Source organism: Phocoena phocoena, chromosome 3 (assembly GCF_963924675.1).
Source record: "Phocoena phocoena chromosome 3, mPhoPho1.1, whole genome shotgun sequence".
Classification (NCBI taxonomy): domain Eukaryota; kingdom Metazoa; phylum Chordata; class Mammalia; order Artiodactyla; family Phocoenidae; genus Phocoena; species Phocoena phocoena.
In genome coordinates this window covers 167,566,801-167,636,754 of record NC_089221.1, presented here as the reverse complement: position 1 = coordinate 167,636,754, position 69,954 = coordinate 167,566,801, and the positions used below count along the sequence as shown (strand labels likewise).

General features: G+C 51.4%; 2 protein-coding genes and 1 non-coding gene across 4 annotated transcripts; 1 reads left to right on the top strand and 2 right to left on the bottom strand.

The window, feature by feature from the left end:
• Window positions 1-9,820: 9,820 nt before the first annotated feature.
• CD209 (CD209 molecule) lies at window positions 9,821-12,572 on the bottom strand. The gene is made up of 8 exons (XM_065874893.1): window positions 12,533-12,572; window positions 12,310-12,384; window positions 12,110-12,196; window positions 11,721-11,810; window positions 11,369-11,461; window positions 10,974-11,125; window positions 10,372-10,484; window positions 9,821-9,962 (listed from the first exon to the last, which is right to left on the bottom strand). Exons 1-8 carry the CDS (start codon window positions 12,570-12,572, stop codon window positions 9,821-9,823), a joined length of 792 nt encoding a protein of 263 aa, XP_065730965.1.
• Window positions 12,573-15,383: 2,811 nt separating this feature from the next.
• LOC136121821 (U6 spliceosomal RNA) lies at window positions 15,384-15,490 on the bottom strand. The gene has a single exon (XR_010655822.1). It is a non-coding gene; the product is annotated as a U6 spliceosomal RNA (small nuclear RNA).
• Window positions 15,491-37,225: 21,735 nt separating this feature from the next.
• EVI5L (ecotropic viral integration site 5 like) lies at window positions 37,226-67,711 on the top strand. Of its 2 annotated transcripts, XM_065873322.1 has the most exons (20): window positions 37,226-37,385; window positions 49,285-49,468; window positions 50,822-51,011; window positions 51,418-51,642; window positions 51,728-51,802; window positions 52,357-52,482; window positions 53,657-53,800; window positions 53,932-54,021; window positions 55,172-55,269; window positions 55,353-55,413; window positions 58,636-58,689; window positions 59,566-59,598; window positions 60,568-60,708; window positions 63,551-63,679; window positions 65,101-65,241; window positions 65,319-65,474; window positions 65,561-65,707; window positions 65,789-65,884; window positions 65,965-66,060; window positions 66,217-67,711. In XM_065873322.1, exons 2-20 carry the CDS (start codon window positions 49,332-49,334, stop codon window positions 66,493-66,495), a joined length of 2,418 nt encoding a protein of 805 aa, XP_065729394.1. In that variant the 5' UTR covers window positions 37,226-37,385; window positions 49,285-49,331; the 3' UTR covers window positions 66,496-67,711. The 2 variants fall into 2 exon arrangements, with proteins under 2 accessions (XP_065729394.1, XP_065729395.1); XM_065873323.1 differs by lacking the exons at window positions 37,226-37,385; window positions 59,566-59,598 and having other exon boundaries at window positions 49,332-49,468; window positions 66,217-66,495.
• The last annotated feature ends 2,243 nt before the right edge of the window (window positions 67,712-69,954 follow it).

The window sequence follows — 69,954 nt, the reverse complement described above, 5'->3', positions numbered from 1 at the left end:
TAGGGCCTTCAAGACAAAATTGTAGATCTCCCACCTAGAGTAATGAAAATAAAAACAAAAATAAACAAATGGGACCTAATTAAACTTAAAAGCTTGTACACAGCAAAGGAAACAATAAATAAAAAAGAAAGACAACTCACAGAATGAGAGAAAATATTTGCAAACGAATCAACCGACAAGAGATTAATCTCTAAAATATACAAACAGTTCATGCAGCTCAATATCAAAAACAAACAAACAGGGTCTTCCCTGGTGGTGCAGCGGTTAAGAATCTGCCTGCCAATTCAGGGGACACGGGTTTGAGCCCTGATCTGGAAGATCCCACATGCCACAGAGCAACTAACCCCATGCACCACAACTACTGAAGCCTGCGCCTAGAGCCTATGCTCCGCAACAAAAGAAGCCACTGCAATGAGAAACCCGCGCACCACAACAAAGAGTAGCCCCCACTCGCCGGAACTAGAGAAAGCCCACGTGCAGCAACGAAGACCGAAAGCAGATAATAATTAATTAATTAAAACAACCTAATCAAAAAATGGGCGGAAGATCTAAATAGACATTTCTCCAAAGAAGACATATAGATGGCCAAGAGGTGCATGAAAAGATGCTCAACGTCACTAATTATTAAAGAAATGCAAATCAAAACTACAATGAGGTATCACCTTACACCAGTCAGAATGGCCATCATCAAAAAGTCTACAAACAGTAAATGCTGGAGAGGGTGTGTAGAGAAAAGGGAACCCTCAAACAGTAATACATACTGTTTGTGGGAACGTAAATTAATACAACCATTATGGAGAACCGTATGGAGGTTCCTTAAAAAACTAAGCATAGAGCTACCATATGATCCAGCAATCCCAGTCCTGGGCATATATCCAGAGAAAACCATAATTTGAAAGTCCACCTGCACCCCAATGTTCATAGCAGCACAGCTTACAATAGCCAGGACATGGAAGCAACCTAAATGTCTATCAACAGATGAATGGATAAAGAAGATGTGGTACATATATACAGCAGAATATTACTCAGCCATAAAAAAGAATGAAATAACACCATTTGCAGCAACATGGATGGACCTAGACATTGTCATACTGAGTGAAATAAGTCAGAAAAAGACAAATATCATATATCATTTATAGGTGGAATAAAAAATGGTACAAATGAACTTATTTACAAAACAGAAATAGAATCACAGATGTAGAAAACAAACTTATGGTTACCACAGGGGGAAGCTGGGTCGGGGGAGGGATAAACTGGGAGATTGGGATTGGCATATACACACTACTATATATAAAATAGAAAACTAATAAGGACCTACTGTATAGTACAGGGAACTCTACTCAATACTCTGTAATGACCTATATGGGAAAGGAATCAAAAAAGAGTGGATATATGTATATGTATAACTGATTCACTTTTTTTGTACAGCAGAAACTAACACAACATTGTAAACCAACTATACTCTAATAAAAAATTTTTTTTTAATTGCAGGTCTCCCCACCTATTCCTGCCACCAACAAAACAAACCAAAACAAAATCCACTAAAGTAAGTCGGCTTTGCTGCATTGACATAAGCAGGTGACATTGAGCTGCCTATCACATAAAACATCCCCAATATATGACACATACGAACAAAAGGAAAATAGTAAATTCAGAGAGAGCAATTGAAAAGATTCACGAAATGAAAGTTCACACAAATCAGCTAAGGAAATAGTCCCCCAGAAAAGGAATCAGGAAGTAAAAGAAAACCGTAAGTCTCCACTTTGAAGAGAATTAAATCTAATCAAACAAGCATTTGAGGATATGAAAAATCATCTTACATCAAAAATTCAAAAACTAAAGGACCAAGTACTGAGGTGGGCAGAAAAGAAAAACAGGGGTAGATGATGAGAGGTTTGAATCAACTCAGGAAATAAATGGAAGAAAAAGACAAAATTATTTCAGAAATGCAGAATAAATTATAAGGTACCCAAGAGAGAATAAACTCAGATGAAAGTGTAATAAAGGGCATTGGATAAAAGCAGAAAAACGACTAAGAAAGTGACAATGGGGGCTTCCCTGGCAGTCCAGTAGTTAAGACTCGACACTTCCAGGGCTTCCCTGGTGGCGCAATGGTTGAGAATCTGCCTGCCAATGCAGGGGACACAGGTTCGAGCCCTGGTCTGGGAAGATCCTATATGCCGCGGAGCAACTGGGCCCGTGAGCCACAACTACTGAGCCTGCGCGTCTGGAGCTTGTGCTCCACAACAAGAGAGGCTGTGACAATGAGAGGCCCGCGCACTGCGATAAAGAGTGGCTCCCTCTCGCCCCAACTAGAGAAAGCCCTCGCACAGAAACGAAGACCCAACACAGCCAAAAATTAAAATTAAAAAAAAGATCTATTAAAAAAAAAAAAGACTCCACACTCCCAAAGCAGAGACACAGGTTCAATCCCTGGTCAGGGAACTAAGATCCTGCATGCTGCATGGCATGGCCAAAAAACAAGAAAGCAAAAAAAAGAAAAGAAAAGAAAGTGACAATGACATGAAGAAAGAAGTGAAAAGGGATTAAGGGGAAATGAACGGAAATGGAATTTCAGACACTGAAGGAGTAATACATGCATTATTGTGGTCCTTGAAGAAGGAAAACAAAACAAGAAAACAGAGCTGATATTTAAAATCATAATCCAAAAAAATTCCAGAAATAGAAAATCACCTGAAATTACACACTGAGAGGGCTCGCCAGGTACATGGGAAAATTAACCCAGATGGTCAATTCTGAAACATATTCCAGTCAAGCTACTTGATTTCAAAGATTAAGATAAAATCCTTAAGCCTTCCAGATCAAATAATTTACAAAGTCATAAGAATTAGACTGGTATCAGACTTTTCAAAACTAATGTTCAAAGCAAGACAACAATGGAGGAGCATTAAAAAAAAGAACTCAATGAATGACAGTTTGAATCAAGGATTCGATATCCAGCCCAGCTGTCCTTCGAATACGTACAAGAAATAAGGAACTCTGTACCCACTAGCCTTTCTTGAGAGGATTCCCTTCATCCAAAAATGGGATTTTTTTTTCTCATAGAGGCATGAATTAGAAATTTGTAAATTGGTGCAGCCACTGTGGAAAACAGTCTGGAGGTTTCTCAAAAAACTAAAAATAGAACTGTGATATGACCCAGCAATTCCACTCCTGGGTATTTATCTAAAAAAAACAAAAACATTGATTCAAAAAGATATATGCACCCCAATGTTCATAGCAGTATTATTTACAATTGCCAAGACATGGAAGCAACCTAAGTGTCCATCAAAAGGTGAATGGATAAAGAAGATGTATCACATATATATACATATATATATATATACACATATGTACACACACACAATGGAATACTACTCAACCATAAAAAAATGAATGAAATTTTGCCATTTGCAGCTACATGAATGGACTTGGAGGAAATTATGCTAAGTGAAATAAGTCAGACCGAGAAGGACACACACTGTATGATATCACTTATATGTGGAATCTAAAAAATACAATGAATTAGTGAATACAACAAAAAAAGAAACAGACTCACAATATAGAGAACTAGTGGTTACCAGTGGGGAGAGGAAGGGGAGGGGCAATAAAAGGCTGGGGGAGTGGGAGGTACAAACTATTGGATGTGAGATAGGTTACAGGGATATACTGTACAACACAGGGAAAATATCTAATATTTTGTAATAATTATCAGTGGGAAGTAACCATTAAATTTGTGTAAAAAATACAAATCCACAGCTAACATCATACTCAATGGTGAAAAGCTGAAAGCATTTCCTCTAAGATCAGGAACAAGGCAAGGATACCCAGTCTTGTCACTTTTATTCAACATAGTTTTGGAAGTCCTAGCCACAGCAATCAGGGAAGAAAAAGAAATGAAAAGAGTCCAAATTGGAAAAGACATAGTAAAACTGTCACTGTTTGCAGATGACATGATACCATACATAGAAAACACTAAAGATGTTACCAGAAAAACTGTATAAAAAATAAAAATAAATAATTTTTTTAACAGAAGAAAAAAGAAATTCTGAAACTCCTTCCTGTGTATTCTCTAGCTGAACAAATAAGCAAATATATTGTGGATAATGAGAACCACATTTCTCACTGTTGGAGAAAAGGTGTTACAAACAAGGAAAGGGGAAAGGCTAGGGACTTTCCTGGCAGTCCAGCCAGTGGTTAAGACTCTGAGCTTCCACTGCAGGGAGCATGGGTTCGATCCCTGGTCAGGGAACTAAGATCCTACAAGCCGTGTGGTGAAGCCAAAATAAAAGGGGTGGGGGAGGAGGAAGACCAGAATGAACTCTGTGATGTTGGACTACAAGTAGGGTATCAATATGAACTCATGGTTTTTAATATATGTGTACAGATAAGTAGATACAGAAATACAGACATGTAGTATGTGTATGTATGCCTATTTGTACACATGCATGTGTTTCCAAGCTCTGTCTCCCAAGAAGACCTAGAACAATGGACACAGCAATGTCAAAATCACACCTAAACCACAAGATACCAAAATTGGTCTATAAAAGTTTGATGAGAAATGGAATATTTTCTAACTCCCAACGTTATCTCCTCACAAGATATTTATTCATCACAAAGACTCACTTTGCAATGGAGTAAGCTGATGGGCACCACCTTAACCAGATAATTGTGGTTACCGCCAACAATAATAGACATAACGACATCACGTAACCTTTGAGATTAGGCACTGGGAAGTATGCAACACCACTTCTGCGGTATTTTTGCCAAAAAGGGTAACCTCAGTCTAATCAGGAGGGAAAAAAAACACACCAGATAAACTCAATCTGAGAGACAGTCTACAGAAAAATTCACCAGCACTCATCAAAAATGTCAAGAGCATGAAAGACAGGACAAGACTAAACCGTCACAGATTGGAGGAAACTAAAGAATGATAATTAAATGCTATGTGACATCCTGAGCCAGGATAGGACCAAATAAGTTCTGTAGTTGGGTTAATAATAGTGTATCACTGTGACGTTCCCGGGTTTGATCATTATACTGTGGTCCATAAGATGTTAACCTTGGAGGAAGGTGGATGAAGAGTATTTAGGAACTTGTGTCTTTTCTCCAACTTCTCTTGTAAGCCTTAAAATCATTTCAAAGTACAGAGTAAAATAAATAAATGCACCCAGCACTTCTTTAACTCATAACTTTTATCTCAATGCAAAGTTTCTATCGAGTTTGTGCCTTTAGTGGTTTCTCCACCAGCTGAGCTCCAAGATAGAGACTCAGGTATAATTTATTTGGGACATGACCCTGGGAAGCATGACAAAGGCAGTGGGGATGTGAGAAATGGAAGGGAAGGGAACAAATAATGAGGATGTTAATAAGGAAGTAATGATGGTGGGCAACTGAGGCTGAAGATTTTGCCTCAGAGTCCTCCTTCCAGAAGGATAAGTGAGCTGGAGTATTTCACCATTAACTCTGATCAGTCATTAGAGATGTGGTGGTATCATCATTCCTGGGTGTTCCTGACTGCCTTGTATGTGGGCAGGGAGGACTCTGATGGTCAGGAAAAGTCTTTAGGTGGCCAAGTGTCTCAGATGCTGGGCATTGGACATGGGGGGGCTGGTACACCCAGAAACATGCATCAGTCAGCTTAAGTTGCATTGCAGTAACAAACAATCCCAAAACAGCTTAGAACAACAAAAGCTATTGCTTGCTTATATGACAGGTCTGTGAGGGTGGGCTTCTGATATTCCCAGTCCTGTGTGAGTCTGGGGTATCGTTCCTTCTAAAGCTCTTGAGTGGTTCTTTCTTGGCCTCATATAATTTCTCCCCATGCGTGTACCAATCAAAACTCCACCAAAGATTGAATTGGGGGGGGGATTTCCCTGGTGGTACAGTGGTTAAGAATCCACCTGCCAATGCAGGGGACAGGGTTCAGTCCCTGGTCCAGGAAGATCCCACATGCTGCGGAGCAGGTAAGCCTGTGCACCGCAACTACTGAGCCTGAGCTCTAGAGCCCACGAGCCACAACTACTGAAGTCCTTGCGTTCTAGGGTCCGCGTGATGCAACTACTGGAGCCCGCACACCTAGAGTCTGTGCTCCGCAACAAGAGAAGCCACCACAATGAGAAGCCCGCGAACCACAACAAAGAGTAGCCCCCTCTCGCCACAACTAGAGAAAGCCCAAGCACAGCAGTGAAGACCCAATGCAGCCCCCCCCCCCAACCAAAACAAAAGATTGAATGGAGACCATCTAGAGATTCTTAGAGCTCTCTCTATTCAGTTCTCTCTTCTTGGGACACTGTCCATTGAATTCTGCCTGAATTCCCAACTCTATCTCCTCAAGCCAGTGAGAACTCAGAGCTCTGCTTGGGTTTACCTTCCCTGCACTGCAAACTGGAAACTCCTTCCAGGCAGTCAGCTGGGCCAATTGTAGGGCTCACCTTGTTTCTCCCCTTTCAAGGACCACTGCATTACACTTATCTCCAGAGACTGAAAATAATTCTTTCATATACTTTGTCCAGTTTTTCACTTACTTCAAGCAGGAGCTGGTACCACATCTTGGCTGGAAATTATCATGGGGATCTCTTAATTCCGTCTTTACAAACACAAGCTGGCAAATAGAAATTGTAATAATTACTGGAGGGATTTTTCTTGAGAAAAGCCATTCTAGCATTCACTGAATTTGGACAGTGTGATTCCTGGATCATTTTTGTTTTCAACACAGTTCAACGGTTTCCATTTTTTCCCCCTTTGTCCCCTTTGATTTCACTGGAATTATTTTTAATAATCAATTATGCTAGCCTCATAGAATGAGCTAGGGAGAATTCTCTCCTCTACATGCCAGGTGCATGGCTGGGAGCCGAGGTTCTGGAATTCCTCTGTGGACAAGTTAATAAGAATCTTCTACACGATGCCACAAATAGCAAATACACCCCAGCATCTCAGCAATGTAACACAACACAGTCATGGCCAAAACACACTCTTGCAAAACTGTTGCAGATCAGAGAGGCTATCTTGCATCCAAGTTGCAATTGTGGGTTCCAACGTTGCCAAGGGGACAGAAGAGTGTGCAGGGAGGTGACCACCAATCGTTCTTAAATGTCCCAGTCTGGAAATGACATGGTCAATCTAGTCTCAGCCCATCTATTTACCAGGCGTGGTTCTGATGCACTGTTTGTAATGAGTCCCATGAGCCCAGCCTGAATTTGGTTCAGTTCCCCCAGACGCAGGCTTTAAGACAAGGATTTCAGTACGAGGTTGATTTGTTGTGTCATCCTCAGAGGGCACTAGGAGAGAAGGGAAGGAAGCCATAAGAAAGCATTATTTTTTTTAAATTTTTATTTATTTTTTGGCTGCATTGGGCCTTCGTTGCTGCACGGGCTTTCTCTAGTTGCGGCGGGCAGGGGCTACTCTTCATCGCGGTGCGGCTTCTCATTGCAGTGGCTTCTCTTGTTGCGGAGCACAGGCTCTAGGTGTGCAGGCTTCAGTGGTTGCAGCACGCGGGCCCTAGAGCGCGAGGGCTTCAGTAGTTGTGGCTCGCGGGCTCTAGAGCGCAGGCTCAGTAGTTGTGGCACACGGGCTTAGTTGCTCCATGGCATATGGAATCATCCCGGACCAGGGATCGAACCGTGTCCCCTGCATTGGCAGGCGTATTCTTAACCACTGCGCCACTAGGGAAACCCCAAGAAAGCATTATTGGCATTATTGAGCAGGTGACTTTTTCCTCTTGCTAACCTCTAAGAGCTCTGAAACATGCCTCAGAGCTGTCTAAGTCAAGAGCAGAGAGAGTTGGGATATTACCCACCAACTCATTGAGATTTACCTCGTACAGCACATCCATAAGAAGTACAACACGTGGTAGACAGAATAACATCCCCCCTAAAGATGCCCATGTCCTAATCCCCAGGACTTATGAATACTTTATGTTACATGGAAAAGCAGGAAGTAAGGTTGCAGGTAGACATAAGGCCCCGAATCCGCTGATCTGAAAATTGTGAGATTAGACTGCATTATTCAGGTGGGCCCAATGTAATCACCGGGTCCTTTAAACGTGGAAGAGGGAGGGAATTCCCTGGTGGTCCAGTGATTAGGGCTCCGTTCTTCCACTTCAGGGGGCACGGGTTCGATCCCTGGTCACGGAACTAAGATCCCACAAGCCGTGCAGCGTGACCCAAAAAAGAAAATTAAATGTGGAAGAGGGAGGAAGAAGAGTCAGTGTTTGAGCAAATGCAGGGTGTGAAAGCCTTAGTCCTTGCTGGCTTTGCAGAAGGAGGGAGGGAGCTCCCAGCCAACGATTGCAGGCAGCTTCTAGAAGCTGGAAAAGACAAGAAAGCAGATTCTCCCCGATAACCTCCAGAAAGGAAGGCGGCCCTACTGACACCTTGATTTCAGGCCCATGAGACCCATTTTGGACTTCCAACTTCCAGAACTGTAAGATAATACATTTGTGTTGTCTTAAGCTACTAAGATTGTGGTAATTTGTTACAGCATCAATAGGAAACTAATACACATGCCTAGAAATAATGTGTTTGTTTGTTTTAATTTAGGGACTTCCCTGGTGGTCCAGTGGGAACCAACTGGACTGTGGAGTTAAGACTCCACACTTCAACGGACTTCCCTGGTGGCGCAGTGGTTGAGAGTCCGCCTGCCGATGCAGGGGACACGGGTTCGTGCCCCAGTCCGGGAGGATCCCACGTGCCGCGGGGCGGCTGGGCCCGTGAGCCATGGCCGCTGAGCCTGTGCGTCCGGAGCCTGTGCTCCGCAACGGGAGAGGCCACAACAGTGAGAAGCCCGCATACCGCAAAAAAAAAAAAGACTCTACACTTCCAATGCAGGGGGCCCAGGGTTCGATCCCTGGTCAGGGAACTAGATCCCACGTGCTGCCACTAAGACCCAGACAGCCAAATAAATAAAAATTTAGAAAAAAAATTTATATGAAGAAAATCATAAACCTTTACATTTTTAAAGTACCCTAAGAGGGGAGGGAGGGTGGGGGAGGATGGATTGGGAGTTTGGGGCTAGCAGATGCAAATTATTATATATAGAATGGGTAAACAAGATCCTACTGTATAGCACAGGGAGCTATATTCAATATCCTGTAATAAACCACAATGGAAAAGAATATGAATTTTTAAAATATATGTATGAAATCACTTTCCTGTACAGTGAAAACTAACACAACATTGTAAATCAACTTTACTTCATAAACTATATTTTGAAAAAATAAAGTACCTGAATAAATAATTGGTTCATGAATCAATGAGCACATAGATAGCTAGACAGACACATACATACCAATATGTATTGTATATATATACATATATGTATATGTGTACTTTCCCAGCCAAAATTACAAACTGATTCAAAACTGTATCTGGGAAATAAAATACACAGTAGTAGAGAAAAACATATTGAAAAAAGACAATGTCCTAATGTACATCAAACAGATTATCAAACTATAGTAACTGAAAAAAAAAACCTATAGTAACTGAAACAGTGGCAAGGAACAAAAATAAGTTCAATGGGACACATAATGCAATGTATGACTTTATTAAGGGGATGTCATGGAGGAGCTGAGGCGGGGCTGAGACCATCAATAGATGAAAAAAGATGGTCTATAGCCTATGGTGGGATGGGTCCTAGAGGATAAGGCGGTCTCAGAATCTGCCTCAGGATCTCGAAGACCTCCGTACAGGAGGGAGATGGGAATTCACCAAAGGGAAAAACAGAAACGGGTGGGGCCTGAGAGAAACCAGCAGACCGCATGTGTCAGTTGCCTGATCTCTGCAAACCGGGACAGGGTGGGGTGGGGGGGAGGCAGTGACCCTCAGAGGGCCGGGCAGGGAGACGAGGGCTTCTCACAGATCCAGGAGTTTTGTGTGCTACATTTGCCATCATTCCAGCCATCGTTGTACAATTCCACACAGTCCTCATCTTCGTGGTTGTTGGGTTCCCCTTTTTTCCAGAAGCTGTGAACCCCATGAGAGCTCTGAGCCCCCTACTCCTCCCAGAGCCCACCCCCAGGCCCCCCCTTTGGAGGAGCTGGTCCCTGGGCTTTGGCAGTAAATTGCCAAGAACCAGCCAGAGGGTGGTGAGGAGTTTGGAGACAGGGTTTTGGAAATGTGGGTTAGGGTTAGAATCCACCTCCATTAGCATCAGCTCTGGCAAAGTTAAATTGCAGATTCTTGGGCCATTACCCAGACTTACAGAATCTGAGGCCCCCACCACTACCACTCCCACCCCCAGAATGAAGGCAGGACTCTGCATCTTCACCAAGCTCCTCAGGTGATACTTTCCAGTCCCACAGTCTGAGCAACCCTGCTTTGAAGGAGGGGCGTCCCTGCCCACACCCTCGGGCCATTGTCACTGGGAGGTCACCTGAGTTGGAGGGGGCTGTTGTCCACCCATTTCCAGGTACCCTCATTGTGGTGGTCACTGAGGCCAATCCAGGTGGGTTTATTATATCTGACATACCAAATCTTCAGGAATTTCTGGGGGTGGGGGTGGGGAGAGGGGTATCAGGAGGAAGATCCCTGAATGCCACGCATCCCATGTCTTCCCACGTTCCCATGGTCCCCTGCCTCCCATGGAAGTTCCTTTCACAGTCTAGCCTATAGCCCCTACTTCAGTTGTATGTGTTCACATGTGCATGGAGGCTGTGGATGTGTGTTAATACACATACATGTGTGGATATGTGTTAACTTGTGTCTCAGTTGACATACATTATGTGTGGTCTCGAGGGTACTCTAAATTCCTTTTCTGTCCAGACATGGGCTCCTCTCAAACATGTTCTTCTCTCACTTGACCTTCCCGAGTCCATTATGGTTCCTCCTCCAGGAAGTCTTCCCTGACTGCCTCTCACCTCTCACCCCCATCTGCTCCCTGGACCTCCATCTCTCAGAGGGCAGAGGAGTGCGGCAGAAAGCTGTTTGTTGACCAGTCATATGGCCCAGCCCCAAGGGGAACTTTGCCCGGCCCACCTGCTCCTCAGGACTTTTGATGATCACCAGCTGGGCCCCAATGTCCTTACAGGAGGAGACAGCAGATTTCCAGTCACTCTGGGTCCAGGAGAATAAGTAGCAGCTCCCCTGGAAGAATTCCCAATTCCAAGGACAGGGACGGCACAGGCCAGCTGGGAAGGAGGAGTGGAGTTGGGACAGAGAGGTCACTTGGCTCCTAGGCCCCAGACACCTGCATCAGACCTTGGGAACCTAGGGTCAGCCCCTGTGTTCAGCTGTCAGCTCAGTCCTCAAGAAATCCATGCGAAAGAACCCAGCTCTGCCCTGCCCTCCTCAGCGTGGCAGCCATAGAAGGTGGGTCCCAGCCCCACCCACAATCCTGTGACTCCCTCGTGACTTTGACATGGGACCCTTACTCAGGGTGGCATTCATCCAGGTCAGGCGCTGCAGAATCTCCTCCAGGTTTGATCGCATCTGCCCCTGTGCAACATCAACTGGAGGGAGAGGACCTCAATTATTAAGCACCTACTGTGTGCTTGGTGCAGAGAGGGCCCCATGAGAACATTATGTACGGATCTCACAGGAACCTGAAGAGCCCATGACACAAAGAAACTGAGGCTCAGAGAGTGACTTGCCCAACATCACCAGCCCCCAGGACCACTTGCAGGGCTCCAATCCACTCCCCCACTCCTGCCCTCTCTCCTTCACCCCTGGTGGTGATGGTTGGTCCAAGGTCATGCTCCCTCGGAGCCCCATCCCCTCTCTGACTCCGGAACCCGGCGTCCAGCCCCCCATCCAGGCTGTTGTTCTCCACGTGGTGGTCCCCCAAATCTCTCTGCAGAAACTGGATCCTGGAAACTACAACAGAGCAGAGAATTCCCCCTTTATGAGCGCCGACTCTATCCCTGACCCGGTGCCAAGTCCGGTTTCAAGGTCTCAGGGAAACTAAGCTCCCCATAGAGGAGGATGCACTGCATTTCACGTGAGGAAACAGGATCAGAGAGGGGGAGTAACTGGCCCATGGTCACACAGAAGGTGACACGGAGCCCAAACGCCCCAGCCCTAGTAGGTCTGGGGAATGTGGAAAAGGGCAAAGACCATCCCAGAGAGAAAACCCAAAGGGACCCAGGACTCCAAATCCACAGATGCTGACTCACCTTGAACCAGGGTGGTCAGCTGGAGCATGAAGAAAGCCAGTGAGATGAAGAGCAGCAGGGGAAGCAGAGGGTTCTGGGTCAGACACCCTGCAGGACCAGCAGATGGGCAGAGCTTGGGGCTCAGGGGCAGACCCTGTCCCACCCCACCCCCAACCACCCCCTTCCCTAGTCGCCTGCTCCTGAACCAGCCGCTCTGGTACCTGGTGAGCTCCTCAAACTGCGTAGGAGTCCAGGATGTCTCTCAGCCAATGTCCGGCCCCCAAATGTCTCCTCCTCTGAATAGGACAGAGCACATGCAATTGAACTTGGAAGCCTGCTGACTCCTCTCTCAGAACTGCAAGCTGAAGGCCAGGCCCCAGCACCTTCAGAACACTGGGGCCCTGTCATCCCCACCATCACCCCAGACTGGGGGTCCAGCCTAACCAGAGCCACCCGGTTCCTTGGGGTTACACATCTCTGCCATCATCCTTTCCTCTCTGCCCGTCTTTCTAACTCCTCTCTGAACTATGGTTTTTATAACCCCACTTATTTCCCTCTGTAGCCCTTCCTCAGATCTGTTCTTTCTCAACTTAGGAAGAATGAGGAACAGGATGCGGATAACACTTCCTCTCAGAAAAATCCGGGGAGGGATAAAGCGCCTGACACAACTGAGAGGTCAGTTAGGATCGGGCAGAAGCTGTGCAGTCAATTTTGGTGCCAGAAGGCACTGTTCCAACCCCTACCCAGTCCTGGGACCTTCAGCCTCACATTCTCAGAGCCTCAGTTTCCTCAACTGTGAAATGAGACAATTACCCTGCCTCACACTGTAATTGTAAGGTTTAATACAGCGCACTAGTAATGGGTATAAATGGCCTATTCTAATGATGAATGCTCAGAAATAACAGCACTTAAGCATGTGCCCACTGTTCCCCCTGGTGTGTGCTCTCCCTCACTGTAGCAAGTAATAAGCCCGGATTTGTTAACCACAGGTGTGTTCCTAGTGGTCTAACAGTTCTCACAACAGCCCTATGAGATAGGTAGTTATGATCCTGCTTTACTGATGAGGAAACTGAGAAACAGAGAGGGCAAGCAACTGCCTGAGGTCACATAGCTCAAAAGCAGTGGGGCTGGGAGTTGACCCATGAGTCCCTGCTTAACCACTACACAAAGCAGTTACTTTTTTCTCCTTTGTAGTTACTAAGTATTTTGTAGAGAGTCACTTTGAAACTTTGTGTACTGAGCTTCCAATTTATTTCTGTATGGACCCTGGTCTCCCATCTGATGCAATTGGGTGTATGTTACAATCTTTTTTTTTTTTAATCTAAAGTGAGTTTCTTGGGGCTTCTCTGGTGGCGCAGTGGTTAAGAATCCGCCTGCCAACACAGGGGACACAGGTTCAAGCTCTGGTCCAGGAAGATGCCACATGCCGCAACTAAGCCTGTGTGCCACAACTATTGAGCCTGCGTGCCACAACTACTGAAGCCCGCATGCCTAGAGCCCATGCTCTGCAACAAGAGAAGCCACCACAGTGAGAAGCCGGTGCACCGCAACCAAGAGTGACCCCCCTCGCCACACTAGAGAAAACCTATGTGCAGCAACGTAGACCCAATGCAACTAAAAATAAATAAGTAGAACAAATAAATTTATTTTTAAAAATAAATAAATAAAGTGAGTCTCTTGTAGACAGCATATAATTGGATCATCTTTTTATTCATTCTGTCTATCTCTACCTTTTAATTGGAGAATTTAACTCTTTTATATTTAATGTAATTACTGATAAGGTAGGGCTTCTATCTGCCATTTTGCTATTTGTTTTTCATATGTCTTATTTCTTTTTCATTCCTCAGTTCCTTCGTTACTACCTTTTTTCATGTTAAATAGATACTTCCTTCTTTTTTTTTAAATTGAAGTATAGTGATTTACAATGTTGTATTAGTTTCTGGTGTACATCAAAGTTATTCAGTACATATATATTCTTTTTTCATATTCTTTTCCATTACAGTTTATTACAAGATACTGAATGTACTTCCCTGTGCTATACAGTAAATCGTTGTTGTTTATCTATTTTATATATAGTAGTTTTTTATATAGTAGTTCACCCTCTCCAGCGTTTTTATTTATTTGTTTGTTTGTTTGTTTGTTTGTTTTTGGCTGCATTGGGTTTTCGTTGCTGCACACGGGCTTTCTCTAGTTGCGGCGAGCAGGAGCTACTCTTTGTTGCCGTGCACAGGCTTCTCATTGTGGCGGCTTCTCTTGTTGCAGAGCACGGGCTCTAGGATGCTCAGGCTTCACTAGTTGTGGCCCACGGGTTTTGTTGCTCCGTGGCATAAGGGATCTTCCCTGACCAGGGCTCAAACCCATGTCCCCTGCATTGGTAGGCAGATTCTTAACCACTGCACCACCAGGGAAGCCCTCCAGCATATATTATTTGTAACTTTTAAATTTTATTTTTAAATTTATTTATTTATTTATTTTGGCTGCACCAGATCTTAGTTGCAGCATGTGGGATCTTCATTGCGACATGTATTGCAGAATCAGTTCCCCGACCAGGGATTAAACCTGGGCCCCCTGAATTGGGAGCTTGGAGTCTTACCCACTAGACCACTAAGGAGGACCCCTGTAAATTTTTAATGGTGGCTATTCTGACTGTTGTGAGGTGGTACCTCATTGTAGTTTTGATTTGCATTTCTCTAATAACTAGCAATGTTGAGCATATTTTCATGTGCCTATTGGCCATCTCTGCATCTTCTTTGGAGGAATGTCTATTTAGTTCTTCTGCCCATTTTTTTAAAATTCTCTTGTTCTTTTATTTAACCAGTTTTTTAAAATAGATCTTTATTGGAGTATAATTGCTTCACAATACTGTGTTAGTTTCTGTTGTACATCAAAGTGAATCAGCCATATGCATACATATGTCCCCATATCCCCTCCCTCTTGAGCCTCCCTCTCATCCTCCCTATCCCACCCCTCTCGGTCATCGCAAACACCAGGCTGATCTCCTTGTGCTATGCTGCTGCTTCCAACTAGCTAAATATTTTACATTCAGTAGTGTATATATGTCGATGCTACACTCACTTTGCCCCAGCTTCCCCCTCCCACCCCGTGTCCTCAAGTCCATTCTCTATGTCTACATCTTAATTCCTGCCCTGCAACTAGTTTCATCAGTACCATTTTTTGTTTTTGTTTTTTTAGATTCCATATATATGCGTTAGCATACAGCATTTTTTTTCTCTTTCTGACTTACTTCACTCTGTATGACAGACTCTACGTCCATCCACCTCACTACAAATAACTCAAAAATATAGAACGCTTCATGAATTTGCGTGTCATCCTTGCGCAGTGGCCATGCTAATCTTCTCTGTATCATTCCAATTTTAGTACATGTGCTGCCAAAGCGAGCACTTCTGCCCATTTTTTGATTGGGTTGTTTTGTTGTTGTTGTTGTTTTTGAGTTGTATGAGCTGTTTGTATATTTTGGAACTTAAGCCCTTGTCGGTCGTATCATTTACAAATATTTTCTCCCCAGTTGTAGGTTGTATTTTCATTTTGTTTATGGTTTCCTTAGCTGTGCAAAAGTTTATAAGTTTGATTAGGTCCCATTTGTTTATTTTTGCTTTTATTTCTTTTGCCTTGGTAGACTGACCTACAAAAACATTGGTACAATTTATGTCAGAGAATGTTTTGCCTATGCTCTCTTCTAGGAGTTTTATGGTGTCATGTCTTATATTTACGTTTTTAAGCCATTTTGAGTTTATTTTTGTGTAGGGTGTGAGGGTGTGTTCTAACTTCATTGATTTACATGTGGCTGTCCAGCTTTCCCAGCACCACTTGCTGAAGAGACTGTCTTTTCTTCATTGTATATTCTTGCCTCCTTTGTCAAACAGTAATTGACCATAGGTGTGTGGGTTTATTTCTGGGCTCTCTATTCTGTTCCATTGATCCATTTGTCTGTTTCTGTGCTAATACCATGCTGTTTTGATTACTGTAGCTTTGTAGTATTGTCTGAAGTCTGGAAGGGTTATGCCTCCAGCTTTGTTCTTTTTCCTCAAGATTGCTTAGGCAATTCTGGTTTTTTTAAGGTTTCATATAAAATTTAGGATTATTTGTACTAGTTCTGTGGAAAATGTCATGGGTAATATGAGAGGGATCACACTAAATCTGTAGGTTGCTTTGGGTAGTATGGCCATTTTAATCAATATTAATTGTTCCAATCCCAGAGCATGGGATATCTTTCTATATCTTTGAATCATTTTCAATTTCCTTTTTCAATGTTTTATAGTTCTCAGCTTATAAGTCTTTCACTTCCTTGGTCAGGTTAATTCCTAAGTACTTCGTTTTATTTTGTTGTTGTTGTTGCAATTTAAAAAGAGATTTTTAAAAATTTTCCTTCTTGATATTTCATTGTTAGTGTAAAGAAATACAACAGATTTCTGTATGTTAATCATGTATCCTGCTATCTTGCTGAATATGTTTATCAGTTCTAGTAGTTTTTGTGTGGAGTCTTTAGGGTTTTCTATTAAATAGATATTTTCTAGTGTATCATTTAAAATCTCTTGTTTCTTTTACTATATATTTTTGACTTATTTTCTTAGTGGTTGCCCTGGGGTTTACTATTAACATTGTTAATTTATAACAATCTAGTTCAGAGTAATATCAACTTAATTTTAATAATATACAAAACTTTGCTCCTATTTAGTTCAATTTCTGCCTCCTTTTGTGCAGCTATTATCACAAATTACATCTTTATACACATGTGCCCATCAACTTAGATTTCTAATGATTGCATTATACAGTTGTCTTTTAAATCAGATGGAGGAATAAAGGAGTTGCAAACCAAAAATACATGTGTACTGTCTTTTATATTTACCTGTGTAGTTACCTTTGTTGGTGCTTTTTATTTCTTCATGTGGATTTGAGTTACTGTCTAGTGTTCTTTCACTTCATCCTGAAATACTCCTTTCATTTCTTTTATTGTGGGAAAATACACATAACATAGATTTTACCATCCGAACCATACAGTTCAGTAACATTTAGTACATTCATAATGTTGTGAATTTTCTGCAACCATCACCAATATCTAGTTCCAGAACATTTTCATCACCCCAAAAGGAAACCCCATACCCATTAAGCAGTCACTCCCCATTTCCACCTCCCCCCCAGAGCCAGAAACCACTAATCTACTTTCTGTCTCTATGGATTTACCTATTCTGGATTTATCTATTTCATATATATGGAATCATACAACACCCTTTTGTGTCTGGCTTCTTTTGCTTAGCATAATGTTTTCAAAGCTCATGCATGATGTGATGTTTATCAGTACTGTATTCCTGTCTATGGTGGAATAAAGTAGTTTTGCTGCATATAGAATCTTTGATTGACAGGTTTTTTTCTTTCAGCATTTCAAATATGTCTTCCCACTGCCTTCTGGTCTCCACAGTTTCTGATGAGAAATACACTTAATCTAATTGAGGATCACTTGTACAAAGTGAGACATTTTTCTCTTGCTGTGTTCAAGATTCCCTTTGTCTTTTTTTTTTTTTTTTTTTTTTTTTTTTTTTTTGCGGTACACGGGCCTCTCACTGTTGTGGCCTCTCCCGTTGTGGAGCACTGGCTCCGGACATGCAGGCTCAGCGGCCATGGCTCACGGGCCCAGGCGCTCCACGGCATGTGGGATCTTCCCGGACCGGGGCACGAACCCGCGTCCCCTGCATCGGCAGGCAGACTCTCAACCACTGCGCCACCAAGGAAGCCCCCCTTTGTCTTTGAACAGTTTGGTTATTATGTGTCTAAGTGTGGATCTCTTTGAATTTATCCTCCTTGGAGTTCATTTATCTTCTGGATATGTAGCCTAACATTTTCATCAGATGTTGGGTGTTTTCAACTGTTATTTCTTCAAATATTCTTTCTGCCCCTTTCTGTCCTTATTCTCCTTCTGACACTCCCATTATGCATATGTTGGTATGCTTGCTGGTGTTCCACATGTCTCTGATGCTCTGTTAATTTTTTTTTTTCTGTTCCTCAGACTGGCTAATCTCAATGGATCCATTTTCATTTTTTGCTGATACTTCCTTCTACCTACTCAAATCAATAGCAATTTGTCCTCTAGTAAAATTTTCATTTCAGTTATTGTACTTTTATTGATTGATTGATTGATTGATTTTTGGCTGCATTGGGTCTTCATTGTTGTATGTGGGCTTTCTCTAGTTGCAGCAAGCAGGGGCTACCCTTCCTTGTGGTGCACGGGCTTCTCATTGAGGTGGCTTCTCTTGTTTCAGAGCTCAGGCTCTAGGCACACGGGCTTTGGTAGTTGTGGCATGCAGGCTCAGTAGTTGTGGTGCACGGGCTTAGTTGCTCTGTGGTATATGGGATCTTCCCAGACCAGGGCTCAAACCCATGTCCCCCGCATTGGCAGGTGGATTCTTAACCAGTGCGCCACAAGAGAAGTCCCTGTACTTTTTAACCCCAGAATGGTCTACATTGTTCCTTTTTATAATTTCTCTTTATTGATATCCTCTAGTTAGTGATACATTATTCTCATACTTCTCTAGTTTATTAAATATGATTTACTTTTGCTCATTGATCACTTTAAAAACAGCTGATTTGAAGTCTTTGTCTGGTAACCAATAACTGGACTTTCTCAGGGACAGTTTCTATTCACTTTTTTCATGTGTACGGGTAATATTTTCTTGTTTCTTTGTATGTCTCATAACTTTTTGTTGAAAACTGGACCTTTCAAATGCAAGCAGGCCTCATTTTATGGTGCTTCACTTTATTAGGCTCTGCAATAATGCATTTTTTTACAATTGAAGGTTTTTGGCAACTCTAAGCTATCAGATGATGATTAGTAATTTTTAGCAAAAAAGTATTTTTAATTAAGGTATGTACAGTGTTTTTTTAGACATAATGCTATTGCACACTTAATAGACTACAATAAAGTGTAAACACTTTTATGTGCACTGGGAAACCAAGATATTTATGTGGCTTGCTTTATTTCAATATTTGCTTTATTGTACTAGTCTGGAACCAAACCCAAAATATCTCTGAGGTATCCCTTGTAATATAATATGGCAACTATGGAAATTAGATTCTACCTCCTCCTGAAGGTTTGTTACCATTGCTGTTTTTCCATAGTAGTTGTTTTTTTGTTTATTTAATGACTTCTCTGAACTAATTCTGCAAAGTCACTATTCTCTGTCATGTACGGTAACTAAAATCTCTACTTAGTTTGGTGCTGAGCTAATGATTGAACAGACTTCCCTGAAAACCTGAAACTAAAAGTCCCGCAGTCTTCACCCAAGATCTCTGCGTGCTTAGACACAACTTCAACACTCAGCCAGGAAGATTTAAACTCTGCTTTCCCCTCCCCTTCCTGCCTTCTCAGAGCCTCAAAGTCTGCCAGAATTAAGAGCTTAGCACCTTTTCAGATATTTCCTGGGTATGCACACAACCCTCCACATACACGTGGCCTTCCAGATTCCCAGGGTATGTTGGAACTTGTCAAAGTCCCTAAGGACATCTCATTCCTTAACGTTTCCTTTTAAGACTTTTTGGTTAAGCTATTTACCCCCAACTGTTACCCATCACCTCAGGCAGCTGTGTTGTTAAAGCATTTGACAGGTGCTCCCTGCTGAGAGGATTTTAGCATTGGGCAAGTTCAAGTGAGGTCAATTAAAGACATGCTTTTTGAGTGTGGTCTTCTGGGGAACCACTAGACAGATCAGATAATTACTCTTCCTTGGGAATGAGGCTTTGTAAAAGCTCCCGCTCTGTTCTTTTTCTTCAGTACCAGGAATGTGGGCTGTTATTTTTTAAGGCTATTTCTTTTTTTAAAAATATTTTTTTCTTTCTTTCTTTCTTTCTTTCTTTCTTTCTTTCTTTCTTTCTTTCTGGCTGCGTTGGGTCTTCGTTGCTGTGCGCGGGCTTTCTCTAGTTGCGGTGAATGGGGGCAACTCTTCATTGTGGTGCGAGGGCTTCTCATTGCGGTGGCTTCTCTTGTTGCAGAGCACGGGCTCTAGGCACGCGGGCTTCAGTAGTCGTGGCACACGGGCTCAGTAGTTGTGGCTCAAGAGCTCTAGACCACAGGCTCAGTAGTTGTGGCACACGGGCTTAGCTGCTCTGCAGCATGTGGGATCTTCCTGGACCAGGGCTCGAACCTGTGTCCCCTGCACTGGCAGGCGGATTCTTTACCACTGTGCCACCAGGGAAGTCCCAAGGCTATTTCTTTTCTTTTTAATTTATTTTATTGAAGTATAGTTGATTTACAATGTTGTGTTAATTTCTACTGTACAGCAACGTGATTCAATTATACATATATATATATTCTTTTTCATATTCTTTTCCATTATGGTTTATCACAGGATATTGAATATAGTTCCCTGTGCTATACAGTAGGACCTTGTTGTTTATCCATTTTATATATAATAGTTTGCACCTGCTAACCCCAAACTCCCAATCCATTCCCCCCAAACCCCACCCCTTGGCAACCACAAGTCAGTTCTCTATGTCTGTGAGTCTGTAAGGCTATTTCTGAGTTGGAGAGTGGGGAATGGGACTAGGGTACGTTAAAATTCCACCAAGCTCGTTGTTCTTTACTGAGATTGAGTCATTTCTCTTTACTCCCTGAATTACTGTAAGATTTTGGTTGATTGCCAGAGTTCGAAAAGTGTTGATTCTGACAAATTCTGCAGTTTTTTCATTGTTTTTATGGAAAGGCAAATTTTACTCTGCCGTTTTTGCTGACGTTCCTTTTTTCTCTTTCTGTTTTTTGACGCTTAAATTTTCTTTGATTTTGCCAGTGGAAGCCTTTCATGCTGGCTTCTGTATTCTTTTGACATGTGCCTATCCGTTTTTTGCTGAGTAGACTTTCCTTGTCTGAACCCTGGAATCAACCATTTTTCCAAAGAGTCCTGGTTGCTTTTAAGCAGAGAATGGCATTAGAAACCAAGACCTGAGTATTAAGTATGCTCATTGTTATTGGGGTGTCACTGATCCTAGGACTTCTGAGTAGGCAGATGAGAAAACACACACATACACATTTATTTCTCTATATATTTTGAAAACCATGAATTCACACCAACATCTCCAATTAAATACAATAAGGTTCATTCTCACTTTCCCTTCATTCACTTTTTTTTTTTTTTTTTGGCCACACAGCTTGAGGCATCTCAGTTCCCCAAGCAGGGACTGAACCCTGGGCATGGCAGTGAAAGCCTGTAATCCTAACCACTAACCCACCAGGGAACTCCTGCTCCATTCATCTTTGTAACACTCTTTTCTGATGGTGGGAAACCTGGTTCCCATTATCCTGCATGATTTATTTATTTCATCAATCCCCCTATATATAGCCAATCTTATTTTCCCATCACTATCCCCTATGCCAGCGGTCCCCAATCTTTTTGGCACCGGGGACCAGTTTTGTGGAAGATGATTTTTCCACGGACCGGGATGGGGGTCGGGGGATGGTTCAGGTGGTAATGCAAGCAATGGGGAGAGGCAGATGAAGACTGTCTCACTGGCCTGCCACTCACCTCCTGTTGTACAGCCCAGTTCCTCACAGGCCATGAACCGGGTGTTGGGGGCCCCTGCTCTATGCTATGTAGATGCCCTCCTCACTGCACTTGGACACTGACCCTCTCCCTCCAGCTAGACAGACCCCCATGTTGTTGTCCTGCTTACGTCACTTGGGCTCTGACACCATCCCATACCAGCCATCCCTCCACGAGGATGCTCTCCTCACCAACTTTGGACTCCAGCACTCTGGTGCCCACCATTTGGAATGCTTATTCTCGTCATCTAAGAACTGGATGATTTACACAGTCCCCTAAACACCTCTCCATCTATGCAAGCCCATCCATACCAAGAGCTGGTGTCTGCCTGCCCCCTGATACGGAAGCTAAAACTGCTCTTGGCTCACCTATGAAGGGCTCTTTTTTTTAAAAATTGTTTTTTAATTTTTTGGCCACGCCACTTGGCAGGTGGGATCTTTTTGTTCCCCGACCAGGGATCGAACCTGTGCCCCCTGCAGTGGAAGCTCAGAGTCCTAACCACTGGACCACCAGGGAAGTCCCTGAAGGGCTCATTTTTATGTCTGAAACCCAGCTCATCAAGGCTTCCTTGCATTCATTCTTGACTAGTCCTATTGAAAAGTATGGGTTTTTCTAGTTATCACCATGGAAGGGAGGGTCTTTGAGGGACTTCTACATTCTCAACAGAAATGGAAATCCTGCCAGCACTCCTTCACCACTTACTTTGTGCTAAAGCCAGGAGGGTGTGGAGTGGGAACTGACAGTTTTGCCTCTCTTAATTAGGAAGTCCGACAGAGAGCGAGAGAGAGAGAGAGGGCCAGATTCAGGTTCAAAATTTTATCTGTCTACTAGCTGTCTCACCCTGAATGTAACCTTCTAGACCAAGAATTGGCCAATGTTTTCTGAAAAGGGACAGATAGCAAGTATTTTTCAGCCCTGTGGGTCAATCAGTCTCTGACACTGCTCCTCCACTCTGCCCCTGTAACATGAAAGCACCTGGGCAATATGTCAGTGAATGGGTGGGGCTGAGTTTCGCTAAACTATTTATAAAAACAGCTGGGAGCCAGCTGTTCACAGGGAGGAGACTGAGTCTATTTTCTTCACTGCTACATCCCCAAAGTCAAGAACACTGCCTGACAGGTAGTGGGCACGCCAACAATGATAATAAACAAGTTGTTACCACTTGCATATTCTTTTCTCTCTCTCTCTCTTTTTTTAAGGTTTTTCAGCCATGCCAGGCAGCTTGTGGGATATTAATTCCCCGACCAGGGATTGAACCCACGTCCCCTACAGTGGAAGCATGGAGCCTTAACCCCTGGACCACCAGGGAAGTCCCTCCCTTGTATATTCTTTTTTTTTGCGGTACGCGGGCCTCTCACCGTTGTGGCCTCTCCGGTTGCAGAGCACAGGCTCCGGATGCGCAGGCTCAGCGGCCATGGCTCACGGGCCCAGCCGCTCCACGGCATGTGGGATCTTCCCAGACCGGGGCACGAACCCGCGTCCCCTGCATCGGCAGGTGGACTCTCAACCACTGCGCCACCAGGGAAGCCCCCTTGTATATTCTTGATGGAAAAGTAATGACACAACCAGAGTGACCAGTGCTGGTGGATGGTTGAACAGAGCATGGGAGATCCAACTGTGCGGCATGTTCAAGGTCTTTCAGAGGGGTTTTTGTTCCTTAAAGAAAGGAGGAGGGGGCTTCCCTGGGGGCACAGTGGTTGAGAGTCCGCCTGCCGGTGCAGGGGACACGGGTTCGTGCCCCGGTCCGGGAAGATCCCACATGCCGCGGAGCGGCTGGGTCCGTGAGCCATGGCCGCTGGGCCTGCGCGTCCGGAGCCTGTGCTCCGCCACGGGAAAGGCCACAGCGGTGAGAGGCCCGCGTACCGCAAAAAAAAAAAAAGAAAGAAAGAAAGAAAGGAGGAGGGGGACTTCCCTGGCAGTCTAGTGGTTAAGACTCCGTGCTTCCACTGCAGGGGGCGAGGGTTCGATCCCTGGTCAGGGAACTAGATCCCACCTGCCGCCTGCCCAGCACAGCCAAAAAAATACAAGAAGAAGAAGAAAAAAAAAGAAAGGAGGAGGGAAAGAACTTTTATCGGGCATCTGTTTGGTGCCAAGAGACCCGACTTTTCTCATGACAGCCCTGTGAAGTGGGTTTGTATCATCGACGGGATGTCTGTGTCCCACTCCGCCAAGTTCCTATCTTGAAACCTAATCCCTAAGGGGATGATATTCTGAAGTGGGCATTTGGGAAGTGATTAGCTCGTGAATGGCATTAGTGCTCTTATAAAAGAGACCCCAGAGAGCTCTCTCACCCCTTCTGCCATGTGAAGACACAGCCAGAAGATGGTCTTCTGTGAATCAGGAGGCGGGTCCTCACCAGACACCAAATCTCCCCACACGTTGATCTTAGACTTCCAGCCTCCAGAACTGTGAGAAATAAATGTTGGTTGTTTAAGCCCCCCTGTCTATGGCATATCGCAGCCTGAAAGGACTGAGACACTCTGTGTCCCCATTTCACATATGGGGAAAACTGAGGCTCAGGAGTTGAGGAGACACGCTCACGGCCTCACAACTGGAGGCAGATCTGGGGAGGTGGTGGCTTTCCCACCTCCAGAGACACATCAACAGAGCTGGAACACCAACCCTTCAGGAAGATGAAACAGGATACTTTCTCTCGGATGGGCTTTTCCTACTACTGTTCTTTATAAACCCCTCCGCCTGGTGTTCGATACTTCATGATTGGACCCTGGACCGGCCATCCCATTTTTCCTCCTGGGGCTCTAAAGTCCTGCTGAAAAACTTTCAGTTCCTCTAGGAAGGAAGCCACATTCTCTTTCACTTCCTGACCTTTGCACGTGTGGATCACTTGAACTGAAAACACCCTTTCTCCTACCACCCTGTTCCATCTCCTCTCAAACAACTCGTCCTTCAGCATGTAACCTTTCCCCTAGAATGTGACCGTCAGAAAGCTCTGGAGTGTTTTCCAACATCACCAAGCCACTCTCTCAGTCTCACCCGACTCTGACTGGATGTCCTACAGATTGAACGCAGTCCTGACACTATCCACCTGGAGACAGCATCAGATCTGTTAAAAAAAAAAAAAAAAAGCAACTGTGTACATGTTAAAGATCTCATTGGCTTTATTCAATGATTCAAGAATTGGGCAGCATCCAGTCTAGCAGATAGAAAGGAGCCCTGAAGGGTTGTACAAGGCTAGAGGTTTCTTGGTTTGGGTTTTTTTTGTTTTTTATTTTCTATTTTTTGGCCGCACCGCGCGGCATGCAGGATCTTAGTTCCCCAATCAGGGATCAAACCCATGCCCCCTGCAATGGAAGCACAGTCTCTTAACCACTGCACCTCCAGGGAAGTCCCAAGCTAGAGGTTTTATATAGGCAGAAGGAAGTAGGATCAAGGAAGTGGTACCGGCAAAAAAGTGAGTGGGTCATTGTAAGATTATTTTCCTGCAGGGGATGGCAGGGGTCTATCAGACGATTCCTTATTGCCTGGTTTAAGATTCCATTTCTGAGAGAGCTCTAACTGTCGTTAAGCCTGAGTTTGGTGATGTGAGGCTCACTATAAGTGACTCCATTTTGGCTCTGTTTTCTTGTTTTTAACAGATCCCACAGGTTAAGGGGTCAGTCCCACAAAACTGTCCTCAACTTCAGACACCAAGTGTAGATCCAGGCCATGCATACTTCTGACCCACCCACTACAAATCAGGGTTTCCCATGACTCCCTCCTCAAGTCTGATAATTTGTTAGAACTCACAAATCTTAGGGAAACATTTACTTACCAAAACATTTACTGGTTTGTTATAAAGGATATTATAAAGGAGACAGATGGGCAACCAGGTAGAGTACATAAGGCAAGGTCCAGAAGGATCCTGCATGGAGGAGCTTCTGTCCCCGTGGAACTGGTGTGCGCCACCCTTACCAGCCACAAAGCTCATGAGATCTCAACAAATGTCTGGTAAACAGATGAGATGAGTGAGGAAATACTGTCTCACTCCATTGCCTAGTTCATCTTCTGTACCACACAGACATATGTAGCTGCCCAGTCCTACATTCCCGCCTGGATTCTCATCTCTCTCTTCCACCCACAAATCGCATCATCTTTTAATACCACCTCCTCCAGGAAGTCTTCCTTGCCTACCCACGTGGAGCCCCCTCCCAAACGAGTTGAGCTGCATAGACTCTGTCTACCTTATAAACTTTGATCTGACAGCAGAAGGATTTCCCCAAAGATCTGCCCCAGGTTATACCCCACCTTCCTCCCTGATTCTCAGACAAGTGCCACCTGCTGCTTTAGAGGTGTCATTGAAATGGGACCCAGGCTGGGCTGGCCTCACAGAAACCTGCCAGCACCAGAATTCCAGAACCTCAGCTAACATACACAGACCAAGAGGAGACCGCTGTGGGCTGTGGGCAGGAGTCAGGGGATGGACTGCCTACTGTGTTTCTCGCCAGGCTGGACAGCACCACCCAGTGGTCAAGGAGGCTTCAACACAGGTTTACAGAACAGATACCTTCCTGCCTCCTTGCCTTTGCATTAGCTGGTCCCTCTGCCTGGCATGCTGCCCTTCCTCCTTCTCTCAATAGTTTACCTATTCTTGAGAGTGACTTCACAGTCCTCTGGGTTTGCTCATTTCCTCACCTTGAGCCTTAGCCCCTCCTAGGCACTGCTGCCCTCCAGAGCCCCAGGAAGGAGGGTGTGCCCCATCACACATTCTGCACTGCAGTAAAGGGTCCTGGGTCAGCTGTTGCTCCAGCCTCGAAGACTCCATTCCTGGTGATGTGGATGAGTTGTGCCTCACGTCTTGGAGCAGGAAGACTTCCAGGAACAGAGGCATGCTTCATCCATCTTTGTGGGAAAACCTCTAGGTGTCACCACACTTCTTAGAAAAGGGCTGTTCTCACTCCTGCCTTCACCCCTCCCAAAACCACCAATGGCAGTATCTACTTTTCCTTTGAGAACACCAGCAGACCCATTACTACTGTCTTGGCCTCACCCTTGATAAAGGTGGCCACTCCCCACTTCCTGCTTGAACCTCGTTTTCCTGGGACTCCCCTGATGGCTTCACCTGCTGGGTCTCCTCCTTCCTCCCAGCCCGCTATTGCTCCATCTCCTTCCTCTTCTTTTGCCTGACCTTGCAATTTGCCTGTCATTTATGAACCTTTGCAATCCAAATCCCCTTCTGCTGTTGGAAGGACAAGAAAGGAAGAGAACCAGAGATGGACTGATTGTCCAATTTCTCCAGGATTGCAGCCAGCCTGAGGCTGCAGAGGGCAGCAAAGTCAGAGGGAGACACCGAGACCAGAACTGAGTGAGAAACCACCCAAAATCTAATAGGTCAAAAGTGAAAGCCCAAAGTGGTTATAAATACCAAATGGCCACAAGCTAGGGTACAGGGAGACAAGGGTGAGGCTATAAAACAATCTTGTTCTGATGTTGTTTTAGGTACTTGATCTTTAATTACTTTCCTTTCTAGTGTCTTGTATATTTAGTCTGCTCAGGTTTTTTTGTTTGTTTGTTTTTTGTTTGTTTATTTAGTCTGCGCTGGGTCTTTTTTGAATATAAATTTATTTATTTTTGACTCTGTTAGGTCTTCATTGCTGCGCACAGGCTTTCTCCAGTTGCGGCGAGCGGGGGCTACTCTTCATTGCAGTGCGCGGGCTTCTCATTTAGGTGGCTTCTCTTGTTGTGGAGCACGGGCTCTAGGCGTGTGGGTTTCGGTAGTTATGGCACGCAGGCTCAGTAGTTGTGGTGCATGGGCTTAGTTGCTCCGTGGCATGTGGGATCTTCCCAGATCAGGGCTCGAACCCATGTCCCCTGCATTAGCAGGCATATTCTTAAAACACTGCACCACCAGGGAAGCCCCTGCACTGGGTTTTAGTTGCAGCGTGCTGGATCTTTTAATTGCAGCATGCAGACTCTTAGTTGCAGCATGCATGCAGGATCTAGTTCCCCGACCAAAGATCGAACACGGGTCCCCTGCATTGGGAGCATGGAGTCTTACCCACTGGACCTCCAGGGAAGCCCCAGTTGGCTCGGATTTCAAGCTTCTTCTTGGGTCCCTTTGGATATCTGGTATCACTCTGTGATCTATCTCCCAATTGTTCACTGATTTGCTTGTTTCACCTCTGGCTCCCCTACATACAAGTTATCTCTTACTATATAACAAATTGCCACAAACTGAATGGATTAAAACAACACACATTTGTTATCCCAGGTTTTTGCAGGTCAGGAATCTATCCATGACTTAGTGGATCCTTTGCCTGGGATCTCTCTTGAGGCTGCAATTAGGGGGATGGCCAGGAGGACTAGGGTTTCATCTGAAAGTTGGATAGGGGAAGGATTCACTTCTAACCTCACTCATGTGGGCTTGGGTCAGATTTGTTTCCTGTGGGATGTTGCACTGAGTCTCAGTTCCTAGCTATCTGTTGGTCAAAGGATGCCTTTAGTTATTTACCACATGAGTTTCTCCAACAAGGCAACTTCATCAAAGCCAGCAAGGAAGAGAGTGCCAGCAAGACAGCAGTCAGAATCTTTTGTAACCTAATTTCCGAAATGGCATTTCTTCATGAGGAGATATTCTACTGGTTAGAAGCAAATTACTCTTTAGTAGAGGATTACACAAGGCCATGAATACCAAGAGGTAGGGACCATTTTAGAAATGACTTACCATATCCCACCAGACTATAATTCTGTTAGTGCTGGGACCTTTTTGTTCACATTAACTATCATGTCTCCAGTGTTTTCGAGTGAATGGCATATAGTAGATGCTCAATTAATATCTGCAAAATGAGAGACTAAATGGAGTAAGCTGTATAGTCTAAGAGTAGAATAGCTAAGGAGTGCTTCAACATTTCTTTTATTATGTTCACGGGTTGTTGAAACTAATCAAGGAGCAGTGGGATGAGTGGAATTGTCATGGCAGGTAAAACCAAGGGCAGTGGACTGTAGGGTGAACCCAGACAGGGAGAAGTTATTGAACTACAGAAGCCATGGGTCTTCTCACCTTGCAGGGCTCCAGGAAGTGATCAGCAGATATTAGGCTTGGTGAGTGCTATGTACCTGCCAAGATGTATCAGTTAGCATTTGCTGCATAACAAACTTCTCCTCTCCAAAAATTAATGATTCAAAATAAAAACTAGGGCTTCCCCGGTGGCACAGTGGTTGAGAGTCTGCCTGCCGATGCAGGGGACACGGGTTCGTGCCCCGGTCCGGGAAGATCCCACATGCTGCAGAGCGGCTGGGCCCGTGAGCCATGGCCGCTGAGCCTGCGCGTCCGGAGCCTGTGCTCCGCAACGGGAGAGGCCACAACAGTAAGAGGCCCGCGTGCCACAAAATAAATAATAAATAAAAATAAAAGCTATTTAGTTCATAATTGTGTGGTTCAGAAATTTGAGTCTGGCTCTGTTGGAAAGTTCTGCTGAGTACAGGTGAGCTCATTCATGCATCTGTGGTCAGCTGGTGGGTCGATTAAGTCTGCCTACTTAGCCAGTGCAGTTTTACAAGATAAGCGAAAATACTTTGACAATGCTCGCATCAAGAGAGGAGGTCTTGATCCCCCTGAATCTGGGTGGGCTTGGACTGCTTCAACGAATAGAGTATAGCAGAAGCAATATTATATGAGCTCCAACACTAGATCATAAAAGACCATGCAAGCTGCTTCCTTGTTTGCTGGAAGACTCACTCCCAGAGACTTGACACATCATGTAAGGAGTCCAACTACCCTGAAGCTGCCATGCTAGAGATGCCATGTGGAGGGACTACATGGAGACACCCTGAGACTACAGAAAAAAAAGAGGGATTTCCCCCCCAAGAGACCCCAATCATTTGAGTGATCCAAGCCCAGAAACCAGACACGTGAATAGAAATGCCACCAGATAATGCCAGCTCCCAGCCACTCTAGGCACCCCCCAGCCCTTCAAGTCTTCCCAGCTTAAGTCCTAGATGCCATGGAGCAGAAACGAGCCATCTTGTTGTGCCCTGTCCAGGCTCCTGACCCACAGAACCCATGAATATATTTTAAATGGTTGCTATTTTACGTTACTGAGTTCTACGGTGGTTTGTTGCACAGCAATAGAAAATGGGAACAGATGGACTTACTCATAGCTTGAGGTTGATTGGTTGGTGATTGAGACCGCAGGGGTGACTGAGTCACGGGCCTCTCATCACCCAGGTTACTGGGCTAAATGGCAGGGTAGGCAGCTCTCTCATCAACCCCCAACAGAAACATCAAAAAACAAGCAGAAACTGTCATAACCAAATTTCTCAACAGCGAAAGGTTTATAGCAACCCTACCCAGTAAAGAGTTTAAGGTATTGATCACAATAATGCTCAAAGAGCTAAGGAGGAAAATGGATGAACAGAGTGAGAAGTTAGGCTTTTTTTTTTTTTTTTTAAGCTGTGCCACACAGCTTACAGGATCTTAGTTCCCTGACCAGGGATTGAACCTGAGCCTTCAGCAGTGAAAGCGCAGAGTCCTAACCACTGGACTGCCAGGGAATTCCCAGAAGTTAGGCATTAAAAAAAAAAAGTTGGAAAATATAAAGAAAAAACAAAGAGAGCTGAAGAGTACAATAACTGAAATTAAAAATACACTTGAGGGATTTCCCTGGTGGTCCAGGGGTTAAGACTCCTAATGCAGGGGGTCGGGGTTCGATCCCTGTTCATGGAACTAGATCCCATATGCCACAACCAAAAGATACTGCAGGCCGCAACGAAGATCTTGCGTCCGCAAATAAGACCCAGGGCAGCCAAATAAATAAATATTTTTTTAAAATACACTTGAAGGAATCAACAGTAGATTAGATGATACAGAAGAATGGATCGGTGAACTGGAAGAAAGAATAGCGGAAATCACTCAAGCTGAACAGAAAAAAAGAAAAAAGAATTTTTAAAAATGAGGACAGTTTAAGAGACCTCTGGAACAACATCAAGCATACTGACATTCACATTATAGGGGTCCCAGAAGGAGATGAGAGAGAGAGAAAGGGGCAGAGAACATATTCGAAGACATAATAGCTGAAAACTTCCCTAACCTGGGAAAGGAAACAAACATCCAGGTCCAGGAATCACAGAAAGTCCCAATCAGGATCAACCCAAAGAGGACCATAACAAGACATGTTGTAATTAAGATGGCAAAAATTAAAGACAAAGGGAGAATATTAAAAGCAGCAATAGAAAAGCAAGACGTTACGTACAAGAGAACTCCCATAAGGCTATCAGCTGACTCTTCAGCAGAAACTCTGCAGGTCAGAAGAGAGTGGCATGATATATTTTAAGCAATGAAATGGAAAAACCTACAACCAAGAATACTCTACCCAGCAAGGTTCTCATTCACATTTGAAGGAGAGATCAAAAGTTTTACAGACAAGCAAAACTAAAAAGACTTCAGCACCACCAAACCAGCTTTACAAGAAATGTTAAAGGGACCTCTCTAAGCAGAAAAGAAAAGACCATAACTAAAGCTGTGAAATTATGAAAGGAAAAATCTCATTTTAAAGGCAAATATACATTAAAGGTAGTAGATCAACCATTTAGAAAGCTAGTAGGGGGTTTCCCTGGTGGCGCAGTGGTTAAGAATCCGCCTGCCAATGCAGGAGACACGGGTTCAAGCCCTGGCCCGGGAAGATCCCACATGCCGCGGAGAAACTAAGCCGGTGCACCACTAGTGAGCCTGGGCTCTAGAGCCCGCAAGCCACAACTACTGAGCCCACGTGCCACAACTACTGAAGCCTGTGCACCTAGAGCCCGTGCTCCGCAACAAGATAAGCCACGACAATGAGAAGTCCGCGCACCACAACGAACAGTAGCCCCCGCTCACTGCAATTAGAGAAAGCCTGCACACAGCAACGATGACCCAACAGAGCCAAAAATAAATAAATAAATACATAAATCAATTTATTTTTTTTTAAAAAGCTAGTAGGAAGGTTAAAAGACAAAAGTAATAAAGTCATCTATATCCACAATAAGTAGTTGAGGGATACACGAAACAAAAATATGTATAATATGATGTCAAAAACAGTAAACATTGCGGGGGGGAGGAAAAATGCAGGGTTGTTAAAATATGATCAAACTGAAGAGATCAGCAACTTAAAATAATCATGTACATATACAGATTCCTATATATAAACCTCATGGTAACCACAAACCAAAAATCTATAATAGATACATACACAAAAAAAGAGAAAGGAATCCAAACATAACACTAAAGATACTCATCAAATCACAAGCAAAGAGAGCAAAAGAAGAAAGGAAGAAAGAAGAACTACAAAAACACCACCACAAGAATTAACAAAATGGCAATAAGTACATCAATAACTACCTTAAATGTAAAGCTGACGGGACTCATACGTTCTGGTTTTAAACTTAATACAAAGCTACAGAAACAAAACAGTTTGAAACAGTGTGGTCTGGCACAAGGATAGATGTATTACCAATGGAATAGAATTGAAAATCCGGAAATAAACCCATACATCTATGGCCAGTTGATTTTTCACAACAGTGCCAAGTCCATTCAATGGGGGAAAACATAGTGTCTTCAACAAATGGTGCTGGGACAACTGGATTTCCACATGCAAAAGAATGAAATTGGACGTTTACTTCACATCATATATAAAAATTAACTAAAAATGGAAAAACAACCTAAATATAAGAGCTAAAACTATCAAACTCTTAGGAGAAAACATAGGAGTAAACCTGTATGACACTGAATTTGGCAATGGATTTTTAGATATGACATCCAAAGCACAGGCGACAAAAGAAAAAATAGATAAATTGGACTTCATCAAAATTTAAAACTTTTATGCATCAAAGGACGTCTTCAAGAAGGTGAAAAGACAACATACAGAATGGGAGAAAATACTTGCAAATCATATATCTGATAAGAGCTTAATATCCAGAACATATAAAGAAATCCTGCAACTCAATAACAACAACAAAAAACATACAACTCAGTTTAAAAATGAGCAAAAGACTTGAATAGACATTTCCCCAAAGATGATATACGAACGGCTGATAAGCACATAAAAAGATGCTCAATATTATTAGTCACTAGGTAAATGCAAGTCAAAGCCACAGTGAGATAACAGTTCACACCTACTAGGATAGCTATAGCTTTTTTTTTTAATAACAAATATTGGCAAGGATGTAGAGAAATTGGAACACCCATGCATTTCTGGTGGGAATTTAAAATGGTGCAGCTACTGTAGAAAACACTTTTGCGGTTCCTCAGAAAGCTAAACATAGAAGTACCATAGGATCCAGCAGTTCCCCTCCTGGGCATATATCAAAATAATTGAAAGCAGGGTCTCAAACAGATACCTTTGCACCCGTGTTCATAGCAGCATTATTCACAGTAGCCAAAAGGTGGAAACAACCCGGGCGTCCATTGACAGATGAATAGATAAGCAAAATATAGTTCATACAAACATCAGAATATGATTTAGCTTTTAATAAAAAGGAATGAAGTTCTAATACAACATGGATGAACCTGAAAATATTTGCTAAGTGAAATAAACCAGACGAAAAGACAAATATTGTATTATTCCACTTAGGTGAACTACCTAGAATAGATTAATTCATAGAGACAGAAAGTGGAATAGAGGTTACCAGGGGCTGGGGGTGGGGCAGGAGGGAATGAGGAGTTATTGTTTCATGGGGACAGAGTTTCTACTTGAGAATGATGAAAAGATTTTGGAAGTAGGTAGTGATGATTGTAGAGCATTGTGAGTGCAGCTAATGCCACTGAATTGTACACTTAAAAATGGCAAATGGGGCTTCCCTAGTGGCGCAGTGGTTGAGAGTCCACCTGCCGATGCAGGGGACGCGGGTTCGTGCCCCGGTCCGGGAAGATCCCACATGCTGCGGAGCGGCTGGGCCCATGAGCCATGGCCGCTGAGCCTGCGCGTCCAGAGCCTGTGCTCCGCAACGGGAGAAGCCACAACAGTGAGAGGCCCACGTACCGCAAAAAAAAAAAAAAAAAAAAAAAAAAGGCAAATGTTAGGTTATATATTTTACCACAATTTAAAATTCTCCAAAAAAAAAAAAAAAAAGAGCAGAAGCTGCTAAGCCTCTTAAGATCTGGGCTCAGAACTAGCCCAGCATCACTTCTGATGCATTCTGTTGGTCAGAATAAGTGATAAAGCCAGCTCAAATTCAAGTGATGGGGAAACAGACTCTACTTCTCTATAGGAGGAGCTACATATATTGTCCCTTTTTTCGCTCTTTATAAGACAGTATCAAGTCTGAGACCATATTAGTCAATATTCCCAACAAACAAATTTTGAGTCCAAAGCTTAGTCCAGAAAAAAATTTTTGATTGTGCTAAAACTTATCTGCTAAATACTGAGAAGAGTCTTTTAATAAATTTAAATATGCAAAATCTGACTCTGAAGAAATGACAACCACCCCCCCCAAAAAAAAAATCACAGAGGTAGAATTGACAGCTGGTAAAAACTGGACAAAAAGAGTCCAATTAATGAATCAAATGTTTACTGCAAAAATCACATGGAAAAAAATGTTCCTGATAAAAATGATTTCAATCAAGTAAAAATAAACACTGAAAAAAAATTGGGAACGGTTTAAGTGCACTGAATAGCAAAGTGATCCAGCAATCTAATTGGCTAGATTCAGCTTAGGATTCAAAAGTCTTTTCCAACAGAAATGTGTTGGATTTTTTTTCCCACTGTGCTTATAAAAATGGAATCAAAGCATCCCCAGAATAAAACTATCCTTTGTGTGAATACGGCAGAGTAAGGATGAGAGGGTCAGATGCCCTGTGCATTTTCCTAGTGTTTAACATTATTCCCCAGACACCAGATGCCACTTATCTCCTAGGCAAGGTCCCAGAAACGATCTGGTCATGACCTCTATCTGAGTGGCCTTGGACCCCACCCAGGTTTGTGCCTCTGCAGACCCCTCTGTCCCCCACCTCCTGTACCAGTCCAGGTTCTTCTGTTCCTTGGAAGTTGTGGGTCACACCAAACTGTTCTTTTCTGAAGGCAAACCCCAAGATTTGTCCTTTATGATGGCTCCTCACTCTTCCGCATGAGGGACCACGGGCAGCCAGCTCAGAGATTGTCCTTTGGTGACTACTTGACCCTCACCACATCCTGGTGTCACTCTTGCCCTCCTGACTTACTCTGCATCCTATCTCTAACATGTCCATAGGGGTCCTCCCCCTGCCTCCCAAGTCCACCCAGGAATCAGAGGACAATGTCCATAAGATTCTCTTCAGCTTCATACTCTGCAAATCCAAGGTCACCTTGGATTTGTCAAGGACTATGAAATGGCCAGCACATAAGCTTTAAAAGAAGGAAGGCAAATAGGGACTTCCCTGGTGGTCCAGTGGTTAAGACTCCACCCGTCCACTGCAAAGGGCATGGGTTCGATCCCTGGCCCAGGAACTAAGATCCCTCCACCAAAAAAAAAAAAAAAGGGAGGGGGAGGCAAAGATACGCTTTTCTTTTCCTTTTTTTTGGCCCTGCGGCACGTGGGATCTTAGTTCCCCAACCAGGAATGGAACCTGGGACCTCGGCAGTGAAAGCATGGAGTCCTAACCACTGGACAGCCAGGGAATCAAAGTTATGTTCTTTTTATATATATATATAATTTCATTTTTTTATTTTTGGCTGCATTGGGTCTTTGTTACTGTGCGTGGGCTTTCTCTAGTTGCAGTGAGTAGGGGCTACTCTTCCTTACAGTGCACGTGCTTCTCATTGCAGTGGCTTCTCTAGTTGCAGAGCATGGGCTTTAGGCACATGGGCTTCAGTAGTTGTGGCACAAGGGCTCAGCAGTTGTGGCACACAGGCTTAGTTGCTCCACGGCATGTGGGATCTTCCCGGACCAGGGCTCAAACCCATGTCCCCTGCACTGACAGGCAGATTCTTAACCACTGCACCACCAGGAAAGTCACAAAGATACGTTCTTTTTTAAAAAATGGGGTATGGGGGTATATGGGCATGTGGGGGAGAAGGAATTCATTATAACTATTTTTACCACAGAGTTTTTAGAAATACGCTTGGAAGCTTTTCTTAACAGTTCCAAAATTTTAATAGATGCAATGTACAATAGATAGTAAGAGAGAGGGACGACACAGAGAAGGAGTATAGACAGCGGCAGAGAGGGTGTAGACAGATTCAGAGTAGAGACAGAGACAAAGAGAGAACAGACAGAGGCAAAATGTAGATGGGACAGAGTGTAGACAGAGGCGGAGACGGATGAACAGGGGCAGAAAGCGTGGCTGTATGGCATTCACCGCTCCCAAAACCAGAAGGAGCCCCCTACCTACTATTTAGAAGGTTGAGATCTCAAACCTCAGAAGGTCCTGACACTCCCCACTCTGGGTGCCAGCCTTCCCCGTTTCCATTTCTGTCTCTCCATTTTGAACTTACGATGTCACCCTCTCTTCTGTGACAGGGTCCTTCCCTTCCCCACCCCCCTCCAGGGCCCACCCCTGCATCTTGGGGCGGAAACTTGTCCTTTTCTCTAAGTCTTGCCCCCTATCCATAACTGCCTCTACATCTCCCTCCCCAGCCTGAGCGATCCCCCCACCCTTCCCTTCCCTGTTAATAATCTTGGGCCCGCCATTCATTCACTCATCAAACATTTATAAGCAGTTCCCATGTGCTGGGCCCCTGCTCAGCAATACCAGGGACCCCCTGACCTAGGCCCCGCCTTCCCCCGCCCCCATCTATCTAGGAGTGGTGGGGGATGGGAGGGCCATGTGAGCAGTGATAACAGCGTGCTCTGAGTTTGTTGGGGGAACATAAGACACTGTCAGCCTCAGACAAGATACCTAACCCGGCCTAGACTAGAGAATGCGACAGGCCTGAGTCTCCGGTGTGACACCCCGACCACCCAAAGCCCCGCCCTCAGCACAGAGCCGGGCTCAGAGAAGATGTGGTCCCTCAGCCCAAGGGATTTCTGGCAACGCCCCTTCTCAGACCCAACCCATTAGCCTCTACCTGATCTGCCCCCGCCCCATCACTGATCTAGGCCACGCCCTTCTCAGCCCCTCCCGTACTTCATTCACACCACCAGGCCTCAAGCCCCACCGCCCGGGAGGCTAACCTCACATGATCTCGTTGGCCAGAGAGCGTCACTTCACCGCCCTCCTTCAGTGTCATTGGCTCTCTAGGTGTCAATCTTCTTTATAGAGGCCCAAGAGTTACCATGGCCGAGGTTTGAGGGGCAGTTAATAATGGCCGTCCCAGGAAGTCTCGTTATTGGGCAAAAAGCCCGGCTCTGGGCGGGGCTTAGAGCCAAACGCTGGCCTGCCTCTGTCTGGGGTTCCTCAGGGACGCAGCCTTCCCTCAGAGACACACCCCTCTCTCCTTTCTATTGGTCCTTCCAAGTGTTGATCAACAGGATTCCACATTCCGATAGGCAAAACACCCCGTCCTTCACTGCTTCCCTAATTTCAATTCGCTTCTCTCCTTAAAGGCGGCAACCTTCTGGCCGTAGCCAGGGCCCTCGCCCTCCTTACGGAGTGACCATGGATTGGCCAGACACCCCGTCACTCCTGGTCAGTGGGCGGAGCCATAGCGCCTGGGGGCGGTGAATTGGCTGACTGGGCCTCGGGGGCGGGGCAGCGGCTCCTGTCAGCGGGTGAAATGGCAGCGACAGAGCCGGCGGCGGCCGCGGTCCCGGGGGGCGGCTGAGGGGGCCGGGCCGGGCTGCGGGGCGAGCGACGCGGCGGGGCCCGGGACGGCGGCGCGGCCCGGGACGGCGAGGCTCGGCATGGCTATGGCGGCGCGCTCTTCGCAGGTAGGTAGGCGGTGCGGGCCGGGCCTCCCGGGCGCCTTCTCAGGCCCGCGACTCCGCGCTGCGGCCCACGGGGGCCGGGCAAGACTGGGACTCGGGCCCCCTCGCCCCGGAACCCGCGCCGGGAGTCCTCGGCACTCCCAGCACGGACCCTGGCCGTCAGCCTCGGGCCCTGGCCCCTGCCCATCCTCGTTCCGACGCTTCCCGACCCCTCAGGGCCCCTCCCACGACTCCTCCGGGCGCCCTCCTCCCCCACGCCGCCCCCTCCCCGGGAGGGCCCCTCAGGCCCGTGACCCCCGCTCACCCTCTTTACTGACCCTCAGGACCCCTTCCCGGACCCTTCAGGGCTCCCCCAGTCCCCACCCCGCAGACCCGGCCCCTACGAGCGCCCCCGCAAGCCCAGGACCTCCGCCCTCTCTCTGTCCCGATCCCTCAAGACCCCTTTCATCTGTAGACCCCTTGCCACACCATCCCTCCCCTCACTTCACATCCTATCTCTGGGCCCAGACCTGCCCCCGCCCCCAAGAATACCCATCTTAGAGCCATACCCCTCCCTTCTGACAGCACAGGACCCCTCCCCAGCCTCTATAAATCCGGACTCCTGCCCGCAGGCCTCACCTCAGCCTGCTGGGCCATCTCCCACCCCCAGCAGCCCCGTGCCCAAGGGCACCCCTGAAAGCCACTCCTCAGGGTCATCGTCGCACCCACACCCTGATCCTGACCCATCTTGATCCCTACTTCCTGAAGATCCACCCTCACCTCATGCTCAGGACCTCCCAACAGATGTTCTGAACTCCATTCCTCACCTAAGGGACACCCACCTCTGTGAGGGCCCCACTCACACGCACAAACACACACACACACACACATCTGGGAGGCAACAGAGCAAAACCCATGAACCCCCAACAACTGAATGACACCCTGGGCCCCTCACACACATTCAGGAGCCCTTCACACACACGCACGGACAGACACTTGGATCCCCAACACACGCAGAAAAACTTAAGACCTCCAACACAGGGCCAGGCAGTTGGGACCTGCCCCCGTCAACAAGCGCGCGCACACACACACACACACACACACAGGGCTCCTCAGCACTTTGGCACCCCTCCTTGGAATTCACTTGCCCAGGTCCTCCTGGAGGCCCCCACAGCTCCCAGCTCAGGCAGAGACTCAGAGACATGAGCTACCTGCCCGGCCCCAGGCAGCCAGCCTTCCCATCCACACCAGCCTCCCTGCGCCCGTGCCCCTATTGGGGCCCTGGAGGTGGCGGGATGACCCAGAATCTCCCAGCACCCCTGTGGACACCTGCCCCAGGCCTCTTCCCCTTTATTCATCTCCCTCGCTTTACCCTTCTTCAAAGGGAAGAATGCTCCCTCTCTCGCCTACATCAGTCTCCCCAAAAGAACCACTGGCTGCCCACTGATTTCTGCCACCCCTGGCAGAGGGGTAGGGGTACCACCTGCTCCTGGCCCCGGTCCTGAAGCCTGACCAGACTGGTAGGACCAGCATCCTGACCCCACCACGCCCACTGGCCTCAAATGGCAGGAGCAGCCCCTGACAGCCCCGAGAACTCTTTCACCCACGACCGGCATGTCATGCCAAAATGAAACAGCTTCCTTCGATCCTGGCATTTGAGACCCAGTGAGGCTGGGTTTGGGCCTGCCAGAAGCAGACAGCTCTTTGTTAAGGAATATTTTCAGAAAGGAAAAATGTGCTGAAGAGGCTCGGGTGGAACACGAGTGAGGAGTCGGCTTGGTTTTTTTTCCCTCAGCCAGGCTGGGATGGATCTGGGGGACCCATGTCATCGTGTCTTTCCAGGTGTACTGGCTCTTCCTGCCCTACAGCCCACATCCTCGGGTCCAGCCTGTGTGTTCCCTTGGGCTTCTGTGGTCGACTGCAGGTGGTTTGGTTTGACTGCAGGTTGGGATGAGGCAAGTCAAAGAGGAGGGCAGATCACAGAACTGGCGAGACAGCGCAGCCAGGACCGCAGGGACTACGAAGGAGCCCCAGGTCCTGCCTGAGGGGAATCCAGATCAGGCCGGCGCTGCCTGTCTGACATAAGCACGCCTGGAAAGCCCCAGAGGAGCAAGCCCAGGCTTCCTTGTGGATATTTACCAGCGGATTCTGGATGGCTCTGGGGAAAAGCGCATCTAGGCTTGGGGCCTTGACTTACCCATCTAGAAAATGGGGAGAGAAATCCCGAAACCAGAACTTTGTACTGCAGGGGAGCCAGAGGGGTTAGGATGTGGCCCTGAATGTCCCCTGGGCACCAGGTGGAAGGGGTCAGTGGGGTCCAGGAGGGCAGTCGCCCACCTGTGGGTGTTGGCAGAGTCACTGGGCATCCTGGGCCCCTGGTTGGAATTAGCTGATGCCTCAGTGGATAATGGGTGTCTTTCCATGGCTGAGCCAGTCTACATCAGGGCTAAGAGACAGTTGGTTGTGGGATTTGTGGCCCCACAGGGACCTCCCGGGGGGCAGAGGGCAGTCGGGTGCCTGCTTGCTGGCAGTGCCCACACCCCACGTAGACCTCTGACGCTGGGCGGGGAGAGGTTTGTTCTGCCCACGTGCTGAAGGGAGGACTGAACGAGGAGACTTCTGAAGGTCACTAGGCACACAGGAAACAAACTCCACGGCCTCCCCAGGGGGGACTTTGTGCAGATGCAGTGGGCTCAGAAGCCTCCCCAGGATAGACTGTGGACTCCTTAGGAAAACACGGGAAGGTTCCCGGGAAGGGCTGGTGAAAGACATCAGTGCCCTTTACCCTAGACTGGGGGGCTGGGGCCGGGTCTTTGTGCATGTGCTTTTGATGGGTGCAGGGGGAACGGAGGATTGTGCTCTAGTTTCCTCTTGCAGAATATGGGTGCTGGTTGTTCCGGATGAGGCCTCCACCACGTACTGGGAATCGAGTCAGGGGCTGGGGTGTGAAGGAACGTCAGGGGTGGCTCCTGCCCTGCATCTAAAGATCCTCTCCACGTCAGCAGGCAAGAGCTGAAACCAGGAACGCACACTGATCAGGCCGTGCTGCGCACCAGGCCCTGTATCAAGCCCCATTGGTGTACTATCTCATTTAATCCCCCCAAGCCACCCGGAGGAACCAGTATTCCAGCCCGTGCCCGTACCATCCCATCCTGTGTGGAAGCAGGAGACAGATTAACGGACAGCATGCTGTGGAGCAGAGATAAGGGCCCGGTGCATCCCGGGGCATCAGGGAAGGTGGAGCAGAGGTGATATACGAGTTGGGAGAGGAGCTCTCTGGGCAGGCACGGCATGGAGGGGTGTTCCAGGCAGCCTGAGTGCTTGGAAGAGGCCCAGGCGGCAGGAGCAAGCATGGTGCATGCAGGGAAGCGTGCCTTGTTTGGTGGGTTTCATCCTATAGGCCTTCGTGTCCCAAATGCCATCCAAGGGGCACACACCATGGGACACTCCCTGGTCAAAGGGACCAGTATTTGAGGGCTTCCCTGGTGGCGCAGTGGTTGAGAGTCCGCCTGCCGATGCAGGGGACACGGGTTCGTGCCCCGGTCCAGGAGGATCCCACATGCCGCGGAGCGGCTGGGCCTGTGAGCCATGGCCGCTGAGCCCGCGCGTCTGGAGCCTGTGCTCCGCAACGGGAGAGGCCACAACAGTGAGAGGCCCGCGTACCGCAAAAAAAAAAAAAAGGGACCAGTATTTGGAATTGAACTTGGAAAGGCAGCAAACCACCCCACCCCACCCCTCCCCGCCCAGGGATGTCTGCTGCACACATGTTCTAGAAGCCAAACAGAGGGCAAGAGGGAGGTTACTTAGGAGAACTAACAACTCACCTGGGCTGGGGAAGAGATTGATCCCTTCCAGGGAAATTTCAAGAGCCCCACTGGCACTTTTCTTTCATTTCTCAGCGCACCGTGACGTGTTTGTGAGATTGTTCTTTGTTGTTGTTGTTGTTTTTTATCTTTTGGCCACGCCACACGGCCTGTGGGATCTTAGTTCCCCAACCGAGGATGGAACCCGTGCCCCCTGCATTGGAAGCATGGAGTCTTAACCACTGGACCGCCAGGGAAGTCCCTGTGAGATTGTTTCATTGAGGGCTATCTCCCAGCCCAAGAGTCTCGCGAGGGCAGGGCACGTCTCTGTCTGTTCATGGTTGAGTCCTAGGCGAGAACAGGGCACGTAGCAGATGCTCAGTAGACACTTGGTTGATTTTAGGAGCTGACAGCCCTCCCTACTCACCCACTTCTGAAAGAGGGCCTGGATCTCTTCTGTAGAAAGAGGTCAGATCCATCTGCTTGGAGAGCCCCCAAAGGCAGGGCCGACCCACCTCGCCCTGGGCCCTAGCCCAGCCAGCCTTTGCAGCAGGAAAGATACCATCTTGGCTTTGAAGAGCCGAGATCCTTTACAAGATGCCATGTCTCTTATCCACCTGTCCCTGGAAGGCTTATGAGGGCTTTAAATTGTTTCCTTTGTCATTCTCAGGGATACTGAAATATAGAGAAATCAGGGATTTGCCAGGAAGGAACCTGTGATGGTGGCAGAAAGTAGCTGCTGACATGGCAAGGTAGTAAACTTGTTTTTTTTAGATCAGAAGGGATTCCACAGGTCCTAGGTCAGAAGGGATTCCACAGGTCCTTCCACAGCTGATTTTAGCCTGAAGGTACTTGCTGCTGCTGCTGTTACTACCAATAACAATGATTTTAGTTTTATTGCGTTTAATATTTAAATAGGGCCGCCACATAAGGGGTGGGCCTGCTGAGGAGGGGAAGTTTGTTTATTCAGTCCACAAATATCAGATGCCTAATGGTACACTAGACTCTGGGGATCCACTAGTGGGCTAGCCAGCCCCTGCCCTCATGGAACTTTCCACCCAGGGGGAAATAAATATCATGGGCCAGCTCCTGAACTAAGTACTTGACAGGTTTTAGCTCATCTACTCCTCCCAACAAAACCTGTGAGGTCGGTACTATCATCAGCCCTGTTTTCAGATGAGGAAACTGAGACAAAGCACATTGTACCCAGATCAGAAAGATAGAGAAGTAGGTGAGGAGGGATTTGAACCCAGGCTGCTGGCCCTGAAGTCCTCCCGGGAGGCGAAGAGATCTGGGATCATTTATCTACACATACAGCCATGGAGGAAGATACATGGATGTGGAAACATCACGAGTGGCACGGAGGAGCGGCTAGAACTGGGGACAAGAGGAGGGCCGGCAGTGACTGCAGAATTCCAGCAGCCGTTCTTGTTACCTGAGGGGCAGCTCGCCCATCAAATGCCCACCCCATGGCCAAGGAAAAGACCCGGAGACGTCAGGCCGTCTCCCCAGGAGTCGGGGTGGTCTGAGTGGCCCAGCTGATAATCTGTCTGGGCAGATGGGGTCACGTGGCATCTTTCAAGGCTTCAGATTTAGAAATGACTCTGGGTCCCCATAATCATTAGAGGTAGAGGATCAGAAGCTGGGCTGGTAGGGGGTGGGGTATGGAGGCGGGATAGGTAGGAAAGCAAAATTAAAGGAGTCTTGGGGTCTTCTGCCTGCCTCTGAAAGATGGCACACACACACTCACTCACTCTCCCTGTTGAAAAAGAGTAAGTCATTTACTGAGCGCTCACTGCATTCGGTGTTTTACATAGGTTGTTTCTAAAGTTATTGAATGCAGAGTGACAGCTCAGCTGATCAACTTGGGGCAAAGGCTCTGGAGTCAGAAATCCAAGTGCAGGGAATTCCCTGATGGTCCAGTGGTTAGGACTCTGTACTTTCACTGCTGTGGGCGCGGGTTCAGTCCCTGGTCGGGGAACTAAGATCCCGCAAGCCACTCAGTGAAAATAAAATGAAATGATTTTTTAAAATACTTTGGTCAGTACTTAAAGAAAAAAAGAAAAAGAAAGAGAAAAGAAATCCAAATGCAAACCTTTCTTCCTCTACGGCCTCGTCAGGAGACCCAGTGAGCAACTCTACTCGCTAGGGCACCTCTCACATGTTATAAAACTGTCCTTTACTTTTCTGTCTACCCTGGTACAGAATCTTTTTTTTTTTTAATTTTAAAAATAGACTTTGGTTTTCAAAACAGTTTTAGCTTTACAGAAAAATTGAGAAGATCAGGACTTCCCTGGTGGCGCAGTGGTTAAGAATCTGCCTGCCAATTTAGGGGACACGGGTTCAAGCCTTGGTCCAGGAAGATCCCACATGCCGCAGAGCAACTAAGCCTATGCTCCACAACTACTGAGCCTGCGTTCTAGAGCCTGCGAGCCACAACTACTGAGCCTGCGTGCCAAGAACCTGGTCTCTGCAGCAAGAAAAGCCACCGCAATGAGAAGCCTGCACACCGCCATGAAGGGTAGCCCCTGCTCGCCACAACTAAAGAAAGCCCACGCGCAGCAATGAAGACCCAATGCAGCCAAAAATAAATAAATAAATAGATGTAATCTCTCATCATTTCTTAAAAAAAAAAGAAAAATTGAGAAGATAGTACAAAGCATTCCCACAGACCCCACACTCACAGACTCACAGCCAGTTTCCCCATATTAGTAACATCATCTGGTAAGCTTGTTATAATTAATGGACTAATATTGATACATTATTATTAACTAAAGTCCATACTTTATGCAGATCTCCTTAGTTTTTCCCTAATTTCCTTTTTCTTTCCCAGGACCCCTTCCTGGATCCCGTAGGACATTTTGTCAAGTCTCCTGAGGCTCCTCTTATCTGGGACAGTTTTCTTAGGCTTTCCTTGTTTTTGATGACTTTGACAGTTTTGAGGAGGACTAGTCAGGGATTTTCTAAAGTGTCTCCTAATCTGGACTGGTCACATGTTTTTCTCATAGTCTTGGGGAGAAAGGTCCAGAGATGAAGTGCCCTTCTCATGTCAGCGTATCAAGTGCACATGCTCTCAACATGACTTATCACTGATGGTGTTGACCTTGATCACCTGGCTGAGCAGCACAGGGGTTTTTCTCTTCCTTCATCCAGCAGACGTTGATTGAGTACCTACTATTGGCCAGATGCTGCATTAGGGGCTTGGAGTAGAAAATTAAGAAGATAGGCCTTTGCCCCCAGAAGGTTCATGACCCAGTAGGGCAGGCAGGTGTGTATGGTGGGAATTGCCATAGAATGTGCCTTGGGCTGGGGTATAGGGGTAGGTATTTTTGGGGAGAGGGGAGAGAAGTGAGCCAGAACCCTGGAGGTGGTCGGGGGCAGGGTGGTTTGCCAGGAAAGAGTTCACCGAAAAAAATCAGTTTCCTTCTTTTTGATGGTTGAATACCATTCCATTGTCTGGATGGACCACATTTCATTTATCCATTCATCCATCGACGTCTGGGTTGCTTCCACTTTCTGGCTATTGTGAATCGTGCTGCTGGGAACCATCATGTACAGGTGGGACTTCCCTGCAGGTCCAGTGGTTAAGACTCCATGCTTCCAATGCAGGGCGCGCTGGTTCGATCCCTGGTTGAGGAACTAAGATCCCACGTGCTGTGCGGCCCGGCCAGGAAAAGAATTAAAAAAAGAATTGTGTACAGGTTTTCCTGTGAATGTACATTTTCCATTCTCTCAGGTAGATAACCTAGAAGAGGAATTGCTGGGTCATATTGGCAACTCTTTGTCTACCTTTTTGAGGAACTGCCAGACTGTTTTCCACTCTACCTCATCTTTTATTCCATGCGTTTCTCTCAATCTGTAATAGAAAGCACAGGTGATCATCTCTTGGTCTCTGCCCGCCCCCCACCCCTGTATGCTCTGGGCGTGCAGGGGCTGCTTCTGTCTTTGCCCAGCAGTATTCAGCCCTCATCATGGTGCCCAGGACCTGACTGGCACTAAGGAAATACCGGTGGGTGGGCAGGCAGGTTCTATTCCTCCAATAGTTCTCGACTCTCAGGCTGTACCAGGCTCAGTGCAGGTCGCAGAAGTAGCAGGGACCCAGACAGTGGTGATTCCTACCCCAGTGGTGGATCTGATTGAGCCATTCTGGAGCCAGTTGGCAATCTTGGCTGGTGCTCAGGAGAAAGGAAAAGCTGCGGACGAGGGTGTCACAGTCACCGACATGTATCTGGTCATTTAAGTCCTGAAAGTGAACTCACCGAGGGCATGAAGGGATAAGGACCAAAGCAGGGCCTGTGGAGGAAGGGGTGCCAGGCTGGGCCAAGGCAGGAGGAGCCTCAGGACCCTGGCCTCTTGGAAACTAGATGGGAGAGTACTTCAAGAAGGAGGAAGGATGACTGGCAGTGTCCAAACGCCCCTGCGAGGGAGAGGAAAAGGGAGGTGGAGGGTCCTCAGCATCTGGACCTTTCTGCCCCCCGACCCCACTCCCAGCTCACCGGCAGTCTTCTCCCACCCCTCTGGCTTGACTCAGCTTCCTAAGCCATGGGCCACCTTATAAGGGCGTGGCGGGCGGTGGTGCCAGCAGGGACGGCATTAGGTGGCCCACTGCGCACTCCGCAGGAGCCAGGAACCCCCTTCGGGTGGCTGCAGTGAAGCAGAAACAAAGGGCATTGAAATGGGGCCGTTGAGAGGCTGGGACCCCAGACCTGGAGGGCGTGTGTGGATCTCAGAGGCCAGTGGCCCCTCAGCACTCGAGAGGACCTGGCTTGTCTCTGCGTCTCTGTGCCCATCCAGCAAGGGTGGGGCGGCCGCATGCCCTGGGGAGATGGGGGCTCATTCGCCTCATTCCACTCCACATCCCTGTCCTTAGAACAGTACCCGGCTCTCAGATGACCCCCACTAAGCGCCAGGGAAGGAGGGACTGAGGCAGTAAGAGTCCGGGCGCTCTGGAGAAGGGACAGGGCTGCTCACAGAGCTAGGAGGGTAGTGAGCCCATGTCCATCCATATGTACTCGGTTCCAGGCGTGGCGAGACCTGGTCAGTGCAGGAAGCGTGTGTGTGTGTGTGTGTACATGTGCACGTATGGTCAAAGGGGTGTGTGGGTGTGAGATAGTGTGTGATTGTGTATCTGAGCGCATAGGTCTGCGACTGTGTGTGAGTGTATGTCAGAGCGTGTGTGCATGTGCACGCAAGACTGTGTGTGAGGTGGTTTGTGAGTGTGAATGTATCTGAGTGTGTGGGGTGTGAGGTTGTGGGTAAGTGTGAGTGTGAATGTATCTGAGTGTGTGGGGTGTGAGGTTGTGGGTAAGTGTGAGTGTGTGGATGTATCTGAATGTGTGGGGTGTAAGGTTGTGAGTAAGTGTGAGTGTGAATGTATCTGAGTGTGTGGGGTGTAAGGTTGTGGGTAAGTGTGTCTGTGTGGATGTATCTGAATGTGTGGGGTGTGAGGTTGTGGGTAAGTGTGAGTGTGAATGTATCTGAGTGTGTGGGGTGTAAGGTTGTGGGTAAGTGTGAGTGTGTGAATGTATCTGAGTGTGTGGGGTGTGAGGTTGTGGGTAAGTGTGTCTGTGTGGATGTATCTGAATGTGTGGGGTGTGAGGTTGTGGGTAAGTGTGAGTGTGAATGTATCTGATTGTGTGGGGTGTGAGGTTGTGGGTAAGTGTGAGTGTGAATGTATCTGAGTGTGTGGGGTGTAAGGTTGTGGGTAAGTGTGAGTGTGTGGATGTATCTGAGTGTGTGGGGTGTAAGGTTGTGGGTAAGTGTGAGTGTGTGAATGTATCTGAGTGTGTGGGGTGTGAGGTTGTGGGTAAGTGTGAGTGTGAATGTATCTGAGTGTGTGGGGTGTGAGGTTGTGGGTAAGTGTGAGTGTGTGGATGTATCTGAATGTGTGGGGTGTAAGGTTGTGGGTAAGTGTGTCTGTGTGGATGTATCTGAATGTGTGGGGTGTAAGGTTGTGGGTAAGTGTGAGTGTGTGGATGTATCTGAGTGTGTGGGGTGTAAGGTTGTGGGTAAGTGTGTCTGTGTGGATGTATCTGAATGTGTGGGGTGTGAGGTTGTGGGTAAGTGTGAGTGTGAAGGAGTATGTGTCTCTGTGCGTGTATCAGGAGGATGGCTTCTGGGGCTGCGCAGCATTTAGAGAGTATGGGGATGAGTCAAGAGAAAGTTCCTGAGGGACCAGAAGGTTCTGCCTCTCAGACTGCAAATTTAAGCCCTGGGTATTGAATACATTTTATTTCTTGTATGAAATACACATTAATTTGTGATAAGTATCTGAGCAAACTCTGCTAGTGGATTGCCCTAGTAGTTTCTTTTAATCGGAAACCCAGAGCTGAACCATTCTCTTGGGCTCTTTGCAGGCCAGGGTTGGGGTTGGCGGGGGAAGGCAATGTGCTTCTGAGGCTGGGGTCCCCTGGGCTCAGCACAGAGACAGTGGACCCCAGCCCCAGCCCTGGCCACGTGTGGTCTTTGTCTCTGAGGCCCCCACTACTCGCCAAATCCAGCTGTGCTTATGGGGCTCCAATCCTCGCCTCCACCACCTACTCCCCTCTCCCAGCTCTGAAGTTGGGAAACCTACGCAGCCTTCCCAGCCCCTCCCAGCCCAGAGAGATCCTTCCAAGTCAGCACTCCTTGTCCATGGCCCGTCTCCGCCCCAGGCCAGCCACAGACTTTGCGGGACGCCCCGGAGTGGGCCCCACTGTCCCTCTCTCAGGAATGATTAACTCCTGGCTTGGTGGCGCACCGTGGCTTGGTCTTTGGGGCAGGTTGTCCCTGGCCAGCTGGGCAACAGGAGGAAGAGGTCTTCTGCTTCTGATGGGAGCCATCGTCTAGAGTTTGTACCACTCACCAAAAGCTAGAGCCCTCAGTGCCCGACATTCGGGGGGCCCTCAGGGGCCAGAAGCAGAACCAGTAGCCTTGGGGGGCCACAGAGTCCTGGGGTGGGAGGGTTATGAGCCCCCGACGAGGTGAAAGAAAAATGGTCCCCTCTGCCCCTTGACAGGGGAGCACAAGGGAAGGAGACTAGAATCAAGTGCATGGCCAGGATCAAGTCCAGCTGACCTGTGGACCCTCAGGTGCTGGTTGGGGGCTGAGCTTGGGCTGTGGGAAGGTGCTCAGTGACCTGAGGGTGCCAAGCAGGTGCAAGATGGGCTGCTTTTGTCCTGTGACTGTCCTCCTGCTGCCTGGAGACCAGATGCCCCCTCTCCAGGAACTGGGCGAGGGCGCCTCTGTGGCTGAGCTGTCAGAGCCAGGTCAGGTGAGGTCCAAGGAGAGCCACACTTCAGACGCTGTTCCATTTGAGACCAGAGCCTTTGCTTTCGGCACAGTGCTGAGCTGGAGCCAGCGTCCCTGAGGCTCCCAGGAGGGTGGGGCTGGACCATCCCCAGGAGGAGTAGGAGAGATGGGCCGGCACCCACCCGGCACATGACAGGCCAAGAGCAGGATACTGATCAGAGCCTGTAGCTCTCGCTCTGACGCCATCAGAGCACAGATTCCTAGCACTTTGACATGTCCCTGGCTTCCCAGCCCAAGGGGAGTTGACTCTTCTGGCCATTGGCAGCACCAGACAATTAACAGTAGAGAATAATTGCTTCTGGCTGTGCCAGCAGCCCACTTTGGTTGATGAGACAGGGAAGGTCAGATGCTGAGGCAGGGCTCCCAGGACAGGCCACAGCTGGGGACAGGGACCAAAGCTGTCAGGAACAGCCACCAAAGCAGGGGCATCGGCACCCCCAAGGTCGCAGCGGGGACCCTGAGTGTGACGGGGAGCCTTGGCCCCTGGCCCTGCTGAAGACTCAAGGGTGTCAGTTGAGACTTGGTGTTCAAGCGCAGGGACAGCAGGACAGCTCAGGCGCTGGCTGTTGCCCTCCTGATTCCATCCAGGCGCTGGACTACAAAGGCAGGGATCCCAGTAGCCAGCCCCCGGGGCAGAAGGAGCCGGCCAGGCCGTCAGCTAGACTGGGGTGCGTGGGGATGAGGAGTGACCAAGTGGACAGACCAGAGGTGGGAAGCCTGGGGTGAGGAAATGTCTCTGGGTGACCAGCAGCCTCACTGGTCCAGAGCCGGCAGGACAGGGTGGGCACCCTGCCCAAAGCTGACCACACATGTTTCTGGTCCCCAGACAGAGCTGTGACCTGGCCCTGCTCACAGTTGAAGAGCCTGCCCACCATGGCGAGCCCCACTCTGAGCCCCGACTCCTCGTCCCAGGAGGCCCTGTCGGCCCCCACCTGCTCCCCCACCTCTGACTCCGAGAACCTCAGCCCCGATGAGCTAGAGCTACTGGCCAAACTCGAAGAGCAGAACAGGTGAGTTGGGACCTGAGGGAAAGGGAGAGGCCCCAGGGGTATAGCCTGGGCCCCAAACAGAAGTTGCTGGTGCCACCTCACACTCAGAGCTAGACCTGGCCCTGGGCCAAGTGACAGCTCCAACAGAGGCTTGACAAGGATGTTTGCCGTCACCTCCCACCAGACAGTTCTCCCATTCAGATGAGGAAGCCACAGTATCAGGGGGCCCAGTGGACCTGGCCTTCACTTCTCTAGCCTTTGTTGAAGGGAAGAGTAAATCCTCTGACTCTGGAGTTGACCCTTCCCACTTCTCCTCTGGCCCACCCCCTGTTTTAAAGTGTAGGTTTTATTATTAGGCCAGTATGGCAAGGCCAGCAGATCAGGAGATGACTGCCATTAAAAAGACAGTTTGGGGAATTCCCTGGTGGTCCAGTGGTTAAGACTCCATGCTTCCACTGCAGGGGGCACGGGTTCGATCCCTGGTCAGAGAGCTAAGATCCCACATGGCATGCGGCATGGCCAAAAACACAAAAAACCCAGTTTGTTATGCACAGATTCCAAGAGGAGGGGCACAACACACCATGCAGGGCCACCCGGCGAAGCACCAGGGTCAGTCAGGAGGCAGAGGGAATGAGAAAAATGTGGGCAAGAGCCTTTATTGTGGTTTCTGCCAGAAGGAATGGTGAGGCAATGTAATCAGGCTTAGGACTGGCTAGTCTGAATACCTTCAGCAAGCTGGGGGCATAGGGGCTGGGCATATTTGTCTAGTACCTGGCCCTGGGGTGATTAGGGCAGAGGGATAGTGGCCCTGAGTGCAAGAGCCTAACAGAGGTGGGTGGTTTGTGGGTTCTGGGTTGGTTGGTTTGCATATGAAAAGTGCACTAGCAGGCAAGTCCTTAATTATCTCTAGCAATCTGATAGGCCTGGGAGGGGCAGTCCCTCCTGCATCAGGATGGCCCCAGATGTCAAAGCCTCAGAAATAGGTAGTTCATGCAACCCCTTGCTAGTTGGGTGCCCCCAGCCAGCATCACACCCTCTCTGTACCTCGTCTGTAAACAAATCTTTACAAAACCTGCCCCACAGGGTTGGTACGAGACTAAATGAGCTACTCCCCATGCTTCTCAGCCCAGGGCCGGGCACAGAATGGGACACATGAATGGCAGCCTCTCCATCAGTACCAGGGCTCAGAGAGGTTAGGGCACTGGCGAAAGTCACTCAGCAAGTGCCGCTCAGGAAAAACAACTTAGACCCAATCCCTGGTATCCTCTGGGACCCCAGGGAGGAGGGGCCAGGCTCTTTGGGACCCAGGGGCCAGGGTGGGAAGCTCCTGCAGCCTCCCCCCTCCCCCACCCCCCACCCCCCCGCCACACTCAGGCTCCTGGAAGCCGACTCCAAGTCCATGCGCTCCATGAATGGCTCCCGGCGGAACAGCGGCTCCTCGCTGGTGTCCAGCTCCTCAGCCTCCTCCAACCTGAGCCACCTGGAGGAGGACACATGGATCCTGTGGGGCCGGATCGCCAATGAGTGGGAGGAGTGGCGGCGCAGGAAGGAGAAGCTACTCAAGGTGGCCCAGGCGGCAGGGCTGGGCGGGCGGCCGGGGGACGGGCAACGTCTGCCAGGGGCCCCAGCACGACCAAAGGGCAGGACTAGAGGTGTGTGGGCACTTTCGGGGTGCCTTGCCAGGGCCAGGGGGATGGGTGTGGAGATCAGGGAGAGGCTGGCACCCCAGGCACCCTCCTGCTTCCCACCCGTGAGTTCCGTGATGGGCTGGGGCGGCGCATTCAGCCTCATGGACGCCGCGTGCCGTGCAGTGGCTCGGCCGAGCTCTGGGCCCTGGGTGAGGTGTGGGTGGACCCGATCTCAAAGGCCAGGCTAGGTGGCCATGGGGAGGCTGCGCTGGGATGGGGTACAGCCCGGCCTCCTGATCCCACCCCCCGACCCCCCCACCCCCACTCTGACCCTGTCGCCAGGAGCTGATCCGCAAGGGCATCCCACACCATTTCCGGGCCATCGTGTGGCAGCTCCTGTGCAGCGCCACGGACATGCCAGTCAAGAACCAGTACTCGGAGCTGCTCAAGATGTCCTCACCTTGCGAGAAGCTGATCCGCAGGGACATTGCCCGCACCTACCCGGAGCATGAGTTCTTCAAGGGCCAGGACAGCCTGGGCCAGGAAGTGCTCTTCAACGTCATGAAGGTGAGGCCCCCTGGCCCCACGGAGAACCGCTGCGGTCATCAGGCCTGGCAGGACCCTGCCCTGACTCGCATGTGTTCCCTCGCAGGCCTACTCCCTGGTGGACCGGGAGGTGGGCTACTGCCAGGGCAGTGCCTTCATCGTGGGCCTGCTCCTCATGCAGGTAGGTGGCCTGGGCCCGGCCCATCCCGGCTCTGTCTGCCCCCAGGAGGTAGACAAAAGGAGAGTGTTCCCTCCATCCGGTGTCCTCCTAGGTCAGAACCTCCCTCTGTGTCCACCTGTGACCTCTGACAGTCACCCCCCAGGGTTGGGTGGGACATTCAGGCTTAGGTCAGCCAGTGTGATGTTTATGGGGCTCGGGGTTTCCTCCAGAGAATCCAGCAGGCTTAGGAGGGGGAGAATGGAGATGGCTGGGAATGGACCAGAGATGCCTCTACCGTGGGCTCTGGAGGTGGCCAGACCTGGGGTTCAAGTCCCAGCTCCACTGTTTCCTGCCAGGAGGCCTTGGGCAGGTGACTTCAGCCTCAGGAAGCTTCCTGTCATTGAAACAGGGTGATGATATTTACCAGAGAGGTTTGCTGTGTGGGTCCGGGCAGCCCAGCACTGTCCACATTCAGTAAAAGTAAATGGAGCAGAGATAAGCAAAGCCATAAGAAGAGCAGTGGGCACCCCCGCCCCCCCACCCCCACTCACAGCCCCCTGCCCGCCCACCCCCAGATGCCCGAGGAAGAGGCCTTCTGTGTGTTCGTGCGGTTGATGCAGGAGTACCGCCTGCGGGAGCTCTTCAAGCCCAGCATGGCAGAGCTGGGGCTCTGCATCTACCAGTTCGAGTACATGCTACAGGTGAGTGGGCCCAGGGGCGGTCCCGCCTGCCCCCTCCTCTCCACCAGCCCACACCTACGGGTGCTAACGTCGGCCATCCCGGCGAGTCTCTTTGACTGAAAATTCCACGCCTGAGAAATCACATCCACACGTTCCAGCGCAGAGAGGGGCTCTACTCCCCAAGGGGCCGTAAAGCACTGCCCTGAAGGATGCTTTGAGGGACCAGGCAGGGGCCAGCCCTTTCCAGTGGGGGCTCCTCAGAGCTTGGAGCTCCCAGAGCCATTACGGCCAGGGTGGAGGGGTCAGCCTGGCTCAGACACACCCACGGCGCCCTCCTGTCTGCTCCCTGGTGTGGCAGAAGGAGGGAAGGTGTTGTCTGCCTGCCTTTGCTGATTACTGGAGAACCGCAGCCGCCTCTGTTTATAAATAGCAGCCCCACAGGGCCCACTCCTGGCTGGCAGAGAGAGCCGGTATACGTGTGTACACACACACACACACACACACACACACACACACACACACACACACACACACATGCCTGCTCTGCCACAGTGGGCAGGACGCACCCAGTAGTGAAAGCCCCCTTCCTCAGGCCCAGAGGATGGAGAGGTGCTGTCTGTCGAGGGGACCAGTAGTGCCAGCAAGCAGGTGTTCCAGGGCCACAGAGAAGGAGCAATCCCACCCCAGGCTGGGGAGCTGAGAGCTCCCGTGGTGAAGGAGCTGGCCGCCACCAGAGAGCTTCTGAGTCAGGAAGCCCAGGGCAGGCCGGGGGACAGCCCGAGGGTGTGTTCTCCCAGTGAAGGACCTCCAGGGGGTCCTACCGCCTTCTCCAGCTTCAGTTCCCCCAGTTTCTGTCACTTTCCAGCAGTCTGAAGTTCAGACCAGTCAGACAGGCATCCCTTGAGCATTGCTGGGCGCGAAGCACAGAGCATTATGGGAGGCGGTGGTGAGCGTCCCACGGGCAGCTGGGCCTCCTGCCATCCCTGTCCATGTCCCCACCTAGTGCTACTCAGAGCTCTGGGGTACTGCTGCCCCACCCAGAGACAGTGCGGGGTGCTGCCCAGGGCAGGTCAAGGAAGGCTCCCTGGAGGTGCAGGCACTGAGGCCTAGCACTTCCCGGTGGAGGGAGCCTGTGGTGCCGACAGCTGTGCCCAACACCCTCCTCATGGCGCCTGGCCTCCTCCCCCGACCCCAGGAGCAGCTCCCGGACCTGAACACCCACTTCCGCTCCCAGAGCTTCCACACATCCATGTATGCCTCCTCCTGGTTCCTCACGCTCTTCCTGACCACCTTCCCACTGCCCGTCGCCACGCGTGTCTTTGACATCTTCATGTACGAGGTGAGGACCACATGCCCCTTCCTCTCCTGGTCACTCTGGATGGAGTGGAAACGATTGCAGGGCTCAGGGAGGGGTCGGAGGGCTCCCAGGAGAGCATGACCAGAGATGCACTACCCCCGCCTCCTTCGCAGGGCCTGGAGATCGTGTTCCGAGTGGGCCTTGCCCTGCTGCAGGTGAACCAGATGGAGCTGATGCAGCTGGACATGGAAGGGATGTCCCAGGTGGGCCAGGAGGGCCAGGGCGGGCAGGCTTGCCCCCAAGCAGGGGCACCTGGGCAGGTGGAGCCCTTCTGAGAGATGGGGAGGCCCTGGACTTCCTGAGCACCCTGATCCTTTCCCATCACCTCTGCACCCCACCCCCAGGTCTCCATGGAGGACCGGGGTTGGGGGGGTGCCTGAGGAGCCCCAGGCTCTGCCAGACACATCCCAGGGCCAGCAGCCTGGCAGCAGGGAGAGAGGAAGGCCCAGGCCGAGCCCTGGGAGTCCCCCCGCTTCACCTGCCCCCAGCTCTGTGTCCCCAGAGCCTAACATGGCAAATAGTAATACTGGCCAAACCAGGAGGCCTTGGGTGTGGTTTTGGCCCCAGCAACCAGGCCGGGCGAGGGCACAGGAGGGAGTGAGGGGTCTGGGGCAGACTCTCGTCCTGCCTCACCACAGCCTACCCCAGCTGCCCTGCCTGCTGAGAAGAGGCCGGCCTGCATCTCACCGCCATGCCGCATCATGCAGGCCCCCGCCCCCTCCCAGCGTCCTCCAGCTGGTGCTTCAGGGAAGAATGCACAAAGGCCACAGTTGTGTCCACGAACACGGGCATCCATTGTCCGCAGCTGCCAGAGGGGCCAGCTGGGCTAGGGCGCGGGAGCCAGCCTGGCCCCGAACTGCAGCAAGCTGTGTCCACCCGGCAGCTTGCACTTAACTCTTTGCAGAGGTTCCTGGGGCCCCAGGCAAGCAGGCAGACCACTGAGGGGTCCTCCCTCTGGCTTCCTCCACACCACTCCGATCCTTCAGCCTCTTCCGTCTCCTCTCACTGCCCCTGAGGCAGCGGCATGTCTCCCCCTTCCTCCGTGAAGGTCCTCTGTGCTCGGACCCCACCCACACCCACACCTGGCCTTTGCCCTCAGGAGCTCCCGAAGCCACTTTCCCTGCACACAGAGGTCCTGGCTGCAGGCAACTCCTTCTCATGATTCCTGCTGCTCACACTCGCTCACTCAACCCACACAACAGGCCAGGTGATGGCGAGGGCCCAGGCCGACCGGCTCTGGCCGTCCCTCCTGGTGTACCCAGGCCCTCCTCCAGGGGAGCAGGGTGCCGCAGGGGCTCGGGTGGCCCCAGGTGGTCAGGGCCCGTGTGTCCGTGACCACCTGTGTCCCCACAGTACTTCCAGAGGGTAATCCCCCATCAGTTCGACAGCTGCCCGGACAAGCTGATCCTCAAGGCTTACCAGGTCAAGTACAACCCCAAGAAGATGAAGAGGTCAGTACCGGGATGTCAGGGTGCTGGCAGAAGCGGGGTCCCCGAGGGTGGGACAGTGAGCACGTTGGCCCTCCCCTCTGCAGGCTGGAGAAGGAGTACGCAGCCATGAAGAGCAAAGAGATGGAGGAGCAGATTGAGATCAAAGTGAGTCCCCGGTTGGCCTGGGCAGTGTTGGCGGGAAAGGGGGGGATGTTGGTGGTGTGGTGGATATGCCCTTGGGAGCCCCCTCGACGGCCGCTAGAGCGCAGCCCACCCAGCGCGGGCCACACAGCAGGGTGTCCTTAGGCTCTGAGAGGTGGTCCCTCGGCCTGCCTGTCCTTTCACTCACCACCAGGCCGGCATGGGAGCAAGGCCCCCCCCCCCCCCCCCCCCCCCCCCCCCCGCCCCACCAGCACTGGGGACACGGTGGTGAACAGGGCCACTGAGATTCAACCTCCAGCCCTTTCCCCTCCCGGTGGTCTCAGGCTGGGACTGAAAGGTCCAACCCTCTCATCACAAGACTGGGTCCCCTGGCAAGCAGCACCATCCTTAGGGTGGGCGGGGGTGGGGCTTTCCAAAAGTCATCTCATTAACATAACAAAGACACCTTTATTCCTCTCCTCACTTAGGAAATTCCCAGGGTTTTAGGAGCCTGTGCCAGGACCAGGGACAAAGACCAAGTATATATTCCTTGTAAATCACAATATCGTAGAGGGTTTTCTGGGTGTGCAGAGCCTCTGAACCCAGACGTCCCTCCATCTCCTTCCCTCTGCTGTCATCCCTCCAGACGTGATTTTGGTTATTCCCTCAAGAGGCGTTTAGTGAGCACTGTGTGTCAGAGTCACAGCAGGACTGAGGGCCCCCAGTCCAGTGGAGGTGGGGGACAGACACAAACACAAACACCAGCACAGCCTGGCTCTGTCCTCTTCAGGGGCAGAGTCCCACAGTGGCTGGGACTGGAGTTCCACAGACCAGAGTTCAAATCCCAGCTCTCCTACAGAGCAGCTGTGTGACCTGCCAGGAAGGTGAATTCACCTCTCTGAGCCTAAGTGTCCCCTTCTGCAAAATAGGGATGACGCTCTCCTGTTCAAATAATTATTATTATTAACCACCACCATCATCGTCATCCCTACCTCCTCTAGAAAGGCAGAGACAGAACCTAGATTAGAATCCAGGTCACCTGCCACCCATACCTGAGTGGCGAAAGAGGGCATCATTGTCCTGGCCCTGTTTGTAAGTTTTTGGGAAATAGTCTTGTGTCCTGAATTTTTAAGCATCTCCCTTTCTCAGGAATGGCAGCTTTACTGATGCACCAGTCCAAACGTGTATGTGTTTTGCTCATGCACAGACAAGGGCCTGCTGCCATATGGTGACCATGATGGCTCAGCAGTAGGGAGGGACACAGCGGATCCTTAAACCACATTCCCAGCCTGGAATATTATCACTAGAGGAGACTGCGTGCCCCAAGGGCAGGGCAGATGCCTTCTCCCCTGACCCTGCCCTGTGCCCTTTCACCTTTCGCCTGTTTAAAAATGTACCTGGGATTTGTTTTAATCAGGTACGGTGAGGTGACAGACACAGAGGCAACTGCCTTCAAAAGAAGAGTTTATTACTCATAGGAGGGGGCACACCTCTGCACGCAGGGCCACATGAGGAAGCACCAGGGTGGGTCAGGAGGCAGAAGGAGAAAAGCATGGGCCAGAGCCCTTACTGTGGTTTCCACAGGAAGGGATGGGCGAGGCAGGGTAGGCAAGCTCAAGAGAGTTCAGGATTGGCTAGTTTGAATAATTTCCAGGCTCTGGGCTATAGGGGTGGTCCCTAGCTGTCCTGGAATAATTGAGAGCAGGGGAAATACTAGCTTGCTCTGCGAGAATTAGATAAGGGAGGTGGGTGGAGGCATGGGCTCTGGATTGGCTGGTTTGCCTGTGGAAGGCAAGCTAGCAGGCAGGTTGTCTACTCTCCCTAGGAATTAGCTAGCCCTGGGAGGGGCAGTGCCTCCAGGATTAGCAAGGCCACAGGATGTCAAAACATCAAAAATACAGAAAAAAAGGGACTTCCCCGGCAGTCCAGTGGTTAAGACTCTGCACCCCCACTGCAGGGGCCATAGGTTCAATCCCTGGTTGAGGAACTAAGATCCTGCATGCCGCATGGCAAAAAAAAGAAAAAAAATTTAATAGTGTGATTAGTACATAGGCCCCCATAGTCCTTGTTCACTCCCTGTCTGGTTTTCCCTTGAGAGGAAGAGGAGAGAGGTGAGTTGTTGCTCGGCACATCCAACTCTTCCAGGGATGGCTGAGCTTGTGGCATCAATGCATTGAAGCCAGAAAGGGGGCAGACATTCCAGGGGTCAGGGGTCAGGACTCTGGCTCTGGATCCCTATGAGCAACAGAGACCTGTGCCGGCAACAGCTCTGACCCCAGCGAGCCGGGAGGCTCGGGCAAGACACTGCCTGCCTCTGACTCAGTTTCCCCTCCCATGACATGAGTCAGTGCCTGCCCATCAATCAAGTCTGCAATCCTCTCTGACCACAGTTGCTTCCTGGGAGTGCTCTGGGTGTTTCCATCGCCTGTTTCACCCCGGTAGGAACCAGGCAGTGTTCTGTGTGATCCACAGGGAAGCAGGACCCTCACTAATCCGCCGATCAAAACTATTTCTGTACCCACTGCTTAAGGGGTACGTAGTTAGAAACTAGGTGCAAGGCAGATGTGAACCTCCCCTGCTTCCCAAAAGGCTGTGAGGGAACCTAAAACCACAAATATGTAACCAAGACTACCAGCACAGGATGGAAGGTGGAAGCAAGGAGACCATCTCCAGAACCCCAGCCGGGGGAAACTGACCACTCTTGGGTACAGCTGGCTCTCAGTGGGTTGCGGAAATGTAGTTGTCAAACTGAAAGAAGCATGTGTTCAGCAAGACCTCTTCCCCTGGACCCAGACTCTGAGTTTGTCCTCTGAGAATTCAACCCTGGCGCTCCAAGTGAAGCAGTGAGGGGGTGGGGCCTGTCTGCGAGCGGCTTCCCCCAAAACACAGAGGCCTTTGCCCTGTGGAAGGCGTCACATTGGCCCTTGACAGGCTCAAGCATGGGGTAGAAACAGACTCCGGAGGAGGGACCACCCGCCCCAACACCCCCCACCCCCTGCACACACCGTGTGTAGCCACCAAAGTGATCACATTATTTTTACTGAACCAGAGTTTGTTTTTAAAAAAACACCTGGTGGCCCATTCCAAACGGGAATTGGCCTTGACTGGTTTCTGGAATCAGTGACCCAGAGCAAGAGACACTGGTGCTGTCCTGCCCGGGAGGTGGCCTAGCCCTGCAGGGACAGCCGTCTGTGTGTACAGAAGCAGGCGGCGGGCTCTGACGTGCTCTCCCCTCTCCCCGCATAGAGGCTTCGGACAGAGAACCGGCTTCTTAAGCAGCGGATTGAGACCCTGGAGAAGGTGAGGGGTGTGGCCACCAGCCTGTGGCACCGAACCCTCCCAGCCCCGAGCAGGACCCAGCAGCCAGAGGGCCAGCCAGCCTCCTGCCCCAGGCGCCGCGCCCCACCCCCCCGAAGCCTGTGGCGTAAATCCCAGAGACCCCACCACAAGCCCCACTGAGATTTGGGCCGCTGTATAAATTTGGGACTGTGGCGAAACTTTGCTTGAGGAGGGATTGAGTTATAACCCTGCTAACTGCAAACACGGAAATCCATTTGTGCCCGGTGCCCTCCCGGGCTGCCTGGGTGCGGGCTGCTCGGACAAAAGAAAGGAGACAGGGTGGGGGAGAAGGGGGCGGCCTTGCACTGTGGAGGGGCTGCCATAGCCTTGACCCTGGCCCCCAACCTGTTTTTAAAGATGGGAGTAGAGACGGGGATCCTCTACTTCCAGCTCCCCACTCAGTTTTGCTTGACCCTCCACTGACCACACGGAGTAGGTGGAATTTGTTGCCCTTGCCCCAAAGCCTTGATTCTTGCTTTGCCTCCAAATTAAAATGCACCCACCAGGTCCAGTGCTTCCCTCCCCTGACCCCCTCCCCGGATGGCACCTCCTCACTCACGAGTGAGGCCCCCGCCTGGCGGCCCCCGTGAGTGGCACCGCCCTCCCCACTCACACGCAGACCCCTCTCCAGGACGGAGCTGGCTCTGGCTTTGGTCTTCCTCTGGGTCCTCTCCTGCTGGTTCTCTGGTTCTCTGGTCTCACTCCTCTCTCCCTGCTTCTAGAGACAGTCCACTGCGTTAGTGACAAGTGGTTCTTGTCTGTCTCTCCCTCTCTCCTGTCCCCGCGCCTTCTGCTCTGCCTCTTCCCCCTGTCGCTCGGAACCCCTCCACCGGGTAGGAGAGCGCTGCTCTGGCTGATAGGCTAATCCAGGTACTGTAGCTTTTCGTCTCCCGCTCCCACTTCTTCCTGGTCCCCCGCACATGACCACCACACCACCTCTTCCCTGGCCGCTGCCATGCCCCGGGGGATGAGGGGGGCAGGCCTGGAGCTGCGCATGGGGGTGACTGGGGACCGCTTCTCCCGGGAGACAGAGGCTTCCCTCTGGGGGAGGGGGCGTGCGTGTGAACGCGTGGTGCGTGTGGGCGCATCTGTGAGTGTACCCACACGCACATGCACAGGTTTCCTCCCTCCAAGGGACACAGGTGGGGACCCAGGAGGGCTCGGGGACCCTGAGGTTGCATCAGCAACAGGCCCTGGTGTGTGCACGGCTGAGCCTCCCCAATACACACACACACACACACACACACACACACCTTCCGGCCCCTCACGCTCTTCTCTGCTCCCACCTGCAAGGCCTGCCATCTTCTTTCACTCACCTGCTGCTGCTGCTGCCTCATCTCGAATGGCTTTATCTGGAAGCTTCTGCCCACTACCTAGTGGCTCTGAGCCTGGAACGGGGGGGCCTAAACTGGGCGGGCTGAAGGGATGAGGCTGGGGGGGCCTTGGGCAGGTGGAAGTCCCGGGCTCCAGGACTGGAGAAGGCCCCGCGAGAGCTGTATCCCACCCCCCGACCTGGCCTAAGGAGCCAGCCTCTGGGCCCTTGGCTACCCCCACATCCTCAACGTCACCAGCAGAGCCCAGCCTCTGCTGTGCCATGTGCCCTGGATAAGGACTTCTTTCTCCTCACCTGGGACAGAGGCTCAGAGCCAGAGCCTGGGCCCCGGGCGGCTGTGTTCCTCCAGGTTCCTCCCAGAGTGTCCTGTTCCTGCCGGTCCCCCCATCCCAGGCTCTGAGTGTGGGAGGCCTCACCCCTCTTCCTTCCGCCCCACCTCCACCCTCTCTGGGCTTCGCCTGGGGTGTGAGCAGAGCGTCACGGCCCCCTGTCCTCGCTGTGCTCAGGGGCAGGTGACACGAGCGCAGGAGGCTGAGGAGAATTATGTCATCAAGCGGGAGCTGGCGGTGGTGCGGCAGCAGTGCAGCTCAGCGGCCCAGGACCTGCAGAAGGCGCAGAGCACCATCCGGCAATTGCAGGAGCAGCAGGTAGCAGGCTGGGTGGGCGGGGCCACCAGGGCCGGGCCGCGCCCCATGCCCAGCTGCCTGCAGGGCTCTTGAGCACGTGGCTCCAGATCAGCCCTGCCTCAGTCCCTGGCCCGCCTGTTCCTTGCTGGGGGGCAGGGAACCCATAGCAGAGTGCAGATCCTTCCCCATCCTCAGCAGCGAACAGCCCCACACCCAGGGGTATCCCGTGTTTTCCGTTTCCCACCCCCCAGTAGGGTGTCTGGCCTTCCACACTGGGAGCAAGGCAGTCACCCTCCCCGGGCCCCAGCCTCAGCACAAGAGCCCCTGGGAACCAGCTGTCCCTGCTGGGACCCCTCCTTCCACCGATGGGGCTGTGATTCCTTGGGGGAGCCCTGGTGTCTCCCCAGGGGTCTGAAGGGCTGTTGGGCTGTTATCGAACTAAACCCGGGTCCACTCACCTGACATGTAGCAAAGCCAATCTACCGACACCGGGTTGTGGCGAAGGAAAGTAAAGCATCTATTGCAAACAAGGAGAACAGGCAGCTCATGCTCAAAAGAACCCATAAAGTCCCCAATGGCTTTTAGGCAGAGGTTTGTAAAGACGGTGTTAGGGGAGAGGGTCTTAGGATGCAGGACCAGCTCATGGACCTCCTTCTGGCTGGTTGGTGGGGAGGTAACCGGGTGACGTTTCAGGAATCTCCGTCATCAGCCTTCTGGTTCCAACCAGGCGGGGGTGTGCGTGCTTGTGTTCAGCATGTAGTCACCATCCTCCACCTGGCTGGGGGTCCCAGTTCCTGCAGAACAGCTCAGAGATCCGTGTCAGATGGTTATATCTGTGTCCCTTCAGGAGGACCTAGGCGTCCTGTGACCTGCTGTCCTCATTAACTGCTTGCTGCGTTCTGGAACTCAGGGAAGGCCTAGGAGACTAAAGCCTTTTTCTACAAACAAGCAATGGGGACACCAAAGGGTTTTTGTACCTGGGAAGGCCCCACAGGGTCCTGCTCGGTTTCAGTCCCCCCTTTTCTTTGAAACTTGCCAATCCTGATGGGGGGAGGGGTGGCACAGAAAGGCAGTAAAGTTTTGGATGGAGAGGTTAATCCTAAGCTTGGCGGGGGAACTCAGCTTTAGGGGGACTCAGTTTCAGGGCTTCCCCGGCGGGGCCAGCCATGCAGGGCAGGAGCTGGGACAAGGGAGAAGGTAACTCCTTCCAGCGCCCAGCACTTTGCCCTCGGAAGAGGGTCTGGCCTGTGCCCACCAGTCTGAGCCGGTGAGATGGGGGTGAGGGGGCAGCCCAAGTCTGTTGTGGGGTCATGAACTTCGGATGGGTAGTGGGAGGACCCATGGGCTGGAGCACTGCAGAGAGTCCGCTTCTCCCAGAGAGGGCTTTCAGAACTTTCCTCCAGCCGTACCCAGCAGGCTGCCTGCCTCATGTGGCAACCCACCAGCAGCTGCAGCCTGCAAACTCAGCATGCGTGCCCCAGCACAGGTCCCAGAGGGGCAGGGAAGGATGCTGTAGGCTCCCTGCGATCCAGGGCTGAACCCAGCAGGGCCTGGCAGTGAGCTGGGGGCAGGGGTGTTGGGGGGGGAGTCCCTGATTTGGAGAAACCACAGGGTGCTCAAGAAACAGTGGGTGGAGACGGAAGGGTCATTCGCTGAGGAGGGCCCCCTCACCCAGGCCTGGAGACCTGGCCTGAGGGGTGCAAGCTGATTCTTCGCTCCCGGGTACAGGGGGGTGGAACTTCACTGTTGTTGCTCACCTGCATCCACCTCCCGCCCCGCGACTTCGAGTGCTGTAGCCCCACCTGGCTCTGAAGCAGCCAGGCCAGTGGGGAAACTGAGGCTGGGCTAACCCCACCCATGGCATGATGCCCCCTCTCAGGCCAGTCAGAGAGGCATTCACCTGCCACCTCTGAGCTCTGGCCTTTAGGGCCTGATCAGAGCTGGGTGAGGCAGGGAGGCTGCTGCAGGCAGAGGGAGGGAGTGCGGGAGGTGCCAGTGCAGCCCCTGAGCACCGTCTCCAGAGGCTCCTGGAGGAGGTGCAGCCTGGCAAGAGGTTGGCATGGGGCCCGGAGCCCATCTGAGCCAAGGGAGAGCCACTGGTACCCATGGGCCTCAGAGACCCCCAGTGGTCAAGGGCAGCGAGCAGACCTGGGCAGCTAGACAGGTGGGGGAAGAGGGTGGCAGCTGCCCTGCCAGGCTCCCCGGGCAGCAAGATGCAGGCCCCGCTCTGACCCCAGGGGCTGCCCTCCCCCACTGGCCAGGTTTGTTTTGTTTTGGCCATGCCACGCGGTATGCGGGATCCTATTTCCCCGACCAGGGATCGAACCTCTGCCCCCTGCAGTGGAAGTACGGAGTCTTAACCACAGGACCGCCAGGGAAGTCCCACGGCCAGGTCTTCTTTATTGGGCCCACCCATCACCCCTGGGATTCCTAGGGTACCTTTGAGAAGCCCCTGGGCACTGACCAAGAAAGGAGTCTCAGCAAACTCTTTCCCCATCTGCCCCATGCCACCCTCACCCTGTGGTTAGGCCACGGGCCACACAGCAGGAAGGGGTCCCCGGAGAACTCACCCTCCGTCCTCATCCCAGTGATCCTGGGAACCAGTCACTGGTGTCCCTTTCCATGGCATCCTGAGGCCATGGAAAGTCCCCTCTGTTCCCAGGACCCCTAGACACAGAGCATCAGGGCCCCCATGGCATCCGGCCCCTCCGGCAGATCCGGAGTTTCTCCTCACCCACCTCTCCACCCACAGCCCGGCCCTGGAGGTGGACGGGGTGGGGTCGGGCCTGGGCCCACAGCCCAGGAAGGCTGGCCCCCTCTGGCCACAGCCTGGGGCCCAACGCAGCCCTCTGCCCGCCCCCAGGATAACCCGCGCCTCACCGAGGACTTTGTGGCCCACCTGGAGACGGAGCTGGAACAGTCACGGCTGCGGGAGACCGAGACCCTGGGGGCCCTGCGGGAGATGCAGGACAAGGTTCTAGACATGGAGAAGGTGCGACTGGGCAGGTGCTGGGGGAACCCTGGGGAAGGGGAGATGACAAGAGGCCCTAGCCAAGGAGAAGGGGCGGCCAGGGGGACCAGTGGGACAGGCCCTGGAGTCAGAGCCCCCTGCCCCAGCAGCCCCCAAGGAGCTCAGGGCACCTCCCTTGGCCCCTGCCTCCTTCTCCTTGGTCTCCACACCAGGGTCAGGGCAGATGGGAAGTTGGGCCCCTCACCCTCAGACCCTCTCAAGCCCTGGAGGTACATACGTGCGTGCACACACACAAACACACACACACACACACACACACACACACACACACGAGCATACAAAAAGCAACACGACTCCACAAGGGGTGCGCCCGCCCTCATGTGCCAGGCACCAGGCCACCAGTGCGGTGGCCTTCATGGGCTCCCTGGGCTGTATGTGTCCCCCTCAGGCCCTGGGTTCCAGGATGGAGAGGGGAAAGGGAAGGCCAAGGCCCAGGCCCATCAGGGCTGCTCCCCTCCATGGAGACACCACCCAGGGGGCCATCCTCTCCCACCTGCAGCCCTGCAGGGGGCACCAGGCCTCTTGGTCCCTTCCCTGCTCCTTCCACACCGGTTGTCTCAATTCCCAAGGCGCTGCCAGAAGGGAGGCGCCCCGGCCACCAGAGGGCAGCACTCACCCACCGGCAGGAGCCATGCCCCCCACCTCCAAGCTGCGCTATTTTGGGTGCCCTCCCAGGTGGGGTGTCTCTGCCACAGCCTTGCATGGGGCCATTGGCCTCTTGGTCTCCAACTGCCCGCCTGCCCAGAGCTGGGCTTTCCACCCCCTCCCTCCACATCAGAGGGAAATGTGGGCCCGGTAGGTCTGCCACCACCCCCCCGCCAATTCCCAGACTCAAACGAGGGTCAGGGAGAACATCATGCAGCGAGTTAGCTTTTGGTCCAAGAGCCTGGAGCACGGATCTCATCACTGAGCCCTTGGGAGGCCAGGATAGGGCCTACGCCGGCCCTCAGTCCATCCGCAGGGAGACGGTGCTGAAATCCACGGTCTTCTCTGCTCCAGCTGGGCCCGGTCCCGGGTCTGGGCCCGGAGGGTGTGGATCTCAGATTCCCAGGCGGGTAGCACCCGTCCTGTCCCAGCTAGTGTTACTAGCAGTCACATGTTGTAAGCGGGTTGCCCTAGGCCAGTTGTGCCAGAGAGCAGATGCTGTTATTACACCGATTTTACAGACCACGATGTCCAGCTGGGGCGGCAAGGGCGGGGTCTCCCCGCCTCGGGCCTGGTCCTTGTTCCCCCGGCGCATCCTGGGGTCCAGGGTGCACCCTCTCCCAGCCGGGCCGCCCAAGGCGGAGCGCAGAGGAGAGGAGAGCCGGGGCATGGGGCCTGCGGGAAGGGCCGCGTGGCCGCGCAGCTCCCCTGGGCCGTGACCGCTCCTCTCCCCGCAGAGAAACAGCTCGCTGCCCGACGAGAACAACGTGGCGCGGCTGCAGGAGGAGCTGAAGGCGCTCAAGGTGCGGGAGGGTGAGGCCGTGGCCTCGGCGCGGGAACTGAAACTGCAGCTGCAGGAGCTCTCGGACACCTGGCAGGTGAGGGAGGGCCTCGACGCGCACGAAGCGGCCTCGGGGCTCCCAGGCGGAGGACGACCGCCGAACTCTCCCCGCAGGCCCATCTGTCCCGCGGCGGCCGCTGGAAGGAGTCCCCGCGGAAGCTGGTCCTGGGCGAGCTGCAGGACGAGCTGATGAGCGTGCGGCTGCGCGAGGCCCAGGCTCTGGCCGAGGGCCGCGAGCTGCGGCAGCGCGTGGTGGAGCTCGAGACGCAGGTGGGCCGCTGCCCGCCTGGGGAAGGGACCCGGAGCCCGGGGTCGGCCCCGCGGCGAGGCCGTGACCCCCGCCTGTCCGCCCCCAGGACCACATCCACCGCAACCTGCTGAACCGCGTGGAGGCGGAGCGAGCGGCGCTGCAGGAGAAGCTGCAGTACCTGGCGGCGCAGAACAAGGGGCTGCAGACGCAGCTCAGCGAGAGCCGCCGCAAGCAAGCGGAGGCCGAGTGCAAGGTGCTGCACCCCGACACACACCGCGCCCGCGCCCCCGTCCGTCCCGCAGCGCCCCTTGACCGCTTGTTCCCCCGCCCCCAGAGCAAGGAGGAGGTGATGGCCGTGCGCCTGAGGGAGGCGGACAGCATGGCGGCGGTGGCCGAGATGCGGCAGCGCATCGCCGAGCTGGAAATCCAGGTAAGCGGCGGGGCCGGGGCTGGGGCCGGGCTGCGGGGAGGGACCCCGCGCTGAAGTCCGGCGACCTGGCCCGCCCGCAGAGGGAGGAGGGCCGCATCCAGGGCCAGCTGAACCACTCGGACTCGTCGCAGTACATCCGCGAGCTCAAGGACCAGATCGAGGAGCTGAAAGCCGAGGTGAGCGCGGGAGGGGCGTAAGAGCCCCGGTGTCCTCGGCCGGTGACGGGCCGGGAGTCGGCGCCTCGGGGAGCGGGAGAGGAGGGGGCCAGGCGGCCGGACTCCGTCCGTGGGTACGTCGGTCCACGCCTCCAGCGCGCGGGTCCCCCGCCCCAGGTGCGGCTTCTGAAGGGCCCGCCGCCCTTCGAGGACCCACTGGCCTTCGACGGGCTCGGCCTGGCACGGCACCTGGATGAGGACTCGCTGCCGTCGTCGGACGAGGAGCTGCTCAGCGTGGGCGTGGGCGCGGCGCTGCAGGACGCGCTCTACCCGCTGTCCCCGCGCGACGCGCGCTTCTTCCGCCGTCTGGAGCGGCCGGCCAAGGACAGTGAGGGCAGCTCAGACAGCGATGCCGACGAGCTGGCCGCACCCTACAGCCAGGGCCTGGACAACTAAGGCAGTGCCCCGCGTGCTCGGAGCCCGGGGCCGCCGCCTGCCCGCTCCTTGGCCGCCGCCCGCACTTAACAAACTCCAGGCCCTCGGTGGTCCCGCCCACCCCGAGGGCCAGGACCAGCGCGGCAGGACGCGGAGGGTAGGACCGAAGTCTGGGGATCCTGAGTCCCCTGGCAGGCCCACTCTCCCCAGCAGTGTTTACCCATCTTGGTCCGTAGCCCTCTGGGCCCAGTTACCTGGAGAGTCTGCCCCTCTTAACAGCCAGGGCAGGGGCGGACCCAGGGGTCCCAGGACTGGAGGAGCAGGAACCTCCCCCCTCCTGGCTGGCCTCCTTCTGTGACAAGGGTGGCCCGGCTGGGAAGGACCCAGGAGCTAGAGGAGGCCTGAGGAAGAAGAGGCCGCTCTAGGCCTGTCGTTACAACCCTGTGCCACCCTCGGGACCCTTGGCCTCTGGGGACAGATGGCCAGGCTGGGTTTTCCTGCCTGGGGCAGGCACTGTGGCCCCTGCGACAGAAACCAAAGCCCCCCCTACTGTGTGCAGGGCCGCGCAGGGTGTGGTGGCCAGCCGGAACCAGCCAGGGCCTGGGTAGTGTCTGTCCCTGCTTCTTGGGGGCCAAAGCAGCTGTAAGGAAGTGAAGAGGCCCCCCTCTCCCCAGCACACCACATCTCCCTCTGTGACAGTCCCATCACCCCAGCCTGGCCAGTGATGAAGGGGCTCCCCGACCCAGGCTAGCCTCCTCTCCAGGGGGTCCCCAGCCTCCACTTCTGTTCCTTCTCAGTATCCCCGGCCCCACTCTCTGGCCTGAGCCAGGCCCCAGGGGAGGAGGCCTCCCAGTTGAGTTGCCTCCCCGCGCCTGCTCATGGTGGTCCCGTGGTCTCTGCTGAGTCAGAACCAAGAACGGTGCCAAAATCCAACGATGCCCCCAGACCCCTGCCCCCTGGGGCCTCACGACCCTCAGGCTGACCCTCTCGGTGCTCCTGGAGCCTAGAGCAGCATCACAAGCAGTCTCCCTGGCACTTCCTGGGGTGGGGATCCATGCTTAGTACCCCCTTCCCGGTCGCCCACTCCTCAGTGTTACAAAGCCTGGGGACCAGGGTGGGCATCTGAGGGGCTCTCCCACGTGCCCCCCACACTGCCCACCACCATTTTGCACACTGCCTGTTCACACTCCACATGTCGCCCAGGCGGGAAAGATGGAAAATAAAGTGTATTTACACAGTCACGGACAAGGGATGCTGAGTGGGACAGGCCTTGGGGTAGGGGTCCCCGGCCCCCTGTCCAGTGAAGCAGCGGGGAAGGGAGCAGGCTGTCCTTGCCCTTGGGAGCCTCCCACCATCTAAGAGAACCAGAGGTGGAGGTCATAGCACGCCAGTGTGGGTGGGGGTGGGGGGGGCAAAGAGGCTGTCCAGGTCGGGTGCAGCATGGAAGAGGAAAGGACATTCACACATACAGTGTGAGCATAAGTGTGGGCGTCGGAAGAGACAGTATTGTAGGAACGAGTCACCAAGGACCTGGGACGTCAGGCGTAGGGACAGATCCTTAGAGCAGGGCATTTTCAGGAGGGTGTCTCTGGAGATGGGGAGGGAGGATGGGCCATGATTTCCCATCATGGGTGAGTGGGTGACTCAGCTGGGGCCTCCCCGAGAGACACAGAGGAATGAAGGGTCTTAGGGCCTCAGGAAGATTCAGTATCTGGTTTATTCAGCACCCACTTCCCAAGGCCTTCCAGGTGCTCCACTGTGCCTGGTTCTGAGGGGTCCCAAGTGTAGTGGAGCAGACAGACATTGGGGTGGGGGCGGGGACTTAGCCTGCACAGTAGTGGGGCAAGTGCCTAGACGAATGTGTAAGGAGATCAGGGAAGGCTTCCTGGGGGGGGGGGGGGATCTGCAAGGGCATAAGCATAACGGTGAGACGTGGCAGGGACCAGCAGGAGGCACATGAGGTCTGTGAAGAAGGAACAGGAGAGAGTGGGCATGGCCAGACCGGGAAGGGGTTTTTCTAGTCAGGAGAAAGAGTTTGCACTATGAACTAAGGGCGCTGGGGAGCCATGGAGGGCTTAGGTGAGAGGGGCACCATCAGGTAGACTACAGTGTTGGGGGGCCGTGCAGAGGCAAAACAGCCAGGCAGTGGGGGTTCCCCTGGGGGAAGAAGGCCCGGAGAGGCAGCATCCTTTGTGGGGTTGCCCATGGAGCTGAGACGGAGTCCCAGTTAGCGGGTGACACAGCCAGGAGCAAAGGAAGGCTTCCTAGGAGGAGACATTTAATTGGGTCCAGCCAGGTGCCAGCCAGGCCCTACCCTCTACACCCAGTGTGGACCCACCAAGTGTCCCCCACTCTGCTGCCTGATACCTGCCAAGCGGCAGGGCAGGACACTGGTTATGCACCAGGACAGCCGAACCCCAGCTCTATTCCCTCCCACGACAGCTCCTGTGGGCCCATGCATCATTCCCATCACACAGATTCAACACTGAGACCCTGACAGTTGCTGTCTGCCTCTCCTGTTGCCACCGGGTAGCTGGTGGCTCCAGCTGGCTGGCTCCCAGGAGGGGGCACGGCCTTGGGGGAAGTGTCTGAGGTTCTGCCCTGCTCCCTCACAGGGGCTGGCCTTGGAGCCCTGGCTGCCCAGCATGTCAAGAGTCAGCCCCTACCCTTGGGCTTGTCTCAGCATCTGGAAACAAGGACACCTGGGTTCTCACCAGGGCCCAGCTTAAAAAAGAGACCTCTGTGGACTTCCCTGGCAGTCCAGTGGTTAAGACTCTGCACTTCCAATGCAGGGTGCATGGGTTCAATCCCTGGTCAGGAGAACTAAGATCCCACATGCCACTAGGTGTGGCCAAAAAAAAAAAAAAAAAAGGAACTTCTGTAGTTTGCCACCTAACTGATTGGCTCCCAGGGGTGGAGGTGGCAGTGTCCCACTGCGACAGCGCCAATGTCTCTTCAGACCCCAGGTTGGGAGGCAGCCGCTTTTGGGGTGGGGGACAGGCAGGACTTGGTGATTCCTGTCTGACAGGAACCTGGCTTCAGGGACTGGGTCAAGGAGCAGAGATAGGGCTGAGGGCCCAACACAGGGTCCCACTCTGTCCTTCTACCTGCCCCGGGGATTGTGATTCCCCTCGGGCCTCCATCATTCTTGGTATGAAGTAGGACACCCTCAGGGAGGGAAGGCTTAAGGGGTGCACTTCTGGCAGGGGCACTTGGAAAGGAGAGCCTGGGCTGGGGCTTAAAGGGTCCAGGGTCAGGGTGACTGGACTGTGGGAGAGCAAGGAATTCTGACTGGGGGAGACAGGTGAAGACATTGGTTGGCTCTGGTGAGGACCCTTGACTCTGGAACACAGGCAAGAATGCCTGGCTGGAGGGGCTTGGGGAGGACGCCGGAAGTTGGGATGAAAGGCGAGGCCCATGGTTGGGAGGCACAGAGGGGCACGATGAGGGCACCTGGAGAGGAGTGGGCATTGTGAGGAC

Coding starts and splice junctions, on each gene's coding strand:
- CD209 (XM_065874893.1), bottom strand. CDS start 12,572: ATGGCAGAGATGTGTAACCCCAAGGAACCGGGTGGCTCTG. Junction 12,385..12,532: donor CAAGGAACCGGGTGGCTCTG/GTTAGGCTGGAC, acceptor TGTCCTATTCAG/AGGAGGAGACATTTGGGGGC. Junction 11,462..11,720: donor GCTGGACGCCGGGTTCCGGA/GTCAGAGAGGGG, acceptor TTAATAATTGAG/GTCCTCTCCCTCCAGTTGAT.
- EVI5L (XM_065873322.1), top strand. CDS start 49,332: ATGGCGAGCCCCACTCTGAGCCCCGACTCCTCGTCCCAGGAGGCCCTG. Junction 58,690..59,565: donor GGATTGAGACCCTGGAGAAG/GTGAGGGGTGTG, acceptor TCCACCGGGTAG/GAGAGCGCTGCTCTGGCTGA. Junction 65,475..65,560: donor TGGTGGAGCTCGAGACGCAG/GTGGGCCGCTGC, acceptor GTCCGCCCCCAG/GACCACATCCACCGCAACCT.